The following is a 61217-nucleotide window of genomic DNA, read 5'->3' as shown; positions in this document are numbered from 1 at the left end:
CCTACTATCACTCAACAGTGTGTATGCTAAAGAGTTAGCACCAGAGCCACCTTCACCTCCTGTGGAACCAGGGAAAGTAGTCCCTGGTTGTTCAAAACTGTGTATTATTTTTATATTACATTTCATATAAATTTTTTATTTAATTAATTTTAATTTTTATTTACCGTTTAGCTTTATAGCTGCTACAAGGGTGCTAAAGGGCTACTATCACTCAACATAGTGTATGCCAGTGGTTCTCAACATGGGGTCCGGGGACCACTAGGGGTCCTTGAGGGGGTTCCAGGGGGTCCCCAGCAAATTGATGGATTGTGAAACTTAAGCATTATTTCATTTACAAGAAGTAACACAATTATAACATGTAGAAGAATGACTGTTTTGATCATAGTTTCTCTGTTATCTATCTACCTACAATACAGATAGTCATGGAATTCTGGACAAAATCATATCTAACAATAAAAATATTCTCAGATTTGGGGCCAAGATACAAAATCAAATAGGGGTCCATGGCTCTAATGTGGACTAAATTAGGGTCCTTGATATGAAAAAGGTTGAGAATCACTGGTGTATGCTAAAGTGTTAGCATGGAGCCTGCTATCATTAAACATAGTGTATGTTAAAGTGTTAGCTAAAGAGCTAATGATCTACTGGGGACACATGGATGATTTCAGTGTGTAACAGCCAAGCTGACCTATGGGGCAATCCTCCCAAAAAAGTGTTGCATTGCTTTAATGTCACTGTGCAGACAGGATGGAACAGTTTCTTTGGAAGCCATGGCTGGTTGAGAGCAATGCCCACACCGCTCTTATAAAGGATGAGAATCGAGATGGAAAGAGCATTTACAAGTCTGGATAAACGACAGAACCTAAACGGTGAGAAAGCAAACGGGTCAGCATTGAAATTACATACATAGTCAGATCTTAAGGCTTTAGGGACCACAGAGGAAAAGGGGATCACTTTACTTCTAACATCAACACCTTGTATCCCTGCACAAAAAACCCTATGGCTATAGGTTTGGGACAGATGTGGGTCAAATAATGCTTGAAAATATAGATTTTTTTACGGTTTGATTTCGCTTTCTTAGGTGCCAGAGGGGTGGGGCTTGCCTCATAAAATAATACAACGAGAGCCAGATTAACTCGATTGGCAGCTTGACATGTTAAACCCCACCCATCTTGCACTCCAAGGAGGGTAAAACAAACACTCTCCGAAATATTTACAACTGATATTTGACCCAGGTCTGGTTTGGGGTCATGTTCACTCATCCACACTTTAGGAGGAACTTGTCTAAAGTAAAGCTTTTTTTTTTTTTTTTATTCCGGTTTCCCTATTAGCTTTACCATTAACTTCAAGTCACTTCCAGTTTGCAAATCGTCATTTCTAAAAAAGTGAAAGTTGGATTCGTTTGCTTTGTGTTTCACTTTGTGGTGGAAAGCTACAGGATAAGTTATATGATATAATGATGCCAGTATTTAATACACAGCGGGGGGGGGGGGGGCAAGTTAGCTTATTATGCAGATGTTGTTGTGTCTCTCTCCTCCAGTTGGGGTCAAATCCATTAGGAGATAGGTTTAAAAATCAAAAAGCTCTTATTTTCTGAAGGAAGTGTAGTCTTTCTAGTGTGTCCTGTGATGCACCTTCATTCCCAGGCCATTTGAAACACATTAAAAACAGCCGCTCCCTATCTTTAATGCGTGAGGAGCGATGGATTTGACCCGACCTTGACCTCGGCTGCCTATTTCGCTAACACACCTCCGCACTTAGATATAGGATCGAGAATGCAGCAGTCTACTGTCTTTTTTCCTCTCGCACAAAAGTATAATACACACAAATAATCCTTTTTTTGACCTCACGTCGTCGCAGATAATAGAAAACAAAAGAAACACATCCACGACGAAAACAAACGAAAAACTGGGGGGGGGGGGGGGGAAGCTTCATGTAATCGTTTTTAAAAGCGGAACCTTTCTCAAGGCTTATCAGTGAATCGTTTAAGCAGCAAGATATTTACAAGAAAAACAGACACATTCTTTGTCCTTTTCCTTCCTGGTCAGAGTTCAGCCAGTGCCTATTCACGCCGAGGGCGGGGGGGGGGGGGGGGGGGTCGTGCGATCCTGTTTCCACGGAGACGGACCTTTCACCCGCTAATCCTCCACACGCAGGAACTTAAAAGAAGGAAGAGGCACTTCTTGAATGGCTGGTTTGTTTGTTGTCCCCCCCCCAAAAAGGTTGTTTTTTTTACAGTAGTCCTCTCCCCCCTGTCAGGTAAAGCAGACGTTTGGTTGGTTGTTCCTCTGTCTCGACACCGGGTGGCGCTGTTGTCTCAGTGGCCTGATGCAGGTAGGCACTTGGTAGTGATGCTCTGAGGGAGTCCGGGGCTCTGCTATGTCATCAGGATGGGCTTCTGCCTCACCTCCAGGATATCTGGGCAAGGAAATAGAAGCTTTACTACAAGAAGAACTCGTTAAATCTCTTAAATCAAATAAGATAACAGGGTATCAGAAAGCCAAATTCAACACTTTTTAAGCTTTTTAATGCTGCCTGGAATTGGATTTAAGACCAATTTAATATTCTGTTTCAAGAACATATTAAGTGAAAATATATGAATGAAAGTTATGGGAAAAAAGAGTGACAGTATTATGATGCTGTGTGAAAAAACAGCAGTAAAACATACTGAGACAAACGAAAATGAATGAAAATATGTATGATATGAAAATATACACGACACATTTTTCTTTATTTTTACTATTTTCCACATTTTAGAATAATAGTTAAGACATCAGAACTATGAAATAACACAAATGGAATTATGCAGTGACCAAAAAAGTGTTAAATCAAAACTATTTTATATTTTAGATGCTTTGCCTTGATGAAAAGGCAAAGGCTTTGGAAAGATATTCATACATAGGATCAACTTCACTATTTATATTTGTCTAAGACAGTGATTCTCAACCTTTTTCATATTAAGGACCCTAATTTAGTCCACATTAGGGCCACAGACCCAAATCTGAGAATATCTTTTATTGCTAGATATGATTTTGTAATTCTTCTACATTCTCTAATTGTGTTAACTTCTTGTACATGAAATAATGCTGAAGTTTAACAATTCATCAATTTGCTGTGGACCCCCTGGAACCCCCTCAAGGACCCCTGGTGGTCCCCGGACCCCTTGCTGAGAACCACTGGTCTAAGAAACTAATTTCAAGCATTTAAGCAGAAGCCTTTAGATCAAAAGGATCAAAAACAAAGTACATTCAATCAGGTGTGTCCAAATGTTTGACCGGTAGTGTACTAAAAACTATAATATATTCAGTATGAAATAACTGAAAAAAACAATTTGTCTTATAAAATGTGTTGAATTTACAGATGTCAATAAGTGGCAGTGTGAGACGTTGACCTCTGACCTGTGGTGATGCGGTGGAGCGGCAGGGTGACGTAGGTGAGGTGGGAGTAGAGCAGGAAGTACTCCTCCGTCCGGTTGAGCTTGAGCCAGGAGCCGACCAGCGATCGGCCCGTCCCGGACAGGGAGCGGGAGCGCAGGTTGGTGGTGTTGTGGAGATCTGGCAGAATACACACACACACACACACACACACATTGCTTTGACCTTCATCGACACGGTCAACCAAATCTACAGGTCTTCTCTCTTTGAATTCAAGCACTCGCACCCTCGGCCTGGAAACTTTTGTGTATCTTTCCAACAATATTTCTTGTTTGGCACGTTCAGCTCAAGTTTCAAGGCATCTATAGTCTGATTTCCACATATGGGTCAAATAAGGCTGAACAAGTCACTTTAAGTTTGTCAGTTTCATCATATTTTAAAGGTGCACTAGGCGAGATTTTATGCAAAAATCTCCCTGTCTTATCAAATATTTAAATTAATAGTTCACCCAAAAATTTTAGTCATTTGTTACCCCTCATGACAGTGGAAATACCGCTGTGTTTTATGTGGACATACAAGCTGTTAGCTTCAAATGGGAATAGGGTCCTTCAGAGTTCCCAAAAGGGCAAAAAAATGACCATTAAATAACTCAAACAGCATAATCCAAGTGTTCTGAAGACAAACAATTACCCTTTGGGTCCAATAGACCAGTGATTCTCAACCTTTTTTATATTGTTTTTATATGATTTTGTCCAGAATTCTATGACTATCTGTATTGTAGGTAGAGAGATAACAGTGAAACTATGATCAAAACAGTCATTCTTCTACATTCTCTAGTTGTGTTCACTTCTTGTCAATTAAATAATGGTTAAGTTTAACAATTCATCAATTTGCTGGGGACCCCCTGGAACCTCCTCAAGGACCCCTGGTGGTCCCCGGACCCCACGTTGAGAACCACTGCAATAGACCTATATTTGCACCAGTATGCAGCACAAGCAAGTCTTCATTGAAACAGTTCTTTGCCCAACCTAATTTATTTGAACCTGAATATTAAGTGCAGGAGTGTCAACATGGATATGGGTAAAGATCACAAAGGTTGACATGTGGGTGTGTGCAAGCATGAACGCTTTTGAAAACAGCAGTTTTACTACTGCTACATACTATCTGTCTTTTGGACTCAATGCAGTTGTTTGGCTTCAGAACACTTGGATTATGTTGCACGAGCTGTTTGGAGTCATTTTATGGTCATATTTTTTTTGCATTTTTTGAAACTCTAGGAAGAGAAAAGAAGCGGTTCTCAGCCACTTCAGTGGTTCTGAAGACGGCTGACATAGCTAACTTGCTATGGCAGGGTTTCTCTGCCTCTGTGATGTATGTAACATTTGTGTCTGATAGTCTTATCTGGATTGTTCTGTTTAGTTTCTTTTGTGTGTTTTTTTTTTTTTTTTTTTTGTCCCCTTTTCCCTTTACCCTTCGAGAGGTCCTTTTGTCCTCTCGCTAGGCCGTCATTGTAAATAAGAATTTGTTCTTAATTGACCTGCCTGGTTAAATAAAGGTTAAATAAAAAAAAAAAAATAAAAAAATGTGTCAACATACAAACTTCACCGGTGTTTCGACTGACATGAGGGTGAGTAAATAATAACAAAATTGTCATTTTTAGGTGAACTATTCCTTTAAGTTGTACGATTTCTTTTACAACTTGTTACCTATCTATATAAAAAACAGCTCATAGCCAGCACCTAATGCAAGGAATGTACATAGACTATAAAATACATTCACATTAAGTCCTGTAAAGTGACTCATTTGTAAAATTCCCTGATATTCCAGAACTGATGAAATTCCCTGTCTGGAATACACCTCTCATGATTCTGTGATATTGCAGAAATTCCATGACCAGTGGGAAGTCTGCTTCTACCTTCATCTTCCTCCTCCCTGAAGAACTCTTCACTGTCGTTCGCCGAGTGCGACTTCTTCATCTCGGCGATGCGGTTGCGGGGCACCTTGCGCCGTAGAGACGGGGAGAAGAAGGAGGGCCGGTTCCTCTCCGGTGTTGGAGGTGTGCTGAAGGAGGTCACCTGAGGGAGGACACAAAGTGATCAACCTCAAACACTACGGATGGAACCATACATTCAGCTCTAAACGATACTGCGGTTCACGGTTCAATATTATCATGTTATTTTGAGCAAAATCTGAATGAAGATAATCTGTTTTTATTTCTGAGGGAAAACGAAACAAAAGTGCAAACCATAAACGGTTTCTGTGAATTACATTTAAAACTATTAAAGACCTTTTCAGTGCCAGTTCAAATAAAATTAAAAGACCAATTTCATCCCAAGCCTGAAGAGTGAAAAAACAGCTCAATTAGTCCTGTCATAATCACCATGATATATTATACATTACCAGTTATGCTAATGAGCGTATTAATTAAGCTCATTAATGCAAACACTTCTATGTCAACACACTTGTCTCCACATAACACATGGGTATTCCGTATCTTGCAGCATTAAGGAGTTATACTAGTTTCAAGAGAATGATTTTGATGATGATGATGATGATGATGATGATGATGATGATGATGATGATGATGATGATGATGATGATGATGATGATGATGATGATGATGATGATGATGATGATGATGATGATGTAATGATATTGACAGCTGATGTTATAACTTCACTTATTACATTCTTATTCTTACAACACTATTACATTATCAGTAAATACTATTATTACATCATCAGTTACGATCAAAGGTGTTACACTCTTATTAAGGAATAATGTAATGTTAATGTAATGCTGTGATGTTATTACATTATCTGGCAATTTATTACAATAACAGCTTTCCACATTAACATTTGGCCCAAATGGTAACTCCAATGACATAAACACTAACCCTCTCTATAATACTGAGCCAGTTTTCTATGCTGGTGCTCACCCTAGTTACACAGCAAGGTATAGTTACATCAGATGCTGTGTATTGGTAAATATGGGTTCAGTCCCCATGTAGAATCAGCCTCATTTCAGACTCAAAACTCTTCTGAGGTCAGCATCAGTCCAATAGCTAAAAGCAGACACATGGGCCCACATCTGGAAGACAGACCGACTAAATCATGCATAATGCAGTCCAGCAACATGTATTATTGATGATGACCTGATTTCCTCCATACACACACAAACACACGCACACAACACATTCACTTTTCTGCTAGTTACAGCCGGCTTCGTATCTGCCTGGCTAGCTGTGGGTTTCTGTTCTGCTTCTGAACCCCTGGCCACAGACAGACATGAGGAACTGAGCGGCTCCAAACTCCAGGTCAGTTGACATGTTGGTTATGAAACAGGAATCATAGTGTTGTGGCTTCATGAACTCAGGGTATCTGCAGGATTTTTTTTACATAAAATCTTTCCTAGTGCAGCTTTAAGATCCAGAAGGTTTGCACAACTTCACAGTCACAGAATGAATAATCTGTGGTTTCTACATCCTCAGTGCAATTATGCCAATTGTTGAAATCCAAGTGACATGGTTTAGAAGTAGCGTGAGTGTATGCCTCTGTGTGTGTGTCCTCACCCTCTCGTGCATGGGTGAGTCCTGGTCCTCCTCGGTCCCGCAGGGGGACGTGTCGCCCGTCGGCACCCTGCTGACGGCCATCTCGGCGTGGCCTTTCCCCTGCGGACCCTTCATCCTCACGAACTCCATGTTGTTGTACTTGTAGAAACCAAAGGACATCCTCTGGGCCATCTTGGCAGCCACACTCACCTATAGCACACGTATTACAGAAGCTTAGATTAAATGGTACTTGACTTTGTAGTAATCCAGATAGCTTGTTAGCTCCTCACCCGGTTGTCGTAGACCTTCTTGAGGGCTTCGTAGCGGATGGAGCCTTGGAAGATGACGCCCTGGAATGTGTTGCTCTTGTCACTGGCCACCAGCTCCACACACACCATCTCCCCCTCGCCCACCGTCATATCACTGAAGACCTGCACACATACACACACATTTATATGACTATAGCCTACTTGTGAGGACCTTCATTGAGAGCATTCATTCCCTAACTCCTAACCCTGCTTAACCTTAACCCCTAACCTAAACCTAATTGTAATCTAAACCCTAAACCCAATTCCTAAACCTAAACTGCCCCTTACAGAAGTGAGAACTGGCAAAGTGTCTTCACTTTGGAGGATTTTCCTCATCTTTCTATCCTAGCAAAAACATTTGGACATAGAAATACAATGCAAATACTATCAATTTGCTGGTAGATACCCAGCTGACATGGAGTTATTTAGCTTAGTATACTCCCACCAGGAACAACACAAAGCGGTTCTCCCTCACTTGTGAACAACCAAAAACTTTCATTGATTTCCTCCCTGGAGAGAATTTGCTTAAAACCGGTGTTTTTCCCTCCAGCTGACCTATAAAGACAGGTGTTAGTGCAGGAGCTTGTTTTTAAATGGAGTGAAAAAGCATGAAGTCACACTTCATTACGTTGGCGGCATCAAGTCGATCTGCTCGCCTACCATGAGCCCCGCTGCACATCACTTTAGTCAATCAGCTCCTCTGGCATCTCACTGGAGAGAGCGATGGGTTCATTCAAAAAGACAAGACCGTTTTAGCATCTTTACACAGGTTACCTGTTAGTTTTCGAATTGATTTTACTGATTACCTCTAAGGCAGGGATGGGTCTGGCACCAATCTATATCACAGACTTTTTAACCCCAAAAGAGGCAGTTTTATTGGCTGTTCTGAGGTCTAGATTAAAAAGAAGAGATTCCCATTGGCTGTTCCAAAGTCTAGATCAAAAACAAGAGGTTCATATTGGCTGCTCCAAGGTCTAGATGAAAAACTAGAGGTTCCCATTGGCTGTTCTAAAGTCTAGATTAAAACCAAGAGGTTCTTATTAGCTGTTCCAAAGTCTAGATTAAAAACAAGAGGTTCTCATTGGCTGTTCCAAAGTCTAGATCAGAAACAAGAGGTTCATATTGGCTGCTCCAAGGTCTAGATGAAAACCTAGAGGTTCCCATTGGCTGTTCAAAAGACTAGATTAAAACCAAGAGGTTTTTATTAGCTGTTCCATAGTCTTAAAAACAACAGCAGGGCTCCTATACCCAATTTACACTTAGCCACTTCATGCGTCTTGAGCTGATCGGGTAGCTATATTAGTAGTAGCACTAATAGTAGTAGTAGTATGATAGGACAAAAGGTGCAGTTACCTCCTCAAAGTTGTCGATCATAAAGAAGATATTTGGGTAGCTCATCTTGGACTCTTCCCCTTTGCTATCCATGGCATGTTTGCTGGGAGATGCAAACACTTCCTGAGAGACGGGGGACAAGAACAAGACTTAAAGACAACTTAATTAATGACCGCTGAGATAAATGAGGCCTGAAACGTGCTAATTGGAGTGTTGTACTAATCTAATGACAGTGTCTCTGGCTAGCTGAAGAGCTTGGTGGACTCCGGTTTTCCTACCTGACACTTCTTCTTGTGGATGTGGATGTCTCCTGCATCTGAGCGTGTGCAGACGGCACAAGTCACCACGTAGTCCAACTGAAAGACAGCAGTTTCAGGTCAGTGTGGGTATCAGTACTCCTTGGTATACAAAGCCTATCCCAAAGTCTACATCAGCTTCCTTCAAGGATGAATGAAGTCTCTAAGTGAATAAGTACATTAGTGCCTAGGTGTCTGTCTATGAATCTATGCATCTATCTGTTAGTCCAGGCAAAATAGGCCAGAATAAGGCCAAATCGGTCAGATTTGAGCAAACACACTCAAATTTGGACTTGTGTACAGTTCGATATCTTGAACATTTTCAGAATTCCAATTATGGCACATCTGTTCAGGACACCAAACTGTATATACATATCAATTTTTATGCTTTACGCAAATGTCAATTATTCATGTACATTTAGCCTGGGCTATATACACAGTATGTATTTCTCTATTACTTTTGCTACTGCAACAACCTAATTTCCCATGGGGATCAATTAAGTTTAATCTTATCTATTCATCCATTCCCCCACTGACACATCCACTCAATTTAGTATGGAAACAGTACATGGGAGTAGGCAATTGAAAATGGCAGCGAATCTGACCTTCTGTAAGATGAGGTTCAGGTAGACGCTCTCCTCCCAGTCGATGTCAGGGTCACCGAGGCCAGGCAGCTTCTTGGAGTCCCTTCTGTAAACCTCCACCTCAACCTGAAACACAGCAGACAGACTCCGTCATCAACATTACCATCATTATGCTTTTGTCATACACAATATGCTTAACAATATATAGCACTGCTTCAGGGTATTTTGGTGCTCTCCTTCCACATCGAGGTTGCATTTGGCGTGCTATTGAGATTAACATCATCCTCGTCTTCTAGAAGCCTTTCCATCCTCTTGATTTGAGGGTTCATGTCCATGTATTCAGGGCATGTGTGATCTGATCCTTACTGGACCCAAGGACATTTTTCTCAGCTTCAAATTTGATCTCAGTGACCATAAATACTGGTGAAATATATCTCTATGCTGACGACACGGTTCTCTACTGTGGAAACCTGCAGCTCGCCTTCACTTCTCTACAAAAAGCTCTAGTCTCAAACTTGAGTTCAGTCTCACACTTGTGCTGAATGCTCATAAAACTAAATATATGTTGTCATCCAAAGCCAGAAATATTAATTACAGTGACTTGCAGATCAGAACTCTTTTTTTTTTTTTTTTTTTTAATATGTTTTTTTGAATTTTTCATTATCCACTTAACAAAGGACAGAAAGGGATAACAACAATCTAAGGTGTAAAACGTAACACTGTACAGCTCAGCACAGACAATCAAAGAAAAGAGAAAAAAAAAAGGAAAACAAAAAGGCAGATCTGTCGAACAGCGGGACATGCTCCATTATTATCCTATTCCAACCAGAGATCGTGGGAGCCTTACAGGAAATCCACTGAAGTAATATGTTTTTCTTTGCTCAGAATGTCAGGACATTAAACAGTTTTCTATGATGTACATTAGTAATGTGCACACTAGGGGGACCAAGGAGAAGTGATACTGGATCCAGTTCAAGCTCAGTTCCTAACGTTCTGCATTTCATTCAGGACAGTTTCCCAGTATTTTTGTAATTTGGGGCAGGACCAAAGACAATGTGTAAGGCTGCCAGTATTTGTTTTGCATTTAAGGCACAATGGGGAGGTGGTGGGCTTACATTTGGAGAGGCGATCAGGTGATAAATGCACTCTGTGTAATATTTTGAGTTGCAATGCCCTGGTTTGGTTACAGATTGTTATTTTTTTTGTATTGTTCCAGATACCCGCCCACGTATCTTCTGTAATCTCTATAACCAGTTCCCTCTCTCAGGTCTGTCCCAGCTCCCGAAGACCAACTGCAGAGTAATTCCTCAGAATGTTATTTAAGACACTGATTGATGTATCTCCTACAGTACAAAACATCTGCTTTTCAATATCAGAGACATTAAAATCAGTTAACAAGGACGTTTTTTTCTTAATATAATCTCTTATCTGAAAGAAACAAAAGAGGTCATTTCTGGATACATCATATTTCTGTACTATCTGATTAAAGGTCATGAGGACTCCGTCTTCAAAGAGGTCCCCGAAGGAAGAGATACCCTTCGAATCCCAATGTTTGAAACCTATGGATGTAAACCCAGATCGTCCTTCAATACGTTGTACTGCCCTCCAAGCCCTAACTGTATTAATTGTTATTGGGTTATTGCAACAATCTTTGACTGATTTCAGATTTCCTAGAAAGAGTAAATTTTGAAGAGGACACTTAGACAGCGAAGCTTCAATATACAGCCAAGTTGAGGAAGTATTATTATGAACCCAGTCCGTCACATATTGTAAAAGGGCACTCAATTGATATTTTTTGAGGTCTGGAAGATCCAGACCACCCACCTCACTTGGGAGATGTAAGGTGGACATTTTAATGAAAGCTCTTCGTTTACGCCAAATGAAAGAGCCAAACCAAACATTGCAGATCAGAACTCTTAATGCTTAGTGCTCATATTGAGAGAGTGAATATGAACAACTTGAAGTTATACTATGCAATTTCCACAAATTGGTGGCCTTAAATGAAGGAATTTAATACCAGAAACCCTGTAAGGTGACGTCAGTAAACTTTACCAACGCAGCCAATCTGTGATGCTGTATACCGGAAGGGATGAGAGAGGCAAAAGCAGCTGGGGGTTCAGTGCCTTGCTCAAGGGCACCTCGGTATCAGTTATTGAGAGAGGGGAGAGTGTTACTCAGTCACTTTCCCTACCCACTTTTTCCCAGTCTGTCTGGGGATTTGAACCGATGGCCTTTGAGGCACTTCTCTAACGTCTAGCTGCCACCAACCCATATAGTCTGGAAAGAGAGGGGCCCGTCCCTCAGTATTAGATAAAGGTTGAATGAAATGAAATGAAATGACCTCTGAGCGTCCCACAGCAGGGGGTTACGGGTCGAGAGGGGGGTGTGTGGGTCCGCCAGCTGAAAGCTCATGCTGCTCAGTGAGGCAGAACGCCGTCACTGTCTTGCAATGACCGAATTTCGCTTCCATTTCCCAGACCTGACGTGCTCTACGGAACAATAAATGGGTTCCTGTCTGAGGAGGTTCAGCGTAGCGATTCTCTCCCTCCATCTCCCTCAAACCTTCTAACCAGACCTGATGAAGGTCTCTGTCAACCTCTCTCTGAAGGGAGGTGGGGGGTCTTGACATGTCAGGCGTCACATCACTCAAAAACCATTTAGAGCACAGGAGCGGTTGCCATGGTTACATTATGGAACGTGTGTGTGTGTGCGTCTCTAGGTAGGGAATACCCCCAGAGGGCAGAAGTGAATTAGTGTCTTTCTCAAAGACAACAAAGGGACAGTAGCTTAATGCACAGTCAAATGCCACAAAGAGAAACCGTATTAGGTAGAGTAACAATGATAAGAAAGAGGATGTACACATACACCCTCCAAAACCACTGTGAACAACACCCTTCAAATTGAGGTTTTGATTAAAGTAGTGACTCATTTTATGTTGAAGTGAAAACTATTCAGTCAATACAGGAGGTGGTTCTCCTTTTGCTATCTTTTGCCAGTCTGTAAAACATTACTGGGAAAGAAATCTATCATTATGTGAATCGCTTAATCCAAACTCTAATCTTAACCCTGAAGCCAAGTCTTAATTCTAAACTAACCTTAAACCGTTATGTTGGAAGAAGAACAGGAACACACACACAGCTTCTCACCAAATCTGCACTCCAATCTATCTAATCTGGGGTTTTGGCTCGATGTTTTCTGACTGCTGTCACTTGTGTGCGTTTTAATACGTCTGAGTACAATGAGGCAGACATAGAGATGACGGTAAACCCAACCTGGCCAAAGAACGATGCTATGTAACCACGGCAACCCAGGGATAGGGGGGACAGAGATGTAGGATAAGATACAAAAGGCAGACAGAGACTCAGTCCAGCCGAGCATTATAAAATATGAAATTACAAGACTCTCTGCTCTCCTGGCCATTTGGAACTATACTCTCATTATCTGGACATTCAGTCCTTTGTCAGTAATATGACTACAAAACCATATGAAACAACTCTTTACATTGACATTTATGTATGCACATTTAAATTATGTTTACATTTACAGCACATTTGCAGGTCCTTAAAAAGTCTTAGATTATCTATATTTAAGGTGTTTTTTTCACCATGTTATGCAGGTTTACGTTTGATACTGCTCATTTATAGTTTCAGAACTTTCATTCACTATGTTCAGTGGGAAATGTCGCCCACACTTTTGTTTTCTTCATTTTGGATGTTCAATCCAACTCCATGTAGCATTATAAAGGCCTCAAAAAGTCAGACTTTTTGGCTTTATGAAATCCTGATTTATCGACAATTATGTGGAGTTTGTTCAAAAAAAATGTGTGACTCAACAACAGATGTGTCACAGCCAGCTCTAGCTCTGTGTGTGTGTGTGGAGTGCGTTTGAGTTATTTTGCTTCTGTATGGCGTCTGGCTGGCAGTACAGTTGGTGTCTGCCTGGAGTAATGACAAACTGGTGAAAGCCTTGGCTGATGGGAAAATTGATCGCCTCTACGGTGTTGCCAGTGCCATTTATCTCATCTAGCGGTATTGTGCTTGGCCTTTGTGGCAAGCCGCTCATCTCCCGTCCTCACAGATAGGAAGTGGGAAACGACAACGCCGGTCTAGCGTACAAATATGACATTGTGCTGCTTTTATCCACATGACAAATGAGCATGAGCGACTGATGTAATATTTCCCTGCTTGATTCCAGCTGTCCCACCAAGCTGTCTGGCTAGACAGTGCGAAGCGGGGAGCTTGCTGATGGTGTTTGGTGCACAACTTGGTGACTGAAGTAAGCAGGTCCGCTCTGTTCCAGACAGCATGGATGACTTTTTTCCAGATCACTACCAGGATAAAAAATGGCTTTGGCTGATCTTAATGTAGTGGGGTGGACCAAAAAGGACCGTTTCTGATTTGGTGTCAGTAAGTTGTTAAAGATGTAATAAGCAAAATGTTCTGACCACTAGAGGGCGACGGAAACCACAAAAACGTTTGTAAACTAGAAGGGCACTGGGAGAGCGCAGACCTCCGCCAAGGTTCGTGCTATTATTGCTTGTTCGTGAGTTGGATCCGGATCCGCTCCAAAATTTAATGGGTTCTTCCTTGGCCCATGCTACACCCTTCCACGAAGTTTCATGAAAATTGGGCCAGTAGTTTTTCCGTAATCCAAACAAACAAATAAACGGCACCGAAAACATAACGTCCTTGGCGGAGGTAAAAATGGCTTTGGCTGATCATCTTAATGTAGTGGGGTGGACCAAAAAGAACCGTTTCTGATTTGGTGTCAGTAAGTTGTTAAAGATGCAATAAGCGAAATGTTCTGACCACTAGAGGGCGACGGAAACCGCCAACACGTCTGTAAATAACACACAGCAAAGCCACTGCACTACGGAGGCCTACGAAGGACATACATTGCAAAGCACCGTGCGTAAAGGCTAAGAGCTAAGCTAACTGTACCTACGGAGAAGTGTCACCAAAGAGGTAGGTAGCAAGTTTTCTTCATCGATTCCGACATTCCGAGAAGTTTTTTTCCTGAATGGGAAGGGGTGAGCGCTGCTTTTAAACAGCGAAGGAGGAGACAGGCTAGTTTATAAAAAATGAAAAGCTACTGAATGGGCCGTGAGGAGCTTCGTTCAGGAGCGGAATTTGACAACAAGCTTTAGAAAAGAGGGGAAAACAGCAACACAGCTGGCTGCTGTGTGGATATTGGTTTATATCATTATGTCTCAATGAAATCTCCACATAGCACACATTAGTTTCAGGTTTAATATAAGGTTTGATATCGCTTATTGCAGGTTTAAGATTCTGGGACATCCAGCAACTTATACAAGACTACTAGTGTCATTAGATTTTACAGGCATATATATGTTCAGTCTTTATTCATGTTTTTAAATTGAATTCCAGGTCTTAAAAGGGTCTTAAACAGTTTTAAAGTTGGATTACTGAAACCTGCAAATACCTTGGAATTAGATGGAATCCAAAATGGATCCTTCTGACCTCCCTCACTGAGCTTTCTGACTAAGCGATGTTCCAGTGGCAGAGGGACGGCGCTCAGAAACCCATGCCTCCTCCACCTCGGCAGCTCTCCGTTCAACCCGTGCAGCGCTGCATGCTGGGAGAACAGGACTGATGGAGAAAAGAACCGACTGATGATGGCCGAGGGCGGGAGCGGGTGCCTCGCTCATCAGTTTGTGCCCGCGAGGAGGCGAACCTTCACTTCCACTCCATGTGACAGCGGCATTTTACTGCACTGAAATCCACCGAGGAACACAACAGAGGCTACTATTGGTGTTAGATTGCCAATTACAAAATCCTAAAATCTGAAAACATCCAAATCTAAATATCTAAAAATCTAGACTAACAAGCTCTTACTCTACAAAAGCTACCCAACTCTCCAGAGACACTTTAAAATCAGAATGCTTTTTGTGTTTTCCTCCTGCTTACATCCCCTTCCATGCTTGATTTAATGAAATGTAAACTAGGCGTGAAGGACATTTTAATGAGAGCAGTGAATAACAACTAAGGCCACTTAAGCAGGTCAACAGGGGGAAAACAGTGAGAATTTCTCATGCATGCTGGTATCTGATATCCACCCAGGACCTGAATGCGGAAAATAACCATTATATAATTACCATATCCCAAAATAAGATCAATACTGCATCTCTCTCTTTGCAGCTTTACATCTGCAGCATACTGTAGATGTAAAATTCAATAAATAGATAAGGTGTAACTGCAGAACTGTGTGTGTAGATGCATATTTTAACGGAAAGCTGTGTTCACACATAAAACACACTCACTGTTCCTCCTCCACGGCTGACCTAAGCTGAGTCTGAGCATGGTGTACTGACCCCAGGGTTATGCTTGTCCATTCAAATGTTCCTCACATCAAAATAAGGGTAAAAACACCAAGCACAAATGCAAAAGAAAAAAAAAAAGAGAGTTCCTTCTGTGAATGCGCTGATGTTAAATGCAGATGAGAAATGCAAATGCACATTCGAAGAGATGCGCGTCCTATTATTTACTCAGAGAGAGGCACCTTGTTACTAATTCCCCATATGATAATATTAGCTTTAAATGTAGTTTATCAGAAATGATCAGAAATACATTTAAAACAGAAATATAAAGAGTTTCTGGTGTTTTCTTGAGTGAACATTTTGTAATTCTAATCAAAGTACATTGTCCATTTATATGATAACAGTAAAAGGCATAGCCTGACGTCATGTGAAAATTGATACATCACACCATTGCCCGTGTGATCTTGCTGTCATAGTGGATCTTGTGCCAAAATCAATCTTCTGGAACTTTGGCTGCATCTACCAAGGTGGTAGATTATCTACAGCGGGGACTGCGTCTTATGTATTCCATTACCATCCAAACACAAAGTCGGATAAAATGTGGGCTCAGAGCTACAGTACATCAAGAAATAAACTGTGGTTCACCTCTAATTCCTTTGTATTCTACAGCCTGCCCACTGGGCTGCAGTCCCTGGCCTGTATCCATCTCTGTGGCAAAATGAATGCTCTAGTCAGGAGTGTGTCTGGCTCATACACCACCTACAGGTCATTTCTCTTTACTAGCCACCGACCCAACCCAGTAACCCAGTTAATTGGCCTTAAATCTCTAATGATATGGGAGAACACTTCTGTAACACAGGTTCCTTGGACGTGTCCCATTTACACCTGGTATTAAAAATGGGAGCTTTGTCTAGATAACTCATAAAGGAAGGATAAGGAAAAGAGACGCATGTTAACGCAAGGTGTAAACGCACACAGCGCGCATTGCAATTGGACTTGGGATCGGATCTGGCAGACCACCAGGAGGCAGGACTACCCGGAGGTAGTCTGGCTCGCACCGCGATCGGATCTCAGCCAGACTCAGCCAGGTGTAAATGCAATCCGTACGGTGTGAGCGCATCGGTGAGAAAGTACCGCCCAGGGGGTAAAGACGTCACGAAAAGTAAGTAAATGAAAAGTAAATCCAGGCTGTACAGTATTACGTACGATAAAGTCAATAGAAAGTTTTTCTTTTGATATAAAATTGTTTATTCTGTGCATTTTATCAACACATCAGTGTTGATAGCATGCACAAAATCTGTGTCTGACAGAGTTCATTCATTCATTCATTTTCCTTACCACTCCTATTAAGGGTCATGGGGGGGCTGGAGTCTATCCCAGCATGCACTGAGACACTCTGAACAGGTCACCAGTGCATCACATGGCTATCACACATAGACAGACACTCACATTCATGTGCATGGGCAATTTAGAGTCTCTAAACCAGCTGAGAGGAAACCAGGAGAACACAGGGAGAACATGGAAACTCTAGGAGTCAAACTCTCGACCTTGTGTCTATGAGGCCACAGTGCTAAATATTAAGACACTGCGACACCCTCTGACGCACTTGAAACAACCATAAAACAATTCAGGCCATTTCTCTTCACCTTTTTGCCTTCGGTGTTGTCCGCGCTGACGTAGGAGAGCTTCCTCCGTACGTAGAACAGCATGTCGTCCTGCCGAGGAGCCCACTTCTCCATGAAGTAGGTGGAGAACATCCAGGTCCAGAACACGATGCGGTCATCCTTAAAACAACCTGCAAAAAAACACAGCACCACAGTTAAATACAGGTAAACATGTCGACCTCCAAGAATGATGCAGGCAGCCCTTTGGCCAATCAGTAACAAGTAACATCAACCCTCCAAGTTTCATCAAAATTGGACCCGTAGATAAGCAGTTATGGTCCTTCAAAGTTTGAAATTTTGACCTTTAATTGGTGTATTATTTATTCATTTAAATGCAAAAACACAATGACAAGTTTTGCCAACATTTTTTGGTGTTTGATGTTTGACCTTTAATTATGGTGCCCCCATCAGGTCATCCGTGTAATGTTTTTTTAAATGCAAAAACACAGCGTCAAAACGTATCATCCTTCCAGGTTTCATCAAAATCATGTCGGAGATATCACATCTGAGTCAAAACTTTTAATCTATTGGCCCCCATTAGGCCAATCAGTATATTTTTAAGTCTTTAGACTGGATAATAACAGATGACTTTCTACTTTTTCTCAACTGACCTCTAAATGTTACACTGTCTTCTTCCTCAGTCTACCTCAGCCCAGACAGCACAAGCCCAACGGTAGGTCAGGTTTAACAGTCTGAGCCTGAGATCAGTACTGAAGGCTGTTGTGATTGGGGGGGCTTCTCCTGCCCTACACCTGAGAGAAGCAGCTGTGTGACGGGAAGTCTCACTTAATGCCATGTCATCCTCTGCCTGGTTGCTAGGCAACAGTTGCCGGGCGGCATGTGCCTGGCCTGTAAAAGGTAGCACCCTGAGGTGCTGTAGTGCAGGTGGCCGCTGCTGTCGCCAGCGTAACATGAGCAAATAGTGTGAGGAGCGTCGCAGAGAGTGGGAAAAAAAAGACAATCTGATCTGAAGATGGCATTCTCACAAACACGCATGGCACACACACACACACACACTACTTTCAATTCATATGGCTTCATACACTCCAAACAAATCAAGGGCATCCTTTCTATTGGGCCAGACTGCTAGGTAATCCCCAACCAATGCCTCGAAATGAAACATTGATTTACTCATTCAATATGGATGTTGCTAGGCAGTTTTTGTGCATGTGTGCATGTGTGTGTACTCTCCGCAGCGATTTTATATTAATTGGTTGTTGCTGAGTGTCTCTATTTTTATATTTTTACGGTGTTACATCACTATTCATACTTAAAAAATGTAATTGAGAGAGTGCTTGAAAGACTGAAAGGCTTTCAATTTCATCTAGTAATATATGCATAATTGATCTTTTTATTGCCCTTAGGTGTACGCCATTAGTTCCGACTTTAACGATCGCCAAATCTAGAATAATTAAACGATAAATTGCAATATACTACAATACACTGCAGGATCAAATTGCAATAGTTAGTGCATTTCAATACCCTTTCAGTATGTTCATGTAAGTGTGTGAAAATCCTTCACTTCCACTGACTTTCCAGACACACTGACCCCAATGACTGATGACAGTCTATTTCTATACACAAACAGATGAGCTGAAGCCCTTTGTTAATAAAAAATAACTCGCCTATGGACACTTTCATCATTTTAAAACCCAAAACACAAAGTCGAAAGATACATATTGGAAGGTGGTTTGTCCTGGTGAGACTGTATTAATGCACATAACAATACTTCAGCTCATTCCATATTCTGCACGGCGGCCTAGAGCCGAGGGAGCCGAGCCGCGGCAGGCTTTTTGAAGCGGGCGGGTGGGTGGGGGTGGGGGGGTGGGTGGGGGTCACCTCGCCTCCTGGGTGACATCAAAGCCAACCGCCGCCTCTGATGTCACCTCTTTTCCTGTGTCTGCGGGAGCTGGGTGTCTCTAAGCATTCGTTCAGACAGGAAGCTTGACTTGCACGAGTTTGTAGGCTCGACTCGGAGATATAAACAGCGAAGACATGAAGGCAGGTTCCATGACACCACTTGACACCACACCAGCCATCACGATTAGCGGTTCTGGCTGACATCTTTCTTGATGAGACAGCGCGGATCAGTTGAAAACTCTGCTTCATCATCATTTAGCGTTAGCATCATTTTTTATTCTGTCATGCTGCATTTTAATGCTTTTGCTCCAGGCTTGGCAGCGGCTAAGTCTGATGAATTATATGTGTGACTGACAGCTAAAAATGACCAAGTAGAGCTTAAGATTGACAAGCGTATGGCTAAGCCTGACCAAGTACACCCAGGAGTGACAAAGGTGGCAGAAGATGTCCTAAAACGCCTCATGTACCAATGGCAGCCCTGCAGGAGTGTCCTTTGCTAATATTGTGGGGAAACAATGATGAAGAAAAAGAATTAAAAAAAGAATAAAAATAGTACTGGATCACTAGAATTTGAAGGGAACCGTCACACACTAAGGACAAAATCCTCATAAACGGAGATAAATGTTTGCTTTAATTGCACAATGACAATGTAGCCTAAACATTGTGCATTGGCATTTCATTTAATTTCACGCGGAGTGATTGTATTAGGCTTAACTTAATATGGGGTTGTGAGGCTTAACCTTGTTTGCTTTGATCTACCCCAGCCTTAATTTCATTGTGAAAACTCCTGAGCTATAATGGAAGAAGGTCATCTTGTTGAGATGGATTTGCATTGAATGAATTCCACAGAAACCACTTCTTGGTTTAATTGACAAAAAATGCAAGGACAACCTTTTCTGTTCTTCCAAAAAATCCCTTCTTGTTATCTTGGACCATCAGAGGTCCCACTACTTACTTAAAAAATAACTTATCTAATTGCAAGAATAAACCTTTTTGTTCTGTCTTCTTCTGTCTGACATTTTTCTACCAAAAATACAGTCCTACTGTGAAAAAGCTCATGTTAGCTAGCTAAAATGTGACTATAACTTTGGGCATATTTAAATTAAAGCACAGCATTACAATGTGTGTGTTTGATTATTCGAAATTACAATTTCACATTTGGCAGACGCTTTTATCCAAAGCGACTCACACATGAGATTTTCATACAACACAAGCAAGGTTCTAGTTAGGAGAGAGCAACGAGAGTAAGTGCTATAGAGCTAAGTTCTGGTCCAACAGGACATAGGTGCTTTTTTTTTTGTTTGGTTACCCGGGCCATTAGGTGAGAAGGTATTCGCTAAAGAGCTGGGTCTTTAGCCTTTTCTTAAGGATTGAGAGGGACTCTGCGGATCGAATGGAGTTTGGTAACTCGTTCCACCACCGGGGAACCACAGAAGAGAAGAGTCTGGCTAGAGACTTAGGGCCTTGCTGTGGTGGCAGCATCAGGCGCCGCTCCTTGGCAGAGCGTCGTGAGCGGGAGGGAGCGTAGACCTGAATGAGGGAGTTCAGGTAGGTCGGAGCCATTTTGGTTATTGTTTTGTAGGCGAGCATCAAGGACTTCTTGATGCGGGCAGCAACTGGGAGCCAGTGGAGGGATGTGAATAGCGGAGTGACATGTGCTCTTTTGGGCCGGTTGAAGACCAGACGCGCCGCCGCGTTCTGGATCATCTGCAGAGGTTTGAGCGTACATGCCGGGAGCCCTGCCAGTAAGGAGTTGCAGTAGTCAAGGCGTGATATTACAAGAGCCTGTACCAGGAGTTGTGCTGCATGCTCAGACAGGTAGGGTCTGATCTTCCTGATATTGTACAGAGCAAATCGGCATGACCGAGCAACAGAAGTCACATGCTCCTTGAAGGTTAGTTGGTCATCAATCATGACACCCGAGTTTCTGGCAGACTTTGTGGGCATGAGCTCAGTTGATTCGAGCTGGATACTGATCTGTTGTTGTACAGAGGGACTGGCTGGGATGACAAGGAGCTCAGTCTTTGACAAGTTAAGCTGAAGGTGGCGTTCCTTCATCCAAGCCGAGATATCGGCGAGGCATGCCGATATCCGCGCCGAGACTGTGGGGTCGTCTGGCGGGAACGACAGGAGGAGCTGGGTATCGTCAGCATATGAATGGTAAATTAAAACATCTTGAGGACACATTATTTAGCTAGCTAACAAGCTTCTTTACCCCACAGGATCTTGGAAAAACGGCACACGGAAGAAGACTTCAAACAGAAAAATTAAGATTTATTCTTGCAATTAGGTAGCTAAGTTTTCAGTAAGCTGCCTTCTGCTACTATTATCTGATAAGTCTGATAAGTCATCTGCTATCAATACCTAATAATTATGATAAAAAAGTACCAAGAATATTTAATTGTTCATTCAAAGGTTAATTACATTTTCTAAATATCACTTTGAATTTTGACTCCATCGTTGGCCATTCTCTACCCAGTTAATGAATTTGTTTGTCAGTGATGTGTGATGTGGGTTGAAGCCGACAATGGCCCGGAGACAAAGACATAACAAAGGCATAGAGGCTAAACCTCACTGTGCTGCTGATTATTTCACGCCAGACTGCTGCATGCTGCCACATAAAGACATACATGAATACACAAGCTGAGCACAGCCTGGAACGACTGCTATGCCCGTGCAAAAAAAAAAAAACACAGGTTCAATGAGATCGGAACAAAAAACATATTTCTGATTGATGTTTAATGGTAGCATAGCAACCATTTCAATGGGGTTCAATTTGGCAGCGTTTAATACACAGGCATTTCTGTGTAAAAGCTCTCCCATATAAATGAAAGGTTTGTGCAGGAGCGGATGGAAACACTTCAGTAGTCTGTATATCAGACCTCCTCCAGTGAAGCAGACCTTGCCTCCAGGAAGCTGCCACGTCAACATTTTACCTCTTAGATCTTAAGATCTTGGGGCATAATCTGATGAACCCAGCCTAGCCGTGAGGCTCACTGCAGAAAAGGAGGCAGTACACAACACACATACCACAAGACTACGCACCATGGGCATTTGTAGGATGTATTTTATGATGTCTTTTTTGAGCGTACCACCAATATCCGACCAATAATATAAATGTAACCGATGGGCGGAGGGAAAACCACTTACATCATGAAATTTTATGACCATCTCGGTGTGTAATGCATTTTGTTAAACAACCCATGACATCATATAAGTAAATGCCTGCTTTTCTACTCTCTATAACACAACAGTGATTCAACCTATATCCAGTCCATGAAAGCTTTCACATTTGCTGTTCTAAATACCCGCTGTCTGGTAACTCTTTCCTGGGAAAAATCTCTCTGGCACACAAGAAGTCTGATAGACATTTTTGGGTTTGTTTGGAATAAATAGAAGAAGAACTGGGTAGTTAACTGGTTGAACAGACAAAGAACAGAGCACCACCTACAGAAACTCAGACTGCATCAACAGAAAATCCAAGGACAAAGACGTCACAGTACTGGACACACTGTTTGATTGACAAAGAAAAAATAAACTAGGCTCATGATGATTACCACTTTAATTAGTTCAAAACCCTTGTGCCTAATGTGGGTGGAATGGAGTACTGGTCAGGAGGCAGGCGCAAAGAGGTTTGCTGCTCCCAATTAATCCTTTCCTAATACAGTATATTCCTGACTCAGTAGATGTGATGAACTCTTGAACTGAGCCAGTGGACCAAAGACAACAAACAAGCAGCCTGATAAGGATGCAAAGACTGCTGGACTCGCAATAGCCAGGAGAAATGGACATATAGAGATAGAAATATTATTCAGTTAAATCTGGAGCGGATAAGGAGAAGCACCAGTTTGCTTGATTCATTGGTTGGTTTGGTGTGTGTTTGATAAATTACATAAGACTCTTAGCAGGGTCCCTGCTGGTCACAGAATTTATGGAATATCACAGAATTTAGGTCAGGTAAAGCCACTGGATTTAATAAGTTCTCTGGGGAAGTTAGGGAATATCAGGGAATTTTACAAATGGGTCACTTTACAGGAATACAACCAAATGTATTTCACAACTTGTTTCACACATTCATTGCAATCGATGGTGCTTTTCAGCCCAACCGGAATGGAAACCAGACCGCCAACCCACTTAGAACTTTTCTGAGCTGAAAACAACATTAGCAAATAAGGATGAAATATATTATATGGAATGTTCTGGAAACTTCTTGGAATTTTACATCAGGGAAATTCAACAATTTTGTCGGCTGAGAAAAGTCGGCCACGGCTGAACTTTTCACAGTCATTCTGCCGTCCACACCAATCTGATTTGCATGCTTCCATGTTTCCCATACCAAGGTGACTTCATTTCATGAACTGCATCTTCTGTTTGAAAGACTACAGGAGTAAAGGTCTCAAACACGGTGCTTGGAGAACAGTTGCATCCATTGTTGGGGTTAATGGTAAGCTCTGAAGTGATTTTCTGTATATTTAATGTTCTGTATATAATGTGATTTGCTTGTTTAAAACTTTGTAGCTGCAGACCACTACATAGATGCAATCAGAGCCTCTCACACCGTACTCAGTCAGAGTAGAGTGACCCAACAGCCAAGTGGCACAAAGTGTGAACGCCCTGTCAGGCCACAGTTAACAGGTTGCTGTGGAGAAGGTGTTCACGCTCCACACTACACCACTCTCTCTTCAGGCGGACAGCCAACTCTCTCCTCAGACTAAGCCCACCAACCACTGCTTTGGTTGTAGAGAACAGAAGAAGAAATGACCTCTGGCCTCCCGCCATTGAGACTTGGCGTGGATCATCTTCCTTGAGTGAATTTGGCACAAAGACGGGAAGGGAGAGAAGCCATGATGGAGGGCTTCCAGAAAGTTGTAGTTGTACTGGACTGGACAGCTCCCAATAGTGCTAGAAGACGCTGCCCCACTCAGTGATCTTGAAAAAGTTATTGCAATTTAACATCAATAAATCATTACTATAATAATTTTGAGACATTAATATAATAATTACCTTACACAAATGACCATTGCTGTAAAGATTGACAGAAACACTAGCACTACGAATACCATTAGTGAGATAGAGGCTACCAATCATCTCGACCTTGGCTCATTTGTAATTATACCAAGGCATCACAACTAATATGGCAATGATATATTGATGTTTAAAAATACTAGACCTACATATAGCACCTTGAAAATCTTCACACAGCCTGGGCACAAAGACTCTAAAGGCTAAAGAAGCAGAACCGGTGTACAGAGTGTATTTGGGAGCAGAGACAGACAGGGAGAAGAGGGATGAGCCAATAGCACAGAATGACAGATCGCCATCTATCAATTATGGAGAAAGCACGGGGGTACAGCCGTCAGAGCCTACACCCTGGTCTGATCCTAATGTATGTAATACGAAGAGAGGATAGGCAGAACAATGAAAACGGGGCAGAGTGCCAGGAAAGAAATGTACTATTGTATTTTGCTTTCCGCCAAGGGCAACGCTGTGCAGAGATAGGGACGCTTCCTGAAATACTAGGACAACGCCGGGACTCGCAGTTGGAGCCCATTAAATTGAGAAAGTGAAATGCAATGCGTCGGACAAATTAGTGGGCCCTTGGTAAGAGAGAGAGGGAGAGATGGGAGGGCGGAGGGTTGAAGTGAATGTGTAACTGATTCAAAAGTACCGGGGTGAATGAGTGAACAAGTATGTGAGTGAGTGTGTGAAAAGATGTGTATTTTAGGTTGGATCAAAAATTTTAAAAAGTTGCTTTGTAGCCCCTTCAGAGACAAAAAGGACAGCGTCCCCGCAGACCTTATCGACTGAAATGAAAACGGAGACTGAATTCAGAAGCCCAGGAGTTAGCTGCGGATCGATATCTCCATCAGATCTGAGCCAGGCGAGGGTCCCGCTAAGTCATCACTGGAGGGTTGGTGTCCTTGTCCTGCCCTCCTCCGTCTTCTCCTCCCTGTATTTGGACCCAGTATGGGCACTTGACTGTGAGGCTGCTGACAGCAGCGTACTGCGGTCAGCGATCCGTCTATCGGGCTAAAAAAAGGTGAGCTCGCCGGTTTCTGGCACTTTCAGAAGCACATTCAGCAGAGTTGGCAGACGAGGATCCAGTGTACTACGACTTGTGTTGTGGAACAGGAAGACAGCGGGGAACGCAGCACAACATACAAGGTCTGTACTGTAGTAATACTGTAATATATGCTTTGTCGGATACAAAGAAACATGGTATTCCTACAGTGGCCACAAAACACAATGACATTTCACAAAACACAATGACATTTCACAAAACACAGCTACATTTCACAAAACAAAACAACATTTCACAAAACACAACAACATTTCACAAAACACGACATTTCACAAAACACAACAATGTGAAATGTTGTGTTTTGTGAAATGTTGTGTTTTGTGAAATGTGTTTTGTGAAATGTTGTGTTTTGTGAAATGTCGTGTTTTCTGAAATGTCGTGTTTTCTGAAATGTGTTTTCTGAAATGTTGTGTTTTGTGAAATGTTGTGTGAAATGTCGTTGTGTTTTCTGAAATGTCGTTGTGTTTTCTGAAATGTTGTGTTTTGCCCCTCAGGGCCACTGTATATTCCATTTGAAAATGTGATTTCCCCGTTATTCCAGCCTGTAAAACCACCACTAAGCACACAAACCTGAAATTAGAGAGTGAACTTTAAGTTGCTCTTTCTGGGCAAAGCTATAGTCATTACTATTGCACTACAAAAACAAAGTCACCGATAATCCAATCAGTCTCAAAAGCCAAGCCTCATTCTCTGCCTTGAATAAGTAAATCCAAACATTTCCAAGCCGATGAATTAAAGAAGACGTTTGTGGCCCGGCCTGGGAAGTGTGCGGATGTGGACATGAAATATTTACCCAGGGAGCTGCATGGTGGAGATCAGATGGGAAGACGAAGACTCTGTGGCCTTTGGCAGACGAACACCCACCGCCAGGTTAAACACTATCCACCAGAAACGGAGCAACGAATGGCACAAGCACGCCAAGTCGATTCACTACCCACGCATAGACCTAGATTCCAGTGTTAGCCGTGGAAAAGAAAGAAGAAAGAAGGATGAAGCGTTTTAAAGTCGGTGGAGGAAACAACACGGAGAGGGCTCATCCCAGCAAAGTAACTATGAATATTGAATATGTTTGCGCTGGAAGAATAGCTAGTGTTGGTAGCAAGTCTTCAACAGAGCAAAGAAGGAACAGAGGTGGGAGTAAAAAGCAGAGGGCTTGTGGATACTAGAGTCATTATTTATGAGTCTGCTTGATGATCAGACAGTGCTGACAGTCCCCAGTCAAGCTCTTTGACACCAGTCTGTATGAATAGCAAAGCGGACCAAAAGTGCATTATACAGATTCCCTTTTTCCCCATTTAACCCTCACATGAAGAAAAGAACAATGGAAATTTTCACATGGTTTTCTATGAACAGAGGTGATTTTTCAACAGTCAGGCAAAAGTCCTGTAAGGATCCTGTCCTATAATAAAAGGACAGGATCCTTATTACCAAGACTGAAAGTGGTAATAAAGTATATCATCAGAATAAAAAGATCATCAATCCCAGATAAGATTGAAAAATTAAAGGGATGAAATGTAGAAAGTCTGAATTTGATTTCTACATAGGCTGAAAGAGAGAGAGGGCAGACAGCCCACTTTCTAAGTCAGACCTATGTCAGGCCTATATTGAATTAATAAAAAGACTTGGTGAGTGACTGGTCGCTGGAGGCTTACATTTGTAATTGAATTGAGTCATGTGGCTGACTTCAGAGGGATTTCCACTCCTGATATAAAGTGTTAGCCCACTGAATGGCCTACACATGGTCTTGTTGGAGTACATTTTAATCCAAGAGAAAAAAAACAAGATTGTTCATTGAAGAAAACAAGTGCCAAGAGATGTTTTTGTGGTAAAAAAAACCACCTGCCTGCGGAACCATTCACAGCCCTTCTGTTTCAGGACTGAATCCCAGCCAGCCAGCATCTTCTGTCCTGTGTCTCCCTGTCAGTCTTCCTGCTGTTTCATTAAAAAGAAAAAATACTAAAGGGAGATTGCCAACTCTACCTTTCATATATGCCCTACAATGGACCGCTTCCCAATACTGGCCAACAAAACATTGTAGGACTTATGAGAAACTGAGCTCAACTATGGTCTGTATGGTGCTCTTGTGTATCACTGATATAGGGAGGATTTATGTTACATTATGTCTACAACTATAAAATTAGATAGCGGTATTGATAGATTCAGTGATGTTTAGTCGAGGCAGAGTTGGAAAATAAGGTAAATGAAATAAGATTGTTGTATTATATTACTCGTCACAGCAAGTTTGACCCACATGTCCACTCTTAGATTAATACAGAACAGGGTTAATACAATTTGACAAACATGTTGGACATTTATTTTCCGGGTGTCCTTTCTCTTATACTGCTCGTTTATAGTTCCATAACTTTCATTAGCCATGTTCAATCAGAAATAGGCTTGTTTTAGCAGCATTTCGTTTCTTTATTTTGGTTGTTAAATTGGTCTTAAATCCATTTCCAGGTACCATTAAAAAGGTCTTAAATTTCGTCTTACATTTGGCTGATACCCAGTGCATCCTCTAAGTGTCCGCGTTAGTATTCCAGAGTGAAGCAGTACAGTTCTGCAGCAGCCTCTGAGACGTTGATAAAAGTCCTGCTCTATTTATAGCTGCACATCCCACTTTAAATATACATCAACTGTGTTCTGGAGCCCTGGTACACTACCACACGTCATCTGATTAAAGAGAGCTGAATCACCCAATATCTATCTCTCTTGGCACTTTGAGGAAATTTCATGAGCCATCTTTTGTATATTTTATTTTCGTGTCAGTTATATAATACTTTGGTGGGGGCTCCCTGGTGCACAATCAAAGCTCCAGTGACCTGGATGAAAGACTGAAACGGAAGATGGGTGGATGGGGTGGACGGGTGGGCGGATGAGAGGACGGATGAACAGAAATATCCAGCGTTGATTGAGCCATGACAGCTTAAGTCTAGGATGCGACATTCAGGAGTTATGGAGTCCTGGACTGTTAGGAACATGAGGATATTCACAGTCATTTTTACCTGTTGTGACACTTTAAATGATCTGCTTGGTTCCAGCCATGGTCAATGTCAATTACACAAAAATAACCGAAGATAAGTTTGTGACTGCTGGACACTGGCAGTCAGCATTATCAAGACAGCAGTTGAATTATCACTGTCACCGATTGCAACATCATCTATATCTAGGCTATAGTCATTTATTGCAAAATCAATTTCTGTGGAAGCTGCTTGGGTCTGCTTGGATCTTGACGTGGTGAAGTCAATCGGTCAGCTGGTTATTTATCAGGAGCTATAAGAAGATACCACAGATTACCATTGGGATCATCATTTGTTTCCCCTGTATTAGAGGTAAGCTACTGCTCAGTCAAAGAGGGAGGGGGGATATTCTGTTCACTGGTTTATTCACGGTAACAGAGACTCAATCGCCGGGTATCAAAGGTTCATGTAGACAGATTAACCTGAATAAAACCTTAACCGGAGTGTGACCAATCGCTGGGCAACTCTGGCATGTAAATGTAGCCATTGTACCTCTGAGCCCAAGAAGTGTTAATTAAACCCTAATGCAATCATGTCACACACACACACACATACACACACAGGAGAACAAACCAACCACTTTCCTACATCATACACAAGCCTAGCAAAGCATACTAACCCTATAGAAAGATGTATGTTACTGGGTGACTCTAACCCATGATACATCCTCGGTATCACCTCTGTCATGTGTTCAGACTCTGTTATGGGTCTCTGTGTGTGTGTGTGTGTGAGTGTGTGTGTGTCAGTCATGTGTCTTCTCTCTCTATCCTCGAGGCATGTCTTCAGCGCATAGTACTTGAGTGCTTGAAAATGAGCAGTGAAATTGGCGACATGCAGCAGGTTTGATGACAAGACCCGACTTGAGGATGTCACATGGATTAGAGTCACTCTGCAGGAACCTACAGCTGATTTCCTCACAAGAGCGCTGACTAAGCCTACGTTCGAGCAGGAAGCTGTAGTCTCTTTACTACTGGGTGGCTTCGACTTGAGGGGGAAAAGCAGCAAAATAGGCGACACGCAACGCTTCACCCAACAGAAAATAGAAGGATAACAGACACGGCCATTATGATTAGTGGTTTTAGTTGACATCTTTCTATAGTCCAGTCATGATTAGTGGATTGGTTGACATCTTTCTATAGTCCAGTCATTAGGATTAGTGGTTGTGGTTGACATCTTTCTATAGTTCCATTATGATTAGTGGATTGGTTGACATCTTTCTATAGTTCCATTATGATTAGTGGATTGGTTGACATCTTTCTATAGTTCCATTATGATTAGTGGATTGGTTGACATCTTTCTATAGTTCCATTATGATTAGTGGTTGTGGTTGACATCTTTCTATAGTTCCGTTATGATTAGTGGTTGTGGTTGACATCTTTCTATAGTTCCGTTATGATTAGTGGTTGTGGTTGACATCTTTCTATAGTCCAGCCATTATGATTAGTGGTTGTGGCTGACATCTTTCTATAGTTCCATTATGATTGGTGGTTATGGTTGACATCTTTCTATAGTCCAGCCATTATGATTAGTGGTTGTGGTTGACATCTTTCTATAGTCCAGTGGCCAGGTGCATAAAGATAGACCCAGTCTTAGACTTAAATGTGACCTTAAGTCAAACTTGCTATAGACACTTATATTTACCTGTTCCTGCTACTTCTTGATTGTTGTAGATCCCTAATGGTTTGTTTCTGTCTCTAAAGACTCACTCTTCTTCAGGTTCTTTCTAGGGCTGGGCGATATATCGATATTATATCGATATCGTGATATGAGACTAGATATCGTCTTAGATTTTGGATATCGTAATATCGTGCTATGGCATAAGTGTTGTCTTTTCCTGGTTTTAAAGGCTGCATTACAATAAAGTGATGTAATTTTCTGAACTTACCAGACTGTTCTAAAACAGGGAAGGAAACCCTGTCTTTGCATTTTATTTTGATCACAGTCTTGTTTTAATAAAAGTGCTTGTGACATCTCACATGTGGCTTTGACTTACAACTGAACATTTAGCCTACTTCGTAGAAAATATCGAGATATATATCGTGTATCGCTATTCAGCCTAAAAATACCGAGATATGATTTTTGGTCCATATCGCCCAGCCCTAGTTCTTTCCAAAAACCAAAGATTTGCCATCCTTTATGAAATAGCTTCAGTATTTAAACTTCCCGCTCTGACAGTTAGGCCGACTCGATGCCATAACAACAAAATTCTTAACTCAAGATTAGCCAGGGGGGAGGTGGCTAACTTTCCTACCTCAAAATAAGTCAGTCGTCATATTTAAGTAACAGACAGTCTTAATTAGCCTAGTCCAACCTGAGAATCTAAGACCAGTCTAAGGTTTAGACTAGTCTTAAACTAGCTTTATGCAACTGGCCCCAGTCATTATGATTAGTGGTTGTGGCTGACATCTTTCTATAGTTCCATTATGATTAGTGGTTCTGGTTGACATGTTTCTATAGTCCAGCGATCCTGGCCATACAGTTTTATGGAACAAGACACGGCCATGTCACCCAAGTGCAGTTAAGCAAACAGACTGTACTATCTGGGTGTGTTGGTTCTGGAGAATTGAAACAGATGGGTGGGCCTCCCACTGTGATCTCCTTCTGTCTGTAATGATATGCTCCCCTCTGAGCAATGGTCTACAGCTCCGCACACACACCAGTTTGTAATTTTTCTCTAATAATGGCTCAATATGCTAAAATAATAAAATGGAATATATCCTGATTAACATCTGACTTGTAAGCAATTGGCGGAAAAAGAGTTGCACATTTTATTGTTATCCAAGTGAATACGTGCCTTCCCAAATGCAGCATCTGAACATTTTTTTACGGCTTTAAGCCTTGACACACACATCACACCATGTTTCACAGTGACAGAAAATCACAGTTTAGTTGTGTACAGCTCAGCCACACAGTGGGGATTAAACATTCAGCATGATTTGTATTCGTTTGTGTCTGTCACAAAAGTCTTAATCATGGATAGGTCACACGCCGTCATCAGCTATTTTTACTATTCTGTAGCACTGTACTCATACATGAGCTTACCCAGAGAAAATAATGTTTTACTACACTATTGTCTCAGCAGATGAGCCAATTACCTGCTCCTCTTCATATCTATAACCTCATTTAGTGGACAACACACTGAGGCAGAACCATCTTTCACTGGAGACCCATTCATTTCTTTGGAGACCCACACGCGTGTTGGTCAATTAAACCTGCCATTGACCCGTTTTCCATCCATCTGCTTCATCTTTGACTGAAATCTGCTGTTCCTCTTCGTGGGTTGAATGATTTTCTCAGGCCTTCAAGGGTCTGATGGAGCTCTAACGTACTGGCATTGAACCAGTATTGCTTGATCATACAGTGTCCTTAAACTGCGGTGCCACTTTAGTACGGGCCTGAGTCAGTTAATGGAAGCTATGGAAGCTAATTGTTACGGCCAGACTGAAGAACTGACTCAGAGACAGCAGCATTTAGAGGAGCATCCAAGGACAGACACACATAACTGGTAGCCTATATTTTCTAGGGACAAATCACAAGAGTACAAGCACATTTATGAAGGTAGACTAACCAAATAAACCTCGGGTATCGCCACAGCAGGGGAAGGCCAACGAACAGCCACACACTACATAGCACTAATGTGATTTAGCAGAGAGAGGAACAGAGTGACTGCTCACTAACCTGCAAGTATGGACCACATTTTGTGCCTGTATCCTGCCTCGGAATGTGCACATGCCTATTTTCTCACGGTCTATTCAGTGCATTGTTTGAATATTCGGTGCATGCCAAGATTTACAAAGCTACTCTCTAAGATTCTGATTGGTTGCATATCTTTTTTTTTAGCTTTTTTGTCATATTGGCGATGAGGACCAAGATTCTCTCAGGTCAGCTTCTGTCACACTTCAGAGATATTAGCATGCATGCTGTCATACTAGTTTGGCTAGGTCCTTCTTCCTCGCTGGTAGAAATAGCGGGATGCTTTTTGTTGCGGTGGAGCCACGCTGCCTTGCACTGAACCAGCTTGTCCTTTACTTTCTTGAAGTTTGTCCATGCTGGGCTTTAGTGTGGCGTTGATATTGGCATAATTGCTCCCGAAACCATCCAGCGGAAAATGAGTACAAAACAACGGGAGAGAGAGTGTGTGGAGGGTTTTTTAAAAGATGTGTTCACACCAAGTGTGTTTGGAAGGGCTTATTTGAACTCTGGAGCGTTGACTCTTTTAGTTCAGTTTGTTTGGCCAGGTGAGAACAATGCCATTTGAATTCAGGTGGCACTAAATAAATCGCACGAGATGCCTGAAAATGCTCTAGTGAGAACATAATCCAAACCGACTACAGGAAATGACTCCAAAACACGAGGGTTTATGGGTATAAGGAGACAGATGTTGACATCTGATAGCCAGCACTTCCTCATGCTTGGAGAGCCTAGCAGAACGAAATGAAGCCTGAACTGAAGATCATATCCAGCTATTTCGTCATGTGTTCTTAACTGGTATGAACACTAGAGAAGGGAAATTACAGCAAAGAGCACAGACAAGCCATGCTTAGCTAACCTGATTGAGAATTGAGAATTGAACTACACAACAAAAACAAGTTTAAAATTTACAGTTAATCCCTGAACCAATCACCATCTCCAAAACTTGAGGGAAGTTGTAACTAGAGGGAAGTCGCTGGTAAGATAAAGATCTGCTTCATGTCAGAACAGCATTCATGTGTGTAGTTTAACCTTTGATAACCTTGCAAATTCCAAACCAGAATAGATGACAGATCTACCTCGCTAACAACAACGCTGAGGTAGTCAGGCAATCCAAGGAGCTCCATGTGCTGTGATGAAGTCATAGTTTGGGGAACAGTGCTCTATTGATTTCCCTGTCAGAACAATGGGCCGCAAAAACAAGCACCACAACAGTCTGCTGGGAACTCACTGTGGCACTGATTGAATTCCCAAACCAGATATCTCCAGGCTTCAGTCGGCGCTAATTGTGAACACACATGTCGAGGACGAAATCAATCAGTTCGGAGAGAGGGTCGCTGCATGCATGAGCTGCTGCTCCATTGTACCTGCATGTTTGGTTTTCCTATCACCGCGACACTGAAGCTTATCCAGGATTGTTTGATCAATACTGTCCTTCACCTTCACGTGATAATCTACAAATAAGCACACCTGGTCGGCATCAATGGGACCCAATTATAATCTGAATAGACTGATTTATTTATGAAATAGAGTTCAGCACCGCCTTTGGCTGATATAAGTCTTTACGGCATAAATTAGTAGTACACGTCATAGTAAGTAGAATCAAACTGATTATCTTTAAAGGAAATATAAACAGAATTTAATGCTTTTTTTTTTTTAGAGTTAACCCACTTTTTTTTTTTATTTACCACTACATTGCTGGGTATGGTTGATGAGGTTACGGTTGATGAGGGTGTTGTGACCCTACTGTATATGTGTCAGTGGTAATTAGACTATTAGTTGCCTAATGCGTAGCCACTTTTGTGCCCATAGAAAGCGGTGGGAATACATTCTCTGTCTGAACTAATGCTTAGCAATCCTTTTGATTCCCTGCACCACATGACAAAGGCATATGATCTGATCTGATCTAAAATAAGCCATTACCCCCAGTGATGTAGTGATACATAAAAAGGTTGTTTAACTACAATCAGCAATCAGGGATGTTCATAAACAACCACCAAAATAAACCAAACAATTGTCAGAATTTGTCATTTTCAGAAAATACCCTATCCTAATATAATTTACATTAATTTGATGCGAGTTACTATGACATGTACTATAAATGTATGCCATGAAGAAGTCAGCGTAAAAAGGTGGTAAACTACTGTATTTCACAAATAAAAGGTGGGTAAACTGAGTTAGGTGGGCTTACCCAACACTTTATCCATAATGAACCCACTATAAAAATCTGATCCTGTAAACACATACATATAAGTAGACCTACACATAAGAATAAATGTCCATGATAGCTGCCATATCTTGGTAGAGGTTCTACAGTGCATTACCATCTACCAACAGCAACAAAAACATTGGAGGAGAACTTTATCACATATTCAATTTCAAGTTGGAAGGACTATGTTAAATTGCAGTAATAAAGACTGGTGGCAGGCAAACAAGACAAGCAAGAGAATCCATGTTGCTCCTCTAAGCCAGTGGTTTTCAATCATGTCCCAAGAATATAAAGGTTTTTCACCACAACCAAACACTACAGCAGCTAGCTAAGAGTCTGCAGGTTTTCACTCCAACCAAACACTACAGCAGCTTTTTGCTGGAGTGAAACCTACAGACTCTTGGGTTTGCAGTGTACCGATTCGGGGCTAAGTGCTCGGTAGTTCTGAATATCAACTGGTGTTCATGCCTTTGTTATTCTGCTGCTTCGTCCCGACTGCAGGCACAGAGCAGTCTTTATTAACCAGGCATTCTAAAAAGGGACTCGGTTAATAGAAGTTAATAGAGGCCATTGAAAAGCTGCATAAGTCTATAGGACAGCTGGGGTTTCCCATCCTGATTCCTAAGCAGTGAACTTGAGCATTGTTGCTCAACAGGGCCGCTGTAAGTAATGGAGTCAACCGTGCAGGCTGCTTACCGAGTCCGCTGATCTCCTGTCTGATGTTGAGTCGGTTCCGCTCGTCGGCGATGGCCTTCAGCATCTCCTGGAGAGACTGGTCCAGCTCTCCGTTCTCCTCCTCCGCTGGCCGAGCAGCCTTGCACAAACTGGGGAAGGACGCCATCTCCAAACTGGGATCATGACAGTCCTCCTACCGACGGCCAAGTCAAACCAGCACCGGCTGACGGTAACGGTGACGAGAGGGGAGAGCGACCGAGGATCCCCCCCCCTCACCCCCTCCCGTTATTAATCCCCCGATAATAATCCAGATAGTGGACGCTGCTGATCTCCTCTGTCCAGCACCGGAGGACGGAGCGGCGGAGCGGGCAGATAGGTCGGTTTTACAGGGAGACTTCCGTCTGTTGTGCTGGAGATCAGCTGGAATCGCATAGGAAACACCCCTCGCACTTCCTGTAAGGCAGAACAACACGAGGCTTAAAGGGAAAGAGCGTGTTAACACGGGATACTTTTACATGCAGGGTCACCCGACTATTGGTCATACTCCTTCTGATGAAACTGTTTACATGCAGCTTTGATAGCCTGCGACTGAGTAAACACATTGCCTTGAATACTGCATACATATTAATAGTCTTATGTTATATTATATGTAGGCTATATATACTTGTATCATTTCATTTTGCTCCTTTATTTCTTTAGTGCATCCTCCTCCTTTATTAAAGAAAAAAAAAATCAACAACACGTTCATAATACAAAGGTATAACAGTTTTATATTATGTACATTATCTTTATTTTATTTTATTACCTCTTTCTATTCTTCACCATGCAGAGTTGCAATATAATGTTCACTTTCTATTTTAACTTGCCCAACCTACAGCACTTTCCATACAAAATAAAAACGATTCAAGTATATTTTTAGGATCAGTGTCATTCTTATCATGAAGTAGGCCTATAAAAAGAATCTTCTTTTCAAGTTGGGCTTTTTAAAGACTTAAGAAAACCTCAAAGTCTGACCGAAATATACTTGTAAATAGGTATTCAAAAAACAAATGACATACAGTTTCGATCTAATTATTACAAAACACACATTTCACATCAATATCAGCCTTTACAGCTATTACCTCTTACACCTGCTGGATACGAAAAGTCACCATCTGGCTCTGCTCTGCTCTTCCGGTGCCTAGCTGGTCATGAATTCAACGCACCCAGTCATTGGTTGGTGCCTTTAAGCTTTTATCATGAGGACCAATAATATAAGCCCATCCGATGGCTTTGGGCGCACTCGTTTTAATGTCCCTGCCCGGGGGACACTAGCGGCAAGGGCGGAGTGCATTGCCGTAATAGAATGAATAATACAAACCAACCAGACAGTTAGAACTGGAGCGTCGTAATATGATAAGTAATATGTTAACTACAGCAGGTAGGCTAACGTTAGTCCACAGCCATTTTGATTTGGAACGAAAGAAGGAATTCTATGAAATTAAAATAATAATAGCTGCACTGAATTATTTAACAAACCAATTCAGAGAACCTGACTGTAGGTCCAAGTTTATGGTCATATATGAATAGACCTGTAGGCTAAAGGTAATTCACCCTTCATACGAATTCATGAATGTTGTGTTATGTAGCCTAGCATACTTAATGTAGTGTAGAGCCTAGAAGTTTCCATTGTAAGTTTCCAGGCCTAACGTTAATTTATATGTAGTGCACCCAAACAAATAGCAAGCTCACTATATCTAGGTACATGGCTTTGTAGAAGTTCTCTCGCTGAATTAAACTAGCTTACCAACCGAAGAAATAAGGCAACGTCCATTGGCTTTCAATGTTTCTTTTGATACGTTTGCCCACTGAATTGTGTAGTGTTAAATTGTGTTTGACTGTGGCTTTCAGGTTTGCCCGGGACGTCACCGCTCCACCGGGCGCTTTAAACGAGTGTACCCTTTGTTCCAAGAAAAGGGATGACGTCATTGTTTCACGAGCAGCCAGTCTCTGGTCACGGACAGACTGGATATAGACGGTTACCCGAATGAAAATGGACTGTAGCACACCTAATACTTTTTTAGAAAGATATGTATATACCAAAGCAAACCTTTAAAATATCATGCATTTACTATAGGTTAAAAATTATGCCACAGAAAATCCTATAGTAATGCCATAGGACAGTGATTCTCAACCTTTTTCATATCAAGGACCCCTAATGTAGTCCACATTAGAGCCACAGACCCCAAACCCAAATCTAAGAATATTTTTATTGTCAGATATGATTTTGTCCAGAATTCCATGACTTTCTGTATTGTAGGTAGAGAGATAACAGTGAAACTATGATCAAAACAGTCATTCTTCTACATTTTTTAATTGTGTTAACTTCTTGTAAATGAAATAATGGTGAAGTTTAACACTTCATCAATTTGCTGGGGACCCGCTGGAACCCCCTCAAGGACCCCTGGTGGTCCCTGGACCCCACGCTGAGAACCACTGCCATAGGAGATAAAATATATGACGCTATAAAGTTGCATGAGGAGACTACTCAGTATTGAGTACCACAGATACACTAGTCCCTATAGGAATATTAGACAATCATTTGAAAAAATGTATTTACTTATATAGTTCCCCAGTTTAGTATTTCCTTATCACATAGTATGGATATATTCACATTAGTGTCTCATTAGTCTACACATTTACCATTCACTGCATTGATTATACTGATTACTGATTGTAATCCCAAAGTTGGATGCATGTAAGTGATAATATGAACTGAAACTGTCATATTGGAACATTTGAGAAAACATGAACCCTTCCAACTGCCCCCTTGTGGCTATCCTCCATTCGAATCTGCTAGTCATTTGTCATTATGCATGTTCATATTGAAAGTTTGGAAATTCACATTCTGAATGAAATAACGTTGCTGAAAATCTCACTTTGCCCAGAACAGTGCTTTAGAGCAGTGATTCTCAACCTTTTTCATCAAGGACCCCTAGTTTAGTCATTAGAGCCACGGACCCCCATTTGATGAGATGATTTTGTCTCTCGGACCCAAATCTGAGAATATTTTTATTGTCAGATATGATTTTGTCCAGAATTCCATGACTATCTGTATTGTAGGTAGAGAGATAACAGTGAAACTATGATCAAAACTGTGTTAACTTCATGTAAATTAAATAATGGTGAAATTTAACAATTCATCAATTTGCTGGGGACCCTTGGAACCCCCTCAAGGACCCCTGGTGGTCCCCGGACCTCACATTGAGAACCACTGCTTTAGAGAGTAGAAAACCTATTTCTCTTTCAGAACTAAAGGAGCTGGATCTACTTAATGTGTTATGATGTTAGTGAAGATACAACATTGTCTGCCGTTACCATTATGTGTGATCATAATGACAGCTTGAAAATCAGTTTGAATGAAATGAGTCATCTTTGATGAAGAGGTCACGTCTGGCCAGATAAGTGCATAAGGGACCTAAAAACATTTTTTTTTTTAGCTGAAACATACAAAGATAGACCCTTATTCTAGAATCAGGTTATTACACCACAGAATATTAATGTGAGACATGAAGAGGCCAATATTCACTAAATGTAGGTTTAAATATATATTTCAGTGTATGGCGCTTTTCCAGGTGTCAATTTATGATTTTCTTACCCAGAGTTCCTCTTTACATCGCTCACAAGCTGTACAACACTAACAGAAAACAGAAAACGCACCAGCAAAATGGTAAAATAAAATGGCCTGTAGGAATAAACCCTCTAAGAATATACAGTATGTACAGAGTGGGGATGGCTAGTCAGGTCATATGATTCAATACATTTTAAGGAATAACCTGCAACTGTTTTTATAGCCTATAAATAACTCTCTGTTTTGCTCCTCATACTCTAAACACCTAGGGGGTCCGTCTGTCCCGGGAAAAATCCTGCTGCACAGGAAGTGATGCGTTCTATGTTTACGGAAGCAACAACAGCGGTTTGTATGGAATCAATATAAGAAGGTAGAAGAAATATAAGAGGCCGCAGTCTGTGTTTAGCGTCTTTATTGTTGCAGCAAGTTGGGCCAGTGCCTACATTGAGTGCAAAACAGCAATGCAATGCCCGCTTTCACCAATGGTGTTGCCGAAATCAAGAAAAAAGAAAGAAAAAAAAGAATATCGCAAATTATCACTACATCACATACATATATATCACAATCAGTGATATCAAAGCAGGTGTTTGGCATCAGCTGTCAAAGGCTAAATACCTGCTTTAGCATCAATAAGTGGGGTGTGGCCAGAAGTGCAACATGCTGTAACGTTTCAACCCATAAAGAGCAATGAAACAACAATTTTATGTGATTTAATGCTGATTTGCTCTTTAAAAAGCCAACTAATTTCAAAATGTTTTTTCCATTAAAGCCCAGGACCTAAATATGACCATTTTTCCCCACATACTCTTAAAGGAATAGTTCACCCAAAAATGAAAATTCTGTCATCATCTACTAACCCTCACCTGTGTTTCAGCTGGCATGAGAGTGAGTAGATGATGACAGAATTCATTTTTGGGTGAACTATTCCTTTAAGATACAATGGGTTCAGATTGGCTTGTAGTATAATTGGGTTAGATGTTTAGTTTCTGGACTTGGGACTGCCTCAAGCAAGCTGAATAAAGCGCAGTTGTGTGAGGATACAAAATACTATTTAGACACTTATGGCAAAAGGGCAAGAAAGGGGGTTGGGTGAGTGAGTTTAAATCCTGCCGGTTTGAAGGTACGACCTCTAAACAAACATTCATGTCATTCATCCCCTTAATTATTGCAGATGAATATTTATTGGTCCTGAAGACAAAGTTCAGAATCAGATGAAGCCCCGTCGGACGTCTGCGGGTCGACTTCCCGCGGGTCGTTGTCCCCGCCGTCCAATCAGACCTCCTCCTGTGGGGTCGCCGCCCAGAGGCTGACCAATGGGGTCGTAGCGCGCGCGAGGCAGGAGGCCGTGGGGGATGTTCGGTCTTTGGTCGTACTCGCCGCCGATGATGCCCGGCGGGTACGGGCGGAAGGGGTCGGGGTTGAAGGGGCTGAAGGGATTGGAGGGGATGGGGTAGATGGGGGGAACCAAGTAGGGGCGGGACATGCGTCGACAGTCGATGCGTATCTTGTACTTCCTTTTGTAAAGCTGAAGAAAGACACGGAAGCTTTTGTTAGAATATTCTTAAGACCTCCACATAAAGCGTAAAGAAACAGCTTAGGGGATGAATGCCACATTCAAGCTGAACCATGACACATCGATTGGTTCTTGTCAGACTTGTGACTGTTGTGTTCTGCTTACTTCTTTCCAGTCTGTGTCTCTGGGTCTGCTGGGATCTTGATCTGGAAGGAAGTACAGAGGGTTGAGTTAGTCCTCTTGGCTAAACCTCAACTCCCAACTTTTCATGTCATAAAGTTTCATTACTTGCATCCTAAAGAGCAGAAGTGATAAAGAGTGTTTGAACCCTAACCCTAAGTACCCTTTTTACTTAAGTATTGCACTTAGATACATTTTTAATAACATCCATTACAGAGTGCAGATTTTGTGTCTCTCCATTAGCATCAGAAACTAGACCATCGTAAACTGACAAATTGTGGAGCCATTCACAGTGAGCGATCAGTCAGCTGAGAAGAAAAGAGTAATCTGGCTTTACTTTGGTTGTGCACTTTATTTTGTAATTTCTAAATTTTCCAATTAAAAGAATCTAGTTTGATCTCTGTCCTCTTATCCTATTAGAATTGCATGGAAAAGATCACAGCTAACACCGTTCTCTTTTCTAAAAAGTAACTCGTTTTACATTTTAAATGAACTAGTTCTAGTTACACCAGTACTTTCACTTATACTGAGGTAAAATATAAGCAAAGTAACAGTAGTTCTACTTGAGTGGGACATTCTAGTACTGTTTCCACCACTGTCCACCTTCCTCTTTGACTGAGTGATACTAGCTTATGTCTAATACAGGGGAAACAAATGATGATCCCAGTAGCCAGTAAGTGTGAGTCTATATTTTCATCGCCACCATATAAAATAAACTGTGGTTTGGTATCAAGGCATGACATCTTCTGTTACCCCTGAAGTCGCGGTGGTAGAGGTGTCTCCACAGTGTGGAGTCTGCTGTGGTGCTGTGGAAGTGTCTACTGACTGAGGACAGTGTCACCAGGGACTGGACGTCCAGCAGCCTCAGCACCCTGAGAAGCAGCTCCGGTGGAAGGGCGCCCAGGCCAAACACCGCCGGCAGAGCCATGGCTGTAAACACCACACACAGCAAGTCAGGCCTCAGACAGGGAACAAGCTGGCAGAGCAAGCATACAATGTGTAGGGCAGGAGGGGGCAGTGTTGGACTCATTACTCAAGAAAAGTGACACGATACTCATTACTCATTTCAAAAATAAATGTTTCCCATACAATGTTAGCATTTGGGTGGCCTGCCCAGGTAAATAAAGGTTGTGGTTCTCGCCTATGTAGTTATCTACAGTCAGGATTGGATGCTACCAAGCACCAAAAGCGTGTTAGTGAACTACAATGACCATAATTCATTGCACCTGTGAGGCAGTGCATCTGTGCTCCTTCAAGTCGTGCTGTGTGAGTGCTGACACAAATGGAATGGTTGCAATGCCATTAGCTTATACTAGACTAAGAGACTTTAGTACCTGAAAAATGAGTTACTGGGCTGAATACTTAATACTCCTTGGGATTGGATTGGATTAGATAGTCTTTATTGTCCCTGAGGGGCAATTTGGTTTGCAAACAGCAGTCAACACAACCAATACACAACATAAAATAAATAAATAAAAGACATAAATACATATAACTTACAGCAGATGTCTAGCCTGGTGTCCAGCCCCTATGAATCGCAGTTTTCAGCACTCTTCGAATTTGCATGGCGATTCATAATTGCCATGCAAATTCGAAGAGTGCTGAAAACTGCACTAACGTAACTAACTTACTAACTAACTTAACTTCTACTTTATCTTATATTTAGAGGTAATGACAGCAAAAGTAAAAAAGTTCACTTTCATTCACAGATTGACTGGTACCTTCTCTGGCTGCAGCTATCAGCGGGTACGCCAGCTGGTCTTTGAAGATCCGTGACAGTTTGCTCAGGTCTTTGAAGGCTGCTGCTGCACTTTCTCCTGGAAATGCAATGGTGACACAACATGAGACACCTACTATACTGGTTAGGCATCGCATTGACCATAAAATATATATCGTCCTGCTGCTTTGATACACACTACTAACCTTGAAATTCATCAGTCACATAGCTGGATGGATTCAGAGACAATTTGCGCACTGAATCCGCTGTCTCATTCATCTTCAGAACACCTAGAAGGAGAAGTAACAGGTTATAATCTGCATAACAGGTTAACTAAAGAAATATAAATACAGCAGAGCCTTGTTTATCCAAATATCAAATTTCAGAACAAGCTGATCTGGCCAAAACGGCATAAAATGCAGTGTAAAAATATATTCTGTTTTTTCTGCATATATGCATTTCTGGGTTGATAGCTGTGAATACAACTTTAAGTATTAATGTTTGCAAATTCAGTGGTAGAGAGAATTACTGTGCATGCATGTTTCCTATTCTACATTGGCTTTGGTCTACACTTTCAACAAATGCTGATGTTCCAAACACTTCAGAAAACCTCCATTTCTACGGGGTTCAGAAAACAAGACCGAGCATCCGAAAGAAGTAAATATCTAATTCTAAGGCTGGTAATTGGCACCAGGTAATGATGAAGAAGAACTGAGACAAGCAGTATGTAGTATGTGACTCACCATTAATGACAAGCATGGGCCCCATGGTCACAGCTACCACCATTGCGAGGCTGTTGTCACACAGAGGATGGGTGTAGTAGAGCTTGTACAGTCCTCCTGCTGCCCTCCACCCACTGGGCATCTCACCAGGCTTCATCTCAGATCCCTGAACAAAGAAAGTGGAGAGACACCTGTAAACTGCATCTTTTAAAGACTTTTAAAGATTTTTTTAATGCTAGCTCCAATCAAATTTAAGACCAAAGTTCTGTATTAATCTAAGTGGGAAAAGCATGTGGGTCAAACTTACTGTGGCCAACTGGAAGTGCAGTGATGTAACACAACATAAGAAAATCAAACCAACACTACTGCTGGTCCCGTTCACACTTTTTGGTGAAACAACACAATTCATGACATTTGTCTTATTTTGTTCATCTTACTTTCCAACTCTGCCTCAACTAAATATGACTGAATGTAAAGAATCTGTCAATATCAATAGTGGCAATAATACACACACACACACACACACTCACATACAAACACATATGTGTAGATGCACATGTGTGGGTGTAACCATAGCAACCGTTTTTCTGCCTCTTCACAGTGGATGAAATCAGTACAAGCACATTTTATGGGAGGAGGAGAGGTAAGTGATCATAATTAACAATTCTGAATGTTTTTTAAAGTTTTTATGAAGATAAGCATTTTAACCATGGCTGGGTGGATTTTCAGAATGTACAATATTTCTTACTAATCTGAAACTAATCAATGTATAGGATTGTCACTAATCAAAGCATATAATAGTTTGAGGACTCTTACATACTATAGGTTTAACCCCTTGTTTGTAGTGCTGGAAAGAGAATAGATGAAGGTGGTATTTCCAGGTCATTTGCCATAAAAGAGGGATTCTATCAAATAGCAGGCAGGTTAAATTAGTTGACTATAGTTATCAATAATGAATGAAATTTAATGTTGCATATTAAGTGCACTGAAATTCTTTCATAGGATTCCTGACAGTGATTATTGCAATATATTGTACTGATATTCCATCACCGCAGCCCTGGGGAACATAAGGTGGACTTCTTTTGACAGCCTCAGTGTGAAGACACAATATTATATCAATGAAAGTATGCCTACTGTGCCTTAATGATAGGGCAATGACACTCCATTTCCTTTTCCCAGCTGAATCACATTACTTTGCAATGATGTAATTTCCCCACGGGGATCAATAACATTTCATCTTATCTTGTCTTATCTTAAATTGGCTGCTCTGGATCTGTCTGTGTTGCACGTGATTGGCTATTTGTTACAAACCCCGCCCCTTTTATGTGAACACGCTCATAGGATTGGATTGGAAAATCCTGGGTTGACAGAGAGCCAATAACCACCTTTGTGAGACTAATTATTCGGGATCAGAGAAAGTCAAGTCAACATCCAATAGTGGTCGAGACCAAGACAAGTTTGATTCAAAAAAGGCAAAAGACCAAGACTAGTACAAGTGAAAATAGAAAAAAGTGAAAATAGGGAAAAGACCAAGACAAGTACAAGTGAAAATAGAAAAAAGTGAAAATAGGGAAAAGACCAAGACAAGTACAAGTGAAAATAGAAAAAAGTGAAAATAGGGAAAAGACCAAGACAAGTACAAGTGAAAATAGAAAAAAGTGAAAATAGGGAAAAGATCAAGACAAGTCCAAGTCAAAATAGGCAAAAGATCAAGACAAATAGGTACAAGACAGAGACAAGCCGCCTTACCTGAGGAGTGAATCCGGTCTCCAGCATCAGGCAGTTCACGGCCACCATGAGAGTGTCGCTGGGGCTCCTGCTCTGGGCTCCGTGGTGGAGGAGCTCCAGGGAGAGGGGGGCCTGGCCTTCCTCCGCCTCGCCGCACAGCATGGGCTCCCAGCCGGACACCTCCGCTCCCCGGCTCTCCGCCTCATCGTCACCCTCCGACCCCCTCGACGCCGCCGGGCTGCTGGCGCTTTGCTGTTCATCACGGAGAGACATATTCGGAATATTCGGAATCGAGCGAATGACATTCCTCCGTTTCAGCCATAGTTTATATGCAGGGAGAGTGCAGGGAGATGACTCAGCACTCCGCGACGCCGCTTTCGGGCTCCGGCGGGGGGTCGGTGAATTTAGCAGGAATGTTGATGTGAGGATTATTTTCAATTCAGCGTGACAGTTTTGATTTCAGTATGCTGCAGTCTGTCAACAACCTGGACGCAGAAACAATGGGCCACACAGAAAGCCTTTCACTTCCACTGCAGCAAGAGAGTTCTATTCATCAATATGACAAGGCCAAACAGACGGGTTTTGCTGACTCAATCTGCCGTGTGACTGTTTAGTCGAAGCGAAACCCTCTAAAATGCACACTATCAGATGTAATATGAAGTTACAATGTATACTGTAACGGTAAGTAACAGTGCTGTAATCCATACTTTTCCAAAACAACAAAGAAACACATGCAGTTTATGAAATTATTCCTTATCTGCTTCATGTCAAACCACTTTACAAACCACTCATTTTATTGGAACGCAATTAGGGCTGGGCGATATGGTTGAAATCAATATCATGATAATCATAAGGATTTTTTTCGATATCAATATATATCACGATATGGTTCATGTATGCAAAATCACGTTAAATAATCAAATGAATGTTCATCTAATTGAACCGAATGGTAATGTTAGGTATGAGGTCAAACAAAACAGAAATATTCAAATAATATTCCTACCATACCTCATTTTATGAGGTTTTTTTTTTGTTATTAATCGTTTTTATTTCAAAAAGTAAAGCAATAGTCATTGCAATGACAGACACAAAGAATCTAGATATATTTCCCCCCACTAGGACCATTTTATGAGAGTTTTAAGTAAAATTTGCTTGTCATCATCAATGTAGACAGCAGAAATGTGTGTCACGATATCAAAATATCTTCATATCATCACGATACGATTCCACTGAAAGACGATAAACGATAATATTGAATTATCGCCCAGCCCTAAATGCAATTTATTTTTGGAATTTTGGTGTTTCAAAGTTTTGCAGCCATCCTCACATACATGAACAGAACAAAACTTCAATAAAAAGCTTAGCTTTCTCAGTGCACTTCTTATTCAAATAGTTATGTGCATTTTAGACACTGCAATAATGAATGTGTTTAGGTTTTTAGTAGTGGTAAATACGGTTAAAGTACATTATTTATGCTTAAAGTTGATATTTTCTTGGTGGTAAAATCAGAAATTATGTTAAAACAATTCACTCATGGCACCTTAAAACCTATTAAACAAATATGTATTTATAGAATGCATTCTTGAGGACTTCAAATTGCATTATAAAATACAGATTTTTTTTCCTGATTGGATTTTTTTCTCTTAAAAACTTTTTTTTATCACTGACCCTTATATTCTATTTTTGCCCTGCTGTATCCTATTACTATTCTGCTGCCACGACCCAGTTTCCCCTCTGCTGATTAAACTTTCACCTTACTTTATCTCAAATTCTGCAATACAAAATTCTGCAAAACGAGTGTGGTTGCTGGGGAACGGCTACTGAACACCATATCAAAATCACAGATGAGAGTTCATCCATGGTGAAGCAGCTCTAGGACATGTGTTTCTGTCAGATGGAGATGATCGCTCACCTCAGTGGAACTCATGGCGGCGGTCTGTCGGCTCTGGCTCTGCTCTCCCCTCTGGGTCGCCGTGCTGCTGGAGGCCTGGCGGGCGGACGAGGGCGAGGCGGCGGCGGCGGCGGCGGCGGCGGCGGCGGCTGCAGACTGAGGCAGCATCACGCAGATCAGGTCCCCAGAAATGATGCCGCATGAGGACAGAGTCTGGCCGGCGTCTGACAGAGGCTCCGTGCCATTTAGAGACAGGCTGAACTCTGTGTCTGGGCTGAAAGGGAAAGAGCATGAGTCATTTTCACATAATGCACCGATTGTACCATAATGTATCGGATAATATCTTGTTGTACTAAGATAGAGGAAAAACATTTAAACACTATTATAAAATCATTAAACAGATTGAGGGAAAATAGACTAAACAGTGAGTATGAAAAAAATTCATTGTGACTTTAAAAGCACCAGTTCAGTACTGACAACTTCCAAAATCCACATTTGTGAATGCATGTTGGTGTCTGACCTGAGTCCATGGGAGGGCAGGACAGTCTCCTTGATGTGAACTTTGAGATCCGCCAGACTGGGCTCTTCTCCCAGTAACTCCACCCTGCTGGTCTGCCTGTTGATCCGAACCCGCAGCTTCATGCTGTGGACGACAAATGAGAGCCTGAACAGACAGATTCGAAAGAGTTCAATGTGATATAGGTTTACTGCAAAATCAAACAGAGAGCTGGTCCATGGAGCAAGTAAATTCGTTCCACAATGCATCTTCTTTTATGCCGTTTTGCCAACCCTTCCCACTGTGGGCCGAGTTGCAAAATCCCTCCTTCTGATTTTCCCCTTCATCTCGATACATCATTGTTTACCTTTGTCTACTCCCTTACTCCCTTAGTCTACTCCCTTTATCGTTGACCTCACAGGTATGCTTTGAACATGATTAATGATATCAGCCTGGCTTCACATGCCTGCACTGGGCATAACTAATGGTGTCAACCTGACCTCACATGCCTGCATTGGGCAAACCACATTCTTAATTCGGGACACCATTGTTCCCTACAGTGCTGATATATTGATAATTCACATATTGATATTTATTCATTCACATATTGGATATCATACTGATTATTCATTCATTTAACACATTCAGGTGAATCAAAATTCCCCACACTATGATATGAAACCATTCAGCCTAAACATCCATATCAAACTGATGAGGTTCCTGCTCAATACTGATCAATGCAATAGGTGCGTCATATTATTAGTTTGTCATGTCATAGAAAAAGCGTGTAATAAATGTCACCTAGTTACCCTACTAAATATAAACATGTTTTACATAAAAAGAAGTTGAAAACAGATGAGGTGTACCGTCCTGAATCTCAATTTTGATAAAGCAGTACGGTAGCTGTCTTTAAGAGTAGTTTTGTTCGCAGTGAAGGTTTGAATTAGGACGCATACTGTAGTCAAATCATTTAGCTAACGTTAACTCGATATGTTTCATTTTCGTTTCTAGCGAAGAGTTGGTACCTTAAAGAATGAATATGGCTAACTTTCACTTGCCAAGCTAACGTCAACGACATTAACAGTTAGTTAACAGTGACAATGCAAAACAGCAAACCGCTTCGCTAGCTGGTTTACTTGAACTTACTCAACGTTTTCCTGTCGTTTATGTCATTTCACAGCATGTATCGCAGTGTAAACACCATAGACTGTAAGAAGTACACAAAAGCCAAACTATGCCAGACGAGGTGACTGAACACAAACAGCAGCGTCAAGCTAAACACAGTAAAACACGGAACTTCCGCTCAGAGTTTTCAAAATAAAACCATTTTCAAAGGGTTGGGTTTTGCCTACAGCAGTGGTCAGCAAGAAAAACCAATGAAATGCCCTGTGGTTGCCATGTAGGTTGTCAGAAATCCACAGAGACTGCAACAAAACATTTACACCAGGCAACTTGGATAGTACGAAGATCTACTATCTTGAAAAAAAAAACCCAAAAAACAAACAGATTAGGCTATCTATAATTGCATTTGTCATCTGCATTTTTGATAATTTATTATATTATACATCTCGATGGTGGATTATTCTGTCTGAATTGACACCAGATGAGTGTTTTACTATGCATTTTGTCGTTCTGTACACCCCTACTTTTTCAGTGACAAATGCCACGCCTTTGTTTTGAAGGAAAATATGCTTACCTCCCGGTTTATCCTTATTTTCTTTGGCAAGCTTGACAGAAAACTATGACTACAATTACGGCAGGCGGGCTGTCTGACTTTTAAGTCCGCCTTTTGCAGCGGTAGTAGTCCAACACAAAGGACAGTTGCCTTTATATCAGTTTGCACTTGGGGGTTGACTGACTGTATGATTTAAAGTAGTAACTGTCTCGCAACGCAACGTTCTTCTTCACTGTTTACACAGTGCCATTAGTGACCTGCGTCACACCAAATTGGTAACGCGTTTTTATTAGGTAAACTCATATGGGCTTCCGTAGCTGTCTGTTGGCACTTTGCATTCGGCAAGGCTCTGGTGAAGACTTCACCACATTTGTAACAAGTGTAATCTAAACTGTTTGGAGCTGCACAATGAGTCGAACATATAATGATGAGTTGCAATACTTGGATAAGATTGACAAGAACTGCTGGCGGATTAAAAAGGGTTTGTTCCAAATATGCAGGTGAGAGACTACAGAGCTAGCTAGCTGTAGGCTACAGCTGGCTGCTAGTCAGCCTGTCTTTAGCTAGCACATGTTACGTCCATGTAGGTAGACATGTACTTATTTAAAGAGGGAGTGATGCTAGAATTATACTAATTATCTGGATGTAGTCACAAGATGAGGTAGAAACAAATTTAACGCCGATACAGGCTGTTCTCTCTTTTTCAAAGGGAACGTCACGCCAAATAATGTCAATTTAAAACCCCCTTGCTTGGTAAACATACACAGCAGCCAGTTGCACCAGCTGAAGCTCAAACGTAGGCTAGTTTGAACGTAAAGTCTCACTAAGTCCGAGTTTATGCATTGCTAAAATGTTAACGGTTGCATCAACTGGAATAGTTACAACGTAGACTTAAGTTACAGCTTAAAACTTACACCTACCTCCTACTAGGTGTAAAGTCCTAGCAGGAGGTAGGTGTAAGGAGCAGGAGGGACAGATCCAGGGCGGTTTATGTCGGCAACGTGTCCTCCGTGACGGATTACATCATTTTGAACCGTATGATGATTTTGATTTATACTCGTGCTTTCGTTTTCCCTGAGCGGAGATACGCACACAGCATCGGAGCCTAAATCAGGCTACATTTTATAGGCTTCCCCGGTGGTGCGTTCAGACTTGGGTGTTAGCCAGTATTATAGAGTATTATAGACACTCGGGGTGATTATTTGTATTCATCTATGCAGAATACGTACTTTATACAGCGATTTCATCAAGTTTCCACGTGTCTGTCATGCATATTTCAATAATCCGAACATTTCAGTCTCCCAGATGATGTAACAAGCTACATTTCCGATGTGAGTATTGCTCCACTTCACTTGCTAAGGAGAGATGCTCCAGACATTCAGGTGGTGTGGAGAGTGACAACACTGCGAGGGGACAGGAGGAACCACTGACTTATATCTTGGACATGAGTTTAGATCACTGAACTGACGAATAACAAATCTACAACTTTCTGTAGCCATCAATAATGGTTACTGAGGGGGAAATGCCTAACTTTTGCTCCGTTTAAAATAACGGTTAAACCGCTTGATGTCACTTGTCTATATTGATTCTAGCCTAGTTGTAGGCTACTATCTAGGCTAGACTGGTATAGGAGGCAAACTAACATGAATCCTTACAGCCTACTTTATACTCGATAACGTACCTATTTGTTGATGTTGTCGTAGAATAGTTGTTCCCCAAAGTGACAGAAGAAAAATCCTCAGACACGTGAATCAGCCTTTGAAGATCTTTATTAAAGTAACAAAGACCTGAGTGGTTCTGCAGAAGAACCGAACTCATGGTCGAAACACAATACTTTTATACGGTTTCAGTTTGTTTTCAACTTCCTGACATAATCCCTCCTATTCTGGTTCTTCTCCCAATAGAATCTGTCTGCACGTAGTTTCCCAAGGTGGGGCCCGAGAGTTAAAAACATAATAGTGGTATGTGACTCTCTTATCTTTCTCGTGGCCTTCTAGATGCAGCCGAGACATATCACTGTCCTATGCAGCCGCGGCTCATCTCCTTTTTGACATATGAATTACTTTGTTTCACGGCAGGATACCTAACTCCCTTAATTCTGGTATGCCCATCCTGCAGCTGCAGCTCCTCTCACGAGTCTGAAGGTCATTCAGGGAAATGTTCAGGCAAGTCAAACTAAGGGGAAAACGTCACTGTCTGCGACAACGTTTTGGTTAGTGGTCCGTTTACGCTCTACTAGTTAAGATGTACCTTAAGTCTCATGGTGCAACTAAACAAAGACACAACTTTAGTGTCAAACTAACTAGTTTCAACGTAACGGTTAGTGTAGACTTTACACCCTAACTTACGATAGAGCTTACGTTCAGCTGGTAGAACATAACATTGGACCTTTTCTGAATGGGTACGGACTTAAATTCGGCGTGTATCTCAGTAAAAACGGTTCACACAGCTCGCCAAAGTTGACATTTCATTGAGATAAGTGCTTTGCTTGTATGCCGAATTGAGGACGGGTCTCTACTGAACCATAAAAGGTCTTAAGTCATGCTCTATGGATATGTATGTTTGCTGATAAACAAGGCAACATTAAATTGCCTGTTTTTTTAAATGGACTTTGGCATTAAGTTCTCTCCATATGACAGAATGCATTAATCAGAGCGCGTAGTGGTCTGTTCTCAGCTTCCAGTGTGACAAACGACTGCTTCCCTGTCTTTCCAGGTTGAAGGAATATTCTATGTCAATGATCCGCTTGAGAAACTGATGTTTGAGGAGCTACGCAACGCCTGTAGAGGAGGAGGTCGGTGGCCAGGCCCCCCAACATCATCACTATATACACTGAAGTCATCACAAGAAGTATTTATGTTATGTAATTTCATTCTCTCTCAGGTTTTGGTGGGTTCCTCCCGGCCATGAAACAAATTGGGAACGTTGCAGCGCTGCCTGGAATCGTACATGTGGGTAGCATTACACTCCCTTTTACGATCCTTCACAGAGAGTTGAAAGTGTGTTGAAACTCTTAATCGTCCCACAGAGGTCCATCGGTCTCCCAGATGTCCACTCCGGATACGGGTTTGCCATTGGAAACATGGCCGCCTTTGACATGAGCGATCCCAACGCCGTGGTGTCTCCAGGTGCGTGATAACTCCCGGGGTTCGGTTTGTCTTAGCTGTCCGCTCACGCGAATGCCAAACACGCCCCGACCGGTCCATGCTCTGTGACTTTCCAGGCGGCGTGGGGTTTGACATTAACTGCGGCGTGCGCCTGCTGAGGACCAACCTGGACGAGGGGGACGTCCAGCCGGTGAAGGAGCAGCTGGCCCAGGCGCTGTTCGACCACATCCCAGTGGGGGTGGGGTCCAAGGGGGTCATTCCCATGAACGCCAAGTAAGGCAGCCTTTTGTACCAGTATAGTACAGTACAGCAGTGATTCCCAACTTTTTTCATATCAAGGACCCCTAATTTAGTCCACATTAGGGCCACAGACCCCCATTTGATGAGATTTTGTCTCTTAAACCCAAATCTGAGTATATTTTTATTGTTGGATATGATTTTGTCCAAAATTCCATGACTATCTGTATTGTAGGTAGAGAGATAACAGTGAAGCTATGACCAAAATAGTAATTCTTCTACATTATCTAATTGTGTTAAGTTCTTGTAAATGAAATAATGGTGAAGTTTAACCCCCTGGAACTCCCTCAAGGACCCCTGGTGGTCCCTGGGCCCCACGTTGTGAACCACTGCAGTACAGTATATTAAAGGAAAAATCCACCTTAAAACATGAAGAACAAATGTAAACATGTCTGCTTTTAATGACGTTTATAAGCCCATAGAGAGGTGAGGATTTAAAGGTGTACACCGGTGTTGTGTGAATCAAAGTGATACATGACATTCTGGTATGTAGGACTTTGTATGAATAGAGCTTTGATGTCCCGCCCTCTTTTTTTTTTACTGGTTCTGGAAGTCAATTTCCCATTAATTTTCTCCATAGGCATTTCAGAAAATCCTGATATAAAGACTTAATCAACCAGTTAATCACGAACTTGAAACACAAGTTTATAACCACAGATTTAGAACTACTCTTCAGACTGACTGATGGCTTCTGCCTGAATGTATGTAGTCCTTTCACAATCTGATTGCTCAGGCAAAATCTCTCCTACACATTCGAAACTAGGGATGCACCGATGTTTTCTTGAGCCTGATGCTGATATCCAATATTTTCCCACCCATACTGGCTGATATGGATTTTTGTCAGAATCTTAGTACAAATGCAGGTGCAAAACAGGTTAAGCTTTTCAAACATGCCTATCAAGTGGTTTTCAAACAAAAGCCCACATTGGTTTTATTCTGTTGCTAATTTGACAGTTGTATTAAGAGACACACTCCTAGAAAAAAGGGTCACAAAATGCCAATTCCACAAATATCAGCAGTAAAAATAATATTGGATCGATAATGATATTGCTTTTCAAAGCTGATATCGGCCAATACCGATAGTCTGCTGACATGTCAGTGCGTCTCTATTTAAAAACTTATGGCTAATAATCAAATTCCCTATGGGAAGAATGAATGGGAAATTCACTTCCAGAACCCCGACGTTTCATGTCTGTTGCCTCCTGCACGGGACAAACCTGGATCAGCATACAGGAATATTCCCAGGATCGTACGTGTTACACTGGTATACGATACCTTTTTACATGTGCTATGTGATGACCGTGTGGCACTGCAGGGACCTGGAGGAGGCTCTGGAGATGGGGGTGGACTGGTCCCTGAGGGAGGGCTACGCCTGGGCCGAGGACAAGGAGCACTGCGAGGAGTACGGCCGCATGCTGCAGGCCGACCCCAACAAGGTCTCCTCCAAGGCCAAGAAGAGAGGGCTGCCCCAGGTAACCCAGCGGTCTGTCCACACCGCCCCGCCCCGCACCTCACATCACATCTGCCTGCTCATTTTGATTGGGAGAAATTTGGATAATCAGCTCCGGAATGAACGCTAATTTGTTTGTATGGGTTAAAATTGGATGAACTTGTAATGGGATACAGCAAAGAAAAAAAGAATATAAGTATAGCAAGCAGTGGTTCGATAAACAAATGCATCTGACAATATCATCACCAGAATCAGAATCAGAATCAGCTTTATTGGCCAAGAATGTACACATACAAGGAATTTGACTTGAATTAAACCTAAACATTTAACTACTATGTACAAATATGCATATATATATAAAAAAGTATATATATATACATATGTAAACAACCCTAAGACAATAAACCAGAACGTATGAATGAAAAGTACCTGGAAAATAACAGCAGTAGAACTTACTAAGGCAAAGAAATAATGCAGAATATGCACGATATGAAAATCTACAAAAAATATGAACTGTATACAGTATGAAATGGGTGGAAATATTTTAAAAAAATATCAATATGCAATATATAACAAAAAAGGATGTGGGAATGTGAAGAAAATGGATATGTGAACATACAGTATATGTGCAAAATGTGCATCATATTCACATATGATGTATAAGTCTATAGAAGGCCATACAGAAAGTGTTTAGGTGTAAAGTTATGTTGTAAATAAACTATACACCTTGATGTATAATCTTCACATATAATTCATGTTACTTGCCTCTTCGTCTCCTGAAGCTGGGCACTTTAGGAGCAGGGAACCACTATGCCGAGATCCAGGTTGTGGATGAGATCTACAACGACTACGCTGCTAAGAAGATGGGCATCGACCACAAGGGCCAAGTCTGTGTGATGATCCACAGCGGCAGCAGAGGACTGGGCCACCAAGTGGCCACAGGTAGGCGCTGTTTCCCTCTGCTTCTTTAACAGCTGAATCAGTTTCATAGCATCTATTATGTTTTTTTACAGGATCAGGGAATCTGATTTAAGGCCGTGTAATAATGCGTTATGTAATAACACTGCATTATGTAATAACTCGACAAAATGTAATACATTTTCACTTCATTATGTAATAACACCTGCATTTTGTAATAATCTGCCGCATTTTGTAATACACAGCCTGAACGCAATATGTAATAAATTTCCCCGTATTGCGGTGGTTATTATAAAATACGGGAGTTGCATTTTTTTTTTTGATGAAAATGTAATAAAATGGTGCATTATGTAATAACCAACCAAAATGGATGTCTTTATTCATAGAAATCATTATAACATTATAACAACAATGTTTATTTTATGCATTCTAGCATGAATCATACTGACTCAAAATTAATTTTAAAAAGATGCTATTAGTTCAGTAGATTAGTATCTTTCATTGGTCAAAACTACATTAAGTGTCACTGTATTCCTTAGCTTATTAGATGTCAATGCAACTTTATGCAACTGCAAGTTTAATTTAGCTTAATTGTTAAAAATATAACGTGTACAGATGAAGACATCGATTTTGGTTGGTTATTACATAATGCACTGTATTATTACATTTTCATCATAAAAAAGTGCAACTCCCACATTTTGTAATAACCACCGCAATATGTAATAATTTATTACAAAATGCGGGGAAATTTATTACACATTGCGTTCAGGCTGTGTATTACAAAATGCGGCAGATTATTATAAAATGCGGGTGTTATTACATAATGAAGTGAAAATTTATTACATTAATGCGGTGTTATTACATAATGCATTGTTACAGGCCTTGTTAGTCCTTTATCTTATTCTGCCCATTTATAGTTTCACAGCTATGTTCAATCAGAAATAAGTTTGCTTCTTTATTTTGGTTTATAAATTGGTCCTGAATTCAATTCCAGGCAGCATTAAAAAGACATTAACCTGCAGATACCCAGTTAAGAACAGAGGATATTTGACGTATTTGACACTTTGATTCAAGGAAACAGGGCTGTGTAATGCATCTTCACACCAACAACCAACTTCTGCAAGCAGCTGGCTCTTACACATGCTTGTCTTTCTACCGTAGACGCCCTCGTTGCCATGGAGAAGGCGATGAAGCGGGACAAGATCATCGTGAACGACCGGCAGCTGGCCTGCGCTCGCATCACGTCCGACGAGGGTCAGGACTACCTGAAGGGCATGGCCGCCGCCGGCAACTACGCCTGGGTCAACAGATCCTCCATGACCTTCCTCACCAGACAGGTACAAGTCCATTGGCTATGCTGTTCATATGAGTAGGACATCATGGAAAGGCATAGGAATGGCACATAGTTCTCAGTAGGGTTAGACCGATATATGGGGCCAAATCCTTTTATTAAAAATAGGATATCATCCAGTCAGTGTCTTCAATCTCTGATATGATGCAGTTTGACTGATTGAGTATTTATTGTAGAATTCATCGATACTACACTGGTTGTCTATGGGAAGCATTTAACCTGAATTGATTCTAATTAGGGCTGAATGATTTTGAAAAAAATAGGGGAGGGGATGATGATTTTTACATCATTATTCTCATTTTCATTGAAAAACGTATTAAAATGATTATGGTGTGATTTTTGCGGGGATCTGTACCAAACAAAGATGTTTTCTTAAGTCTGTAGAATATGATGTGTAGGCCAGGACATCTCTGCAGCACCACAGTATTTCATTTAAAATGGTATTTTGACACATTTCACCTTTAACAAATATTGCACCTCCTGCAATTTGAAAATTGCAGTAGGCCATATTGCGATTTCGATAAAATTTTGATCAATTGTTCAGCCCTACCATCCAGCATGCTAAGTTTGGGATGTATGAGTAGGACATAGGAATGGCACATAATTCTCACTAGGGTTAGACCGATATATGCTGATATTGTCCTTTTATTAAAGATTTGATCCTCCAGTCAGTGCTGATGTTTGACTGATTGCGTATTTATTGGAGATTGATCGATACTACTGGTTGTCTATGGGAAGACCTGAACCTGAATTGATTCTGAGACATTTCGATCAGATTCCATACAATTATGCAACATTATCCTGGGTTTCAGTGGAGAGTTTTAGTGTCCCATGATGGTCTAAATGCTGTTTCAGAGGCTTTTCCACCCTGACAAGAACAAGATTCTGGGGGAAACACTGAATACTTGTCATTGTTGACATGAAAATGATCAAATCTCCATTGGTATTGGCCTTCAAAAGCAGTGGAACCCTAGTGGTCGTACCCGTCCCTGACTGCGCGGTGTCCCGGCTGTGTTTTTCCAGGCTTTCTCCAAAGTGTTCGCCACCACGCCGGACGACCTGGACATGCACGTCATCTACGACGTCTCCCACAACATCGCCAAGGTGGAGGAGCACATGGTGGACGGCAAGCAGAAGACGCTGCTGGTCCACCGCAAGGGCTCCACCCGGGCCTTCCCCCCCCACCACCCGCTCATCGCCGTCGACTACCAGGTAGCCCAAGTCGCGAGAACGCTGCCGAGACGATTAGCTTGAGATTTGAACAAGTTTTCATGGTTTCTTCTTCTTCTTCTTCTGTCCAATCAGCTCACAGGTCAGCCCGTGCTGATCGGAGGCACCATGGGAACCTGCAGCTACGTCTTAACAGGAACCGAGCAAGGCATGACGGAAACCTTCGGCACTACCTGCCACGGAGCGGTACGAGTCCGTTTACTCATGTCTATATCAGTGGTTTTCTATCATGTCCCATTGAGGCTCAAGAGTCTTCAGGTCTCTGCACTCAGTGTTGCCATGTCGCTTGTTTCGTAAATACAGCAGTCGATCTGAAGACCTAAAACGGTTGTTCAAGTTACTTTTTTTTTTACCAACTTCGACACACGCCTGTTTCTACAGGGTCGCGCTCTGTCCCGAGCGAAATCCCGCAGGAACTTGGACTTCCAGGACGTGCTGGACAAGCTGGCGGACAAGGGCATCGCCATCCGAGTGGCCTCGCCCAAACTGGTCATGGAGGAGGTAGGGACAATATACTCTAAACCAGTGGTTCTCAATGTGGGGTCCGGGGACCACCAGGGGTCCTTGAGGGGGTTCCAGGGGGTCCCCAGCAAATTGATGAATTGTTAAACATCATTATTTTGTCATTTTAGAATGACTGTTTTGATCATAGTTTCACTGTTATCTCTCTACCTACAGTGCAGATAGTCATGGAATTCTATACAAAATCATATCTGACAATAAAAAATATTCTCAGATTTGGGTCCGAGACACAAAATCTCATCAAATGGGGGTCCGTGGCCCTAATGTGGACTAAATTAGGGGTCCTTGATATGAAAAAGGTTGAGAACCACTGCTCTAAACCCTACACCTGGAACTTTTAGTGTTGTCACGATACTAGAATTTTGACTTCAGCACCAATACTAAGTGAGTTTGCAGCATTTGAAATGGAAGACCTCCACTCTGCAGGTTTACCTCATTAGAATTAGCCTAGAGGAGCTGCTGCTGTCGGCCAATCAGGGTCCAGCATTGTGAGAACTTTTCAAATTCATTCTGTTTAACTAACTTCAATTCCACTTTAAATTAAGGCTGGGCATTGGCAAGGACCTCACGATACGATACGTATCACCATACATGGGTCATGATACGATACATATTGCAATACTCTACATAATTTACTGAAAATTTAAAAATAGAGCTGAAAAACAACTTGCTGTGTACCACCTGGGTAGTCTAATATGTACATCACATTATATTGATAACTCAGCTGACAAATCTATTTAATTCAAAGGAATTTGAGGGAAATTTAAGGACATTTTAAATCTGTTTAAAACATGAATAATTTTTTTTAATGTATTGATACGAGGGGCTGGAAAATCAGTATCATGGAAAAAAATATTGCAATACTCAGCTGTATCGATTTTTTTGCACAGCCCTACTTTAAATGTATCTACACTTATGAAGAACGTTATTGTTATCCTGAGCCATAGTAGATTTGAAAACAAAAGCATGAAAAATTGTATGGGACCTTTAACCAGTTTATGCGGACTGTTTCACAGCTGTTTGACTCCGACTGCTGCAGCTGAAATAACACAGCTGGTCAAAGTATTGAACGTTTTTCAAATTCAATATTGAATTTAGTATCTCAAAACTGCACTGAAGCAGCACTTCAACTAGGTATCGTGACAACAGTAGTTTGAAATGGGTTTACCTGGTCAATTTATTATGTAGATCAGTGGTTCTCAACGTGGGGTCCGGGGACCACCAGGGGTCCTTGAGGGGGTTCCAGAGGGTCCCCAGCAAACTTCTGAGTTGTTAAACTTCAGCATTATTTCATTTACTAGAAGTGAACACAATTAGAGAATGTAGAAGAATGACTGTTTTGATCATAGTTTCTCTGTTATCTCTCTACCTGCAATACAGATAGTTATGGAATTCTGGTCAAAATCATATCTAACAATTAAGACAATCTCAGATTAGGGTTCAAGAGACAAAATCTCATCAAATGGGGGTCCGTGGCCCTAATGTGGACTAAGTTAGGGGTCCTTGACATGAAAAAGGTTGAGAATCAGTGATGTAGATAATCAAGATGGCAACAATAATGATCATTAAGATTTTGTGTTTTGATATGACTGTAATAATCGTTATGGTTTTGTCTCCAGGCTCCCGAGTCTTATAAAAACGTGACAGACGTCGTCAACACGTGCCACGACGCCGGAATCAGCAAGAAGGCCATCAAACTTCGGCCGATTGCTGTGATCAAGGGCTGAGGCTGCGCTCTGCTAGAGACTGTGTGCTAAAGTCTGGACATTCCGCCGCAAATGAAGGACGTCATGAGATTTCTGCACAAGAAAAACCACACACTACTAACGCAAAGGCTTCTTGAAGCAGAGGTTTTTCAACAGTGATTTTTTTGTTTTTTTTTGTTTTGGAGTGAATGTTAAAGAGATTGATTTTTAATTTCTGAGCTGAAAATGTCTGACCTGAGTTTATTTTTATGTTAATGCCAGACGCTGTGAGTTAGCCTCACAATAAACGCAATCCCCTAAAAGAGAATATGATGTAACGCTCTATTATATCTCATATCTGGTATGAAATCCTTTTGCTGTTGGCAAAGTGCCCTTATCCAGACTTTTGATATTTGATCAAAATCATGCTGTTTTTCCCAACTCAATATTTTCAGTTCACACTCAGCAGTTATATCATTTAACAAAAAACATATCATAACATAAATTATTTGGAATGAGTCACCAGGCTCCTGATTAGTAAACACTTTATTGGTACTAACAGATGTTCTAACAGAAGGTTCATCGCAATATCAAAAAATAATCAAGATCTCAAGACAATTTCACCATCAATGAACAAATGAATTCATTTGGCATAAATATTTCTTAGATGTGCGCAAACCGTTTTCCCCCCTCGGTCTGCCAAAGAGAACCAGACTGTCACAAGCTGAATATTCATTGGATATTAACATCGAATGAAAACTGATTTGCAAAGGGGGTCATGGCATATTTAAAAAAATACACAAGCTTAGCATCTATCAGACTTTGTGCACCCCGATCTGTCGGATTCAGAGGGGTTTTAATTTCCATCTCTGAACACAACTGTTGATTCTACTTTAGTGGGTTAACTGAGGAAAAAACAAATGTTCAGTGGCATAGTTAACCAGTACTGTCTGTCTGAATACTACTATGGTACAATGGGAAAATACAAATGCATAAAAGACAACTTGAGATGCATGGAAGTGGGGATATTTGTGATTAAAAGCACTATGAAGTGACGGGGCTTGGTTGTTGAACAACTAACCGACTGGTCTGCTATATTAGTCTTATGTCTACAGTCTTAAGTGCAGGGAAGTGCAGATCTTGAATGTGACAGTTGTGATTCTATATTTTGTGCACATGGCTTAGTGTTGGGCACAAATCAGCAAGGTGTCCTGCACACAGCAGTAGCTGTTAGTTACCTGTGGCGAGACTAAAGGGACGTGAAAAGGAAAAATCCACCCAAAAACAGCTAACAGTGAATGTAACTTGCATTCCTGGGTCCATTTTTGTTGTTTGGTGTATTTTTCTTATTCCTGTAGATATATTTCCAGTAGCCACAATGGAGTTTCATAACAGAAAAAGCTAAAAACATCAACAGTGATACAGGGAGAAATTCATTGTAGAAGAGGCAGATAGACCGATTTCTCCAACTGCAATAGCCTCAATAGACCAGAATGCAATGCAGCCACAAGACATGTTTTTTTGCATAAGGGGCGTGGCCACGATCATAGACACTGTTCATGAACTAGTTGGCTAGCTAGCTGTATTTATGTCCACACAACCACATTTGACTGAAAGCAAAATTCATGCCCCCTTCCCTGGGGATTGTTAAAAGGCATTCGGGAAATGTAGGAAATCACCAGCTGAAGCAGACGAGGCAGGTTGAGGGAAAGTGGACACACCAAAAAAAGTGTTAACTACGATGCTTCATCACAAAATAACTACTGGAATGCACTAGACCAGTGGTTCTCAACATGGGGTCCGGGGACCACCAGGGGTCATTTAGGGGGTTCCAGGGGGTCCCCAGCAAATTGATGAATTGTTAAACTTCAGCATTATTTCATTTACAAGAAGTTAACTCAATTAGAGAATGTAGAGGAATGACTATTTTGGTCATAGTTTTACTTTTATCTCTCTACCTACAATACAGATAGTCATGGGATTCTGGACAAAATCATATCTGACAATAAAAATATTCTCAGATTTGGGTCCAAGAGAAAGAATCTAAACAAATGGGGGTCCTTGATATGAAAAAGGTTGAGAATCACTGCACTAGACATCACAGATTGATATCTAACAGTGGAGGGGGATTTTTCCTTTGACTTGACATGTACAGCAACACAGCACAAAGTGGGGTCACGACATCTGGAGGTTTTTTTAAGAACAAA

At 41.5% G+C, this 61217-nt stretch overlaps 3 protein-coding genes across 4 annotated transcripts; 1 reads left to right on the top strand and 2 right to left on the bottom strand.

Annotated features, from left to right (window-relative positions):
- Positions 1 to 1916: 1916 nt before the first annotated feature.
- On the bottom strand, positions 1917 to 36065 carry kiaa0930. 2 transcript variants are annotated; one of them, XM_071540971.1, is made up of 11 exons: positions 36040 to 36065; positions 34940 to 35371; positions 17368 to 17516; positions 9466 to 9570; positions 8843 to 8920; positions 8586 to 8687; positions 7215 to 7355; positions 6946 to 7134; positions 5290 to 5449; positions 3399 to 3554; positions 1917 to 2418 (listed from the first exon to the last, which is right to left on the bottom strand). In XM_071540971.1, exons 2-11 carry the CDS (start codon positions 35082 to 35084, stop codon positions 2378 to 2380), a joined length of 1266 nt encoding a protein of 421 aa, XP_071397072.1. In that variant the 5' UTR covers positions 35085 to 35371; positions 36040 to 36065; the 3' UTR covers positions 1917 to 2377. The 2 variants fall into 2 exon arrangements, with proteins under 2 accessions (XP_071397072.1, XP_071397073.1); XM_071540972.1 differs by lacking the exon at positions 6946 to 7134.
- Positions 36066 to 38738: 2673 nt separating this feature from the next.
- fbxo7 (F-box protein 7) lies at positions 38739 to 48049 on the bottom strand. Its single transcript, XM_071540975.1, has 10 exons — positions 47922 to 48049; positions 46800 to 46922; positions 46301 to 46553; positions 44410 to 44640; positions 42682 to 42826; positions 42145 to 42228; positions 41943 to 42038; positions 40975 to 41151; positions 40207 to 40247; positions 38739 to 40053 (listed from the first exon to the last, which is right to left on the bottom strand). The coding sequence occupies exons 2-10, from the start codon at positions 46919 to 46921 to the stop codon at positions 39736 to 39738; spliced, it is 1467 nt and encodes a 488-aa protein (XP_071397076.1). The 5' UTR covers position 46922; positions 47922 to 48049; the 3' UTR covers positions 38739 to 39735.
- An 809-nt stretch (positions 48050 to 48858) lies between these two features.
- On the top strand, positions 48859 to 59719 carry rtcb (RNA 2',3'-cyclic phosphate and 5'-OH ligase). The gene is given in 13 exon segments (XM_071540976.1): positions 48859 to 48922; positions 48925 to 48950; positions 51166 to 51244; positions 51334 to 51401; positions 51479 to 51578; positions 51674 to 51830; positions 53170 to 53326; positions 54087 to 54246; positions 55384 to 55559; positions 56597 to 56785; positions 56879 to 56989; positions 57185 to 57304; positions 58945 to 59719. Coding segments are annotated over 13 exon segments (1515 nt in total). The 3' UTR covers positions 59053 to 59719.
- Positions 59720 to 61217: the final 1498 nt, after the last annotated feature.

Source organism: Centroberyx affinis, unplaced genomic scaffold (assembly GCF_046629955.1).
Source record: "Centroberyx affinis isolate AG114_WGS23_722 - 3 ecotype Tasmania unplaced genomic scaffold, CSIRO-AGI_Caff_v1 ptg003756l_1, whole genome shotgun sequence".
NCBI lineage: Eukaryota > Metazoa > Chordata > Actinopteri > Beryciformes > Berycidae > Centroberyx > Centroberyx affinis.
The sequence above is the reverse complement of the archived record's forward strand: the minus strand, read 5'-3'. Positions and strand labels throughout refer to the sequence as shown.

Bases quoted from the DNA above. Each gene is read 5' to 3' on its own strand.
- kiaa0930 (XM_071540971.1), bottom strand. From the start codon at position 35,084: ATGGCGTCCTTCCCCAGTTTGTGCAAGGCTGCTCGGCCAGCGGAGGAG. The intron at 7,356-8,585 runs GTAACTGCACCT...GTATGTGTGCAG, and splicing joins TGATCGACAACTTTGAGGAG to GTCTTCAGTGATATGACGGT. The intron at 2,419-3,398 runs GTCAGAGGTCAA...TTCCTTGCCCAG, and splicing joins GCTCCACCGCATCACCACAG to ATATCCTGGAGGTGAGGCAG.
- fbxo7 (XM_071540975.1), bottom strand. From the start codon at position 46,921: ATGAAGCTGCGGGTTCGGATCAACAGGCAGACCAGCAGGGTGGAGTTA. The intron at 42,039-42,144 runs GTTAGTAGTGTG...TTGCATTTCCAG, and splicing joins TGTGACTGATGAATTTCAAG to GAGAAAGTGCAGCAGCAGCC. The intron at 40,248-40,974 runs GTAACAGAAGAT...ACTTCCTTCCAG, and splicing joins CTACCACCGCGACTTCAGGG to ATCAAGATCCCAGCAGACCC.